The sequence below is a fragment of the Sus scrofa genome, chromosome 7, assembly GCF_000003025.6.
Source record: "Sus scrofa isolate TJ Tabasco breed Duroc chromosome 7, Sscrofa11.1, whole genome shotgun sequence".
NCBI lineage: Eukaryota > Metazoa > Chordata > Mammalia > Artiodactyla > Suidae > Sus > Sus scrofa.
Window position 1 is genome coordinate 83,188,172 of NC_010449.5, and position 72,089 is coordinate 83,260,260.

At 39.2% G+C, this 72,089-nt stretch overlaps 1 long non-coding RNA gene across 1 annotated transcript; it reads left to right on the forward strand.

Annotated features, from left to right (window-relative positions):
• Positions 941 to 34,048, forward strand: LOC106507726. The gene is made up of 3 exons (XR_002345968.1): positions 941 to 7,747; positions 30,191 to 30,240; positions 31,260 to 34,048. It is a non-coding gene; the product is annotated as an uncharacterized LOC106507726 (long non-coding RNA).

The window sequence follows — 72,089 nt, forward strand, 5'->3', positions numbered from 1 at the left end:
TGCATATCTATTTAATCCTCACAACAGCCAAAGTGAATTCGGGGTTATCCATTTATAGAGAATGAAATTGAGCCCCATCACCCATGCCCCTCCCCCGCTCTAGATCATACCGCCAGGAACCCGACAAGATGGGGTTGGAATCATGGTCAATCTAATTCCAAACCTTGGGCTTTTAGCTTCTCCATGGCACTAATTTAATACCTTGGTGCCAAGATTCTTTTCTAGTGGACAAGATAAATCAGCTATACTATCTTTAGCTCTATTATGATTAAAATGGAACTGCCATTATTTGAATAAATAAATCAATAAATAAACTGGTAAATTGGTGCAGCCACTATGGAAAACAGTATGTAAGTTCCTCACAAAATGAAATATAGAGCTACCATATGACCCAGAAACCCACTTGTGGGCATATATCCGGAGAAAACCATAATTCAAAAATATACATGCATCCCAATGTCCACTGCAGCACTATTCACAGTAGCCAAAACAGGGAAGCAACCTAAATGCCCATCAACAGAGGAATGGATAAAGAAGATGTGGTACATATATACAATGGAATATTAGTCATAAAAAAGAATGAAATAATGCCACTTGCAGCAACATGGATGGACCTAGAGATGGTCATGCTACATGAAGTAAGTCATACAGAGAAAGACAAATATCATATGATATCACTTAGATGTGGAATCTAAAAAAAAATAGAAAAAGAACTTATTTACAAAACAAATAAACTCATGACTTTGAAAACAAACTTATGGTTACCAAAGGGTAAATGTGGATGGGGGAGGGAATGGGTTGGGAGTTTGGGATTGGCCTGGCACACTATTGTATATGGAATGGATGGTCAATGGGAACCCCTGCACAGCACAGGGAACTCTGCTCAATATTCTGTGATAACTTATATGGGAAAAGAATCTGAAAAAGAATGGACATGTATAACTGCATTGCTTTGCTGTACAGTAGAAATTAACACAAAAATGTAAATCAACTATAATTCAATAAACTTTAAAAAGTGAAAATAATAAATTCAGGAAGGCAAAAAAAGGGAACTTCTCCAAGTGTCAAACAATTGGGAAAAGTAATATTACATAAATGTCACAAACATTTAGCAAGCTAAAACTCAGTCCATGTGTGGTAGACAGCGTAACAGAGGAAAGAATGTGTGGGTGGAGTTGGCCTGGCTGAGACCAGGCCCCACATGGTCCCAGTCATCTTTCCCTCTTTCAGCCTCTGTTTCCTCACCTTTAGGTGGGGCTAGAAATATCCACCTTAAAGGGATGCTAGTTCCAGTGGGGGATCATAAATTACAAATCTGTACAGTGAATGGCAAGAGAAGCACAACATTGTCCTTAATAAATGGTTGTAAGGTCTTATGGCATCCTGTGGCCTATGACAATAATGATCATTCCACCTTCCTGCTCACAAACCCCAGCTCCAATCAAACTTTTGGGATAAAAGTCTAATTCCTTGCCTTGGGCTATAGTAGCCCTGCCTGGTCTCATCCCTGCCCTTGTTGCCAGTCCCATTTTTTAGCCATTCTTCCTCTCAAGGATTTTTGATTGCTCAGATGGTTCGAACATTGCCCGTCTACCCCAGAATTTTTGAACCTGCTGTGTCTTTGGCTTTGTATTAAGGCTCTACTCATTCTTGTCTTTGAGGTCTCAGTTAAATGATGCTTCCTCAGAGGAGTTTTCCCTGAACCCCAGAAAAAAAAAATCAGTCCCCCTCATATATCTCCAGAACCCTTTCTTATTTTGAGAATCTCCTTACAGTGGTAATGAAGTACTTAACTCAGTATTACTTATTTAACGGCTGTCTCTTCACTACAATATAACCTCCAGGGGGCCATGTCTGTGCTTTAGTTCCAGTTCCTGGCACAGGGTTCTACTCATGGCTGGTGTTTGATGAGTGTTCGTGGAATGAATGAATAAAAACATCAAGGAGTTGATGAATAAAGGATTGCCTTATTTAAAACAAATTCCTCTTGTCATTTCTGACCTGTTTTGCTTAAAAGATGACCATGGGCTGTGAACCATGGAGACTTTTACCAAAGTCACAGATTTTTACCCAAAGTTGTATCCCTTTCCCCCCTGATGAGAACAAAACTTCCTCAGGGACCATTTGTTGCTTGTGGCATGGCAGGCAGCCTTGTATACCAAATGAGCTGCATCCACTCTGACCAGAATGATACACCGGATGATAAAAATATGCCACCTCCCTGAAACAGATGCTTCGTTTTATGATGGAAGTGGAGACACCGAAGCCTGCAGGTGCAGGCTGGGCTGACACAGGCTCTGTGGAGGATCATTAGAGCCTCCTTGGAGATGTGGATTTACTCTGTGTTTAATCAGCCACAGGCAGAAGAAATGGCTTCATTTCAGCTCGATGAGAGTCAGATCACAAAAGAAAGATAGATGGCCAATACGGCTCATCACTACAAGCATATTGTCTTAATTTGAAGGAACAGCCTGGCATCCGTGCTAATCAAGGAGGAAAGTGCAATATGGCTAGCATTGAGGACTAGGCAGTTTAACTCTCAGTGCATCCCTTAAAGGAAAGCTCTCAGTTGTTTCTTAATTAATATTTTAAGGAAAGTGAGAACCGTAAAACACATTACTCAATCACTTCGGAAATTACCCAGTTTGGAATTTAAGCTGCTTAAGGAAGGACTTTTCATACCCAAAATGTCTAAACCTCTACCTATAAAGAAATATTATAGCCATCGAATGAAAGGCCTTAGAAAGGGCAATCCACTGGCTGGTTGCTTTTCATACATGGTCATATTTGCTGTTGACCGGGAAATAGCGACAAAGAGAGGAGCCGTCATGTCTAAGGAGTGGTTACCTGCTGGTCACCTGGAGGCTCTTGTTGTTGGCAGCTGGGTCCTCTGTTTGTCTTTGGTCCTCTGGAGCTCACCTTGGGGATGCATGTAAAATAGAGATTCAGCTCAGCTCAGCTGCAGTTAGCGTCTTCATGGCCTAAAAATGCCAGAAAAGGGATTTGAAGCTTGTGTGGGAGCAGTAACACAGATCTGAACTCAGCGTCCTTGCCAAAGCCCCCTCACTTGAAGTCAGAGCAGATAATGAGTAGCTTGGGTACTTACAAACAAGAGGATGTTTTAGAATCATCTGGTATGTGTCACATCCGTGTTTGCCGGAGATCCCCTGAGCCTTAGCACAAAGAGCTTTTACAGCCCTCCCCACCCCAATGACTATTTTCCAGATGTTCTGAAACAACATCAAGTGACCCACTTTACCCCTGAGAGGTTTATAAAGGTGCATTTACAGAGACGCTGGCTGAGGGAGGATGAGATATTCGCTCAGAAGCTTAGTCCTAGATAATCTCCCGTGAACGTGGTATCGAATCTTACTTTACCTAAGGCACATTGAGAACGGTTTTTAGAAAACGATATGCTAAACACGCCTAAAGTGAAGCAGAAACTTAAGAAGCTTAACAATGGCTGTAGAAATATTATCATCAGCCATCGAGGTAATGGTATCCAGTCGTTCCCCACCTACAGGCACAGATTTAGGCTTAAGCAGATGAAGACAACACGGGGAGAAGTGTGTGGTCTTAGAGTGTTTAAATATCAGCCAATCAAGGGGAAGGACTTTGTTAACATTTAAACCTGAGCATGTGTCTTTGGCTTTTTGTACTGAATGTGATGAATACAAAATCACAACTGCAGAAATGGAAAGGGTCTTCTGAGGTGGGGGGAAGATTGGGGTTAACATATACACATTACTCTATATGAAATAGATAACAAGGACCAACTATATAGCACAGGGAACTATGTTCAATATCTTGTAGCAACCTATAATGGAAGGGAATCTGAAAAAAGAAGAAAGTGTTTGTATGTATGTATAACTGAATTGCTTTCCGGAACACCTGAAACTGACATGACATTGTAAATCAACTATACTTCCAAAAAAATAGCATGCTGAGAGGCATGCTGAGTTTTTGTGTGGAACTTGATAGGGAAGCAATAACAATGAAGCAAGAGAAGCCATCATTTGCAGATAGGAAATTGTTGCATCCTCTGCCCATGGGCAGAAAATGCCAGAGCAGTCCCCAGGATCAGAACCCAGCTCTCTGCCCATGTAATTGAGGTGAGCCATTTTCTCAAGGAGAAACAATGCTTGGTCATGTGAAAAGAGCTAACTATTCCCTCCAAGCATGGACATCACACAATGTATCAAAATCTGGTGAGAAAGTAGGATAATTTTTCTATAGCACATCTGCTACATTAGAGGACATTCAGTGGAATAGGTCCCCCCCAACCCCTGCAACCCCCAAAGTAAGCAGCATGCCTAAGACTTGATGTGAAAAGTACTTAATGGTCTACAGTATGTCAATCACCCAGTGGTTGTCTTTGCAAAACGAACAACCTTCCTGGCGTGATGTCCATTATTGCTGGCACTAACTCATGGCAGTCATCCTGCAGAGGTCCTTTATACATGAAAGGGAGCACTGTGGAGGGCTTCTAGCCTCTGTGGATCTCTGAATGCCTACTGGTGATCCTGCTGTTCATCAACCATTTACATGGTAGATTGTTCTGCTGCAACCCATCACCAACTCATGGCTGACCGTCCTTTTGAGGAGTTCAGAAATAGACACTCCTCATCTATTAGAAGGCTGGAGAGCTTGGCTACCACTGACATGTTTGTCTAGCTCAGACTCTGGCAGAGAAGCAGAACTCCAACTTTTGTGGAGACATGGATGCCCACTTGAGATAAGATGGCTAGGCTCTGCTTTGCAAATGTGTGGTCTGGAACATTAAAGACTGATCCTTTTGAGTCACTTGTCACTGCTGGTGCTTTTTTCATTCCTGCAACTAATCTGCCCATAGTTAGAAACGTGAATTACATTACCCTTATCTTGACATCCCGAACTGTCAATGTTGTTATTGGTCATCAAATTAGCCACTTCCTCTCTTTTCAAATCCACTGACAGTTTTGGGTGGTTTGAGTTGAGTGGGTTGGACAAGGGGAAATAGGCGATTTCCTCTGCCTCTTGTAGAGTTAATCTCTCATCCAGATACTGCTAAAGCATCTCTTTCAACAGCCGTCTTTATTCCTAATTTAGCAGCATAACTGTAAGGAACAAGTTTCTTCTTTACAATGGCTGCAACTCAAAATCCGAATGATAGATGATTTCCTTGTCCTGAAGAAGACACTTAAGCACTTACATTTCTTTCAACAATTTATTCCAGTTTGAACAAGACAGTCCATTTCTCATGTGAGCATGATGCAAGCAGGTTACGTGTGTGCAAACGAAAATGTCTGGTGTCCATTCAAGTGCTGGGTGAGAAGAACTTAGAAAGAAGGCTGCCATCCAGAAATAGTGTTTTTTGGGTGTCCATCATTCAATATTTGGGGACTTTTCTCCTGCCTGCATGAATTCTCTCTGTCCTTAAACATCCTATTTAGGTCTGCTCAGAGAAGTAATTTTTCTTACCATGGATTTTTTTTTTTTTTTTTGGTTCACTATGGTAGTCCCAATAAAGGAAACTTGTAGTTCTTAATCTTTGCACTTTTGCATTTTTGATATATATATATATATCAACCCCCTCCTTTCCCTGAGACTCCTACCCTGTCCATCCACTAAATAGCTACTTGGTCTGCTCAGGTAGTCAGACTGACTCCAAGCTAAAACCTAGAAAGTATTTATAGCCATCTAGCTAGACAAGTTTCTCTTTCTCTGAAGTAGAAACATTCATTTCCACTAACATGTTTTGTTCAGCATGCTGCATCTTCGCTGTTAAAATGTCACTTCTGTGGCAATTAGTTCCACAAGGAAAATTTGTAAATATCTTCAAAAAGCATTTCTCCTTTTTTACCCCCAAAACATTAGCTAAGTCAGCATATGTCTTTCTAAAATCTTGTTCCTTTATAGAGGTCATCCCTTCCCTTCTTTCCTGATCTGCTGGAAAATGTTCACATGCCCACGTTCTCTACCCAAGGGTGAAGTATTGTGTATTTCACCATATGCACCTGGCCCCAGAGGCTCAAAGGGGCTATAACACCTTTGATCATAGAAGTGATTTTAATGATCTTATGAAAGGTTTTCCAACTGGCAGGTCTTTGGGGAACTGAGACCAGCTTCTTCCATGGGTGTCTTTCAGGGGTTAATTTGGATCAGAAGCAATGGATGCTTCTTTCCTATATTCGGAGTAAACAATTAGAGTCCAAGTGCCCTGTTCTCACCCACACGAACCGCCCCCCTTGAAAGCTGAGCCACCCTAAGTCTAAAGAGGAATTGCTGCCACTCAGAAAAAACTCCATCCACTTCTCTCTCCACTGCATGAAGCTTAGACTCATCTGAGTAAAGTGTTATGAGAAAATTCACACCCCATCACCAAGAAGCAGCTGTGTATTGCCACAGTCACTAACTTTTGAAAGACGTTAAAGGAAGGTATTTGTTTCAAGCCAGTCACTTCAGTTACAGCTTTGCCTTCAGATTTTAATATCATGGTATGTCCTTCTAATCCTGTAAGTGTTACCTTGTTTCTCTGTTAGGAATAGAGGGGAACCCTGACCAGTAATTTATGGCTCCTATTAAGAGGGTTAGCTGGACGTGCAGACAATATGTCAATAATTACTTCTGGTAGAGCCCGAACAGCAGAGGAAGTGCCTCTGTAGAATGGCTTATGTTAACAGAAGACAGATATCTTGACCTGGGTTTTATGACAGATGTCAAATATATTGAAGTGTGTTGTGAAGCAGATCGCCTTATTGGCAAAGAAATGGAAGACCACCAGGAAGATGGATGGGAAGCTTTCCTCAAGGGTTTTACTGTCTCTTTGGGCAGGTGCGGCAATGAATGTGATGGAGGGTCGACAAGCAGGTAAAAGTAGAAACATCGATGAGCTGTCTGAATTTCTATCTGTTCACCAGGCTTGGCAGCACAAGTCAAGTTGGCAGGTGTCGGGTAAGATGGGAGGACAGAGTGAGGGACTAGTGCGATGGGATTGAGGCCACTCTGAGTGGGAGTATCTCTTACATGTAGCATCATAGGCTCCTTTGGGACCTGCTCAAGAAATGTTGGTTGTCCAGTCTTCCTTTCTGAGTTCAGATTGACAAATACTTCTCGAGGGCCCACCAGTGCCAAGTGCAGTAATGGACTTTAGAGATTAGTGCTGATACCCCCTGGGTTCCAGTTCCAATCCCACCCTAGTCACAGAGCTCACCTTCCTTCTTCTGGGTCCCTCTGTGTTGGGAGGACACAGGGTCTTAGGGTCACTTATTAGCTGCTGGGTGGCCTGGGGTAAGTAGATGCACTTCTCTGAATCTTGCTTCCCTCAGTTGCAAAAAAAGGACACTTAGACTCATGCCTCATAGAGTTGAGAGGATTGAGCATCACAGCCTGATTTTGCTTTGCTAAAAAGACCAGATAGAGAAATTATAGAGGGGAAAGTGATGACCAGCCACAAGTTGCCTTTAATATCATCAATTCTGCTTTTCATAAAATTTATATCACCCTCCACTAAAATCATCTGACATTAGATTACAAACTCTGTGTATCCTTAGCCCTGACCTTCCTTGGTCAAATGAATTATAAAAAGGGCATTTTTTTTCCCTCCAGGTGGGTGTAGCCAGCATCCAGATGTTCTGCTTGGTTGAAGAACAAACTGGATACCAACTGCTCTTCAGCTGGGCACCTTTGTATTGTGCACAACCCGCACAACCATCTATGGTGACTCCACTAACACCTCACACGGTGCTTGGCCCAGCATACATACTTGGTAAGTCTTTTCAAATTCAATTTGTTACAGTCACTGTTGTGCCTAGAATGATGGCATTACATTTTCAATAAGATTACTTTATTCGTTGGAAATCCTTAATGTGTAAATTATGGATGAAATGTAAAAAGTAACAACAGGATTCTTTCCTCTTCTTAAAATGTTCCTTCCTCTAAGTCAGTCATTGCCAGGTTTACTAGACATAAATGCTAGTTTTTTGTTTATTTGTATGTTTGTTTGGCGTGTCCATGAACTACAGGGAATCAACCCTGACATGGATTGGGAGAAAAGCATGGAGAAACTGAGGGGACATAAATTATTAAAGAAAGATATGCATATCTTTATATACATGAGATTGCCCATGATTGGGGAAGGGGGAGAATTAGAGAAATAGAGAATAGTTTGCAGGCAAAGTTAGTCGTGACAGAGAATATTTGTTGGTTTAACTATTTTTCCTTTTGTTTATTTTGTAAAGATAAGTTAATTGCTAAAAGTAACACTTCTAATAGTTGGAAGAGCTACAATGGTCTTCTGTTTTACATTTTTATTTTGTTCTGTTTTGTAGCAGGGCCATGAGAAGAAATCTCAAGAATCTCATTCACTTTCCATCTTTTCCCCTTGATTTATGACTTTTGATCACAACTACCACAGAGGAGCTGCTACCAGAGGGGAAATAGACTGTGGGCTGTTTGTGTAGATTTTATGCTCCAAACCAGCTACAAAGGCAGTCAGGTACCTTCTCTAAGGAGAGGAAAATGCAAGCCTCTGTAGAAGGAAAAAAAAATAGGATCTAGTTGTATGTAAAATACAAAAGATGGGGTAAAAACAGAACTGAGAAAGAAATTGCTCCCTATGTGGGGCAATTGCCTTTAGTGTGATCTTAAGGATTAGATATTGTCTCCTAAGGAGGAGGGTGTGTCGCTGTAGATGTCCATCCCTTGGGGGCGTCGTGCTTTAGGTATCAAAGGAAAAATGGTTTTTTGTTTGAATCTAGAAAATGTAGAATCTGTCACTGGGCTGAAGGAGCAGTGAATGGCTTTTCAAATGCAAGAGTATTGCACAAATTCATATTCTTTGCACTTCTTCATTCAGATCCCCCATCCTCACCCCCGACACTGCCCATCTCCTTTTATTTCCCTTTGAATTTGTATTAAATTCATTACAAGTTCTTAAAGGAGAAAGGTTCTCAAGGGTTTAATAGAGATGTTAGATGCTATGAATAAGAAAAATGGACGGGAAGAGGAATTTACCATTGCTTCTTTGAACTAAATTATAGATCATCTCAAGGGCTTTTTTCCCCCTTTTGGAGAAAAATATGCTCTTCTCCTCTGGGAAGCTCTAAGTCTCAAAGGCCTATATTAACTTGATCTTTGGGAAGGGTGTTTTAATTTTTTCCATAATCACCACGCAAATTGATCGTGATAGTTTCTGGAAATTAAAGTGAGTGAACCAACGACCTCATTAACTTCAATGCTAGGGAGACCCACATTCCAAAGACCTGGGGCCCTTACCCCACAGTGGCCCAGGACTTCTCTGCCTATGACTTTGTCCAGTCCCCAGTTTAAGCTGTGGTTTCTTCTCTGCCTGGCTTGTTTAAATTGCCGCATGCTGTTTACCCTCTTACAAAATAATGGGGGAATAATTTGAAAGATCCCAACCTTAGAGAAAAAAATTTATATTCTGCTAGCTTCCAACCAGCATCTCTAACTCTCCTATGACAGAACTATACCACTGATACACGTGTTTTTTTTCTTTCTTTTTTTTTTTTTTTTTTTTTTTGTCTTTTTGCCTTTTCTAGGGCCACTCCAGTGGCAAATGGAGATTCCCAGGCTAGGGGTCTAACTGGAGCTGTAGCTGCCAAGCCTACACCAGAGCCACAGCAACACCAGATCCGAGCCATGTCTGTGACCTACACCACAGCTCATGGCAACGCCAGATCCTTAACCCACTGAGCAAGGCCAGGGATCGAACCCTCAATCTCATGGTTCCTAGTTGGATTCATTAACCACTGTGCCACAGCAGGAACCCCCTGATACACGTGTTTTATCTGTATCTTACCTTAGAAATATTGAGGTCTCAAACTGCTAAACTTTGGCCAAAAAACTGAGTCAGTCAGCATTAAAATCTGTGGCTCAGATGCATAATTATGAAGACTATTCTGCTGAATGAGGAAGGCTTTTTTTTGAGAGTGTCTTAATTTTAATTTAACATGGAAAATAGCAGCGACAAATAGATCTGTCCAAAATATACTTAGTAGCAGATTTTTGAGTTGGTTATTAGTTTCATGTAAGTGGTTCCTCTTTTTATTTTTATAAACTAACATGTAGGAGAAAGCAGAATCAAACGTAACATGTTTTTTATTGATTACCTGCTGGGCGGCAAGCAAGGCGTTAAAAGTTTTCAAATGCTACTTCATTTATCCTCCTCTGATAGATGTGGAAAAGGGGGTGGGAAGAGATGAAATAGATAGCTCTGCTGGAAAACCGATTTGCCTCATCATTAAAAACGTTTGACACAACTCTTTGAAGATTACCTTGGTCAGAGTGGTATAGAGCTAGACTGTTTCTCAGTGGATCCTTTCTCACCAGTAAGGAGTTAGGAAGTTACTAGAACTCTTGGAACCACTGGGTACCTCGTGTCTGGATGAGGACAGTCCCTCAGCAGGCGTTCAACACTGTGCCTTGTGCACACTAGTGCCATCCCTATGATGAACTATATTAGTGGCTGGAAAATATATCTCTTCCTCTTTGGGGGAAGATTGTTTATTCTCATGAGGCGCTCACAATACAGGAGGTGCTCAGGAATTTGGGGGTGAGAAGAAATAATCAGGTGGCTGATTGAATCTAGCCTCTCTAGATAGACCAGAACTATAGATGCCTCTCCTTTTGGAAAATCCCTTTATCTCAGCTGCAGCCATCCAGGTGACATTTCTTTAAAGTCAATTTGACCTGTCTCAAGAAATTGTATAATAAATATGCATTGACACCTACTACCTGTAAGGTACTGCAGTTAGAATACAATGAAATACACCTTTGGTCGACATTTGTTGAGTTACTGCTCCATGCTGGATATTGTGCTATGGACTCCAGATACCAAGATAAAAGGGCCTAGCAGTCTGGTAGGGAAGGTGGCTTTAGGAACGTGTCCATGTCGCATCAGAACGAGGACCAATAACAGCAGAGATTTGAGGAAGACTTTAAGAGGTGGTAATGCTTGAGTTGGGTCTTGAAATTGTTAGTAAGAGTTCTTCAGATTGAAAAGTTGGGGGAAACACTTTCTATTTTGAGGGAACTTCATTTTAACTTGATAAAACAAATAGTATGTTATCGCCTTGGGAATAGTTATAAACATGGTGTGATTGGTGTCTGCTGGAGGAGGGTGGGCACTACTATTCATTCATCAGGCAGGATGGTATTTTCTCAGGTTATGCTTAGAACACTGGTGCCTTGAGATGTGAGTTGGTGTTGTACGAGAAAACAGGGGGGTCGAAGATCAAACAAAATATAGGGGACACTGTGTTAGGCTTTAACAAGGGTTTCTTTCCTACAAGGCCTCAGAGCCTTTAATATGAAGCTTTGCATTATTAATTCCTAAGAACTTGCTCTAAACCTCTTTGCCTTTTCCCTTTTCACAGTATTCTTAGGGTTCAATGGGTCCCACAGTAGAAAATACTACTTTAATACAGAAGCTGCTGTCAGCAGTCTTCAAGAAGTGAATGGTTTCTATTCCAGAAAGAAACTTTGGGTACCTGGGAGGAAGAATGACAGTGATGAGAGACTGGTAACTTATAACGTAAGTGTTAAAATCTTTTGAGTGAAGGAATTAAAGCACATAAAGGAGGGGATGGAACTGAAATATAGTTAGCAGTTAGTGTGGATACAGAGTATCCATTCTCAGAGACCATATGGAAGGTGAGTGAGAAAAAAAAAATTGTGGGTGACACCTGGTGTCTAGTTGGGATGTTTGGGCACTGAAGAGAAATGTTGGGTAGAAGAAGAGAAATAATTTAATTTTGCACATGATGTAATTGAGGTGTCCGTAAGACCTTTCGATAGAGCTGGTCAGCTCAGCCAACAGGTGGGGACACTAATCTGCAGTTCAAGATCCTCATGAACATAATTTTATCATTGTATGATGCTTCAGATGACTATTTATAATCCAGTAGTGTGTTCAGAGGTCACTGTAATTAAGTGTTCCTTTACCTTAAATGTAAGAAAATGCAGGTAATAGAGAGTTGTGTTTCGTAGAAAGCTGAATGCAAATCATTTATTAATTATACTTATCGAGATACTGATATGGGTCTAGCACAGCAACAGTGCAAAAGGGAAGAGCAACTAATCAAAAATTATAAATAATGAAATACATAAAGAAAGAAAGGAAAAAGGAAAAGACACAACCCTTGAAAAGACACAAGACCTGATTGCCTTAAGTCTAGGGAAGATATTACAAGTAGTTGGATAACTCTGTTGGGATCCTGGACCTTCCAATTGTTAGGTGAGCTTGGCAAGTTAGGTAACTTTTTAAAGCTTAGGTTTTCTCATTTATGAAATATATATATATTTGCTTTTTTAAGGGCCGCACCGCAGCATATGGAAGTTCCCAGGCTAGGAGTCCAATCGGAGTCACAGCTGCTGGCCTACACCACACAACAGCAACATATGATCCCAGTTGCATTTGCAACTACACCACAGCTCATGGCAACACCAGATCCTTAACCCACTGAGTGAGGCCAGGGATTGAATCAGCAACCTCAAGTTTCCTAGTCAGATTTGCTTCCACTGCATCACTATGGGAACTCCGTCATTTGTAAAATATTATCTGTAAAATATTAGTATCTACCTCATTAAGGAGTTGTGAGGATTAGCTAGGATTAAACAAAAATTTATTTACTGTATTTCGAGTGGATAAAATACATTTCTTTAGGAAATAATTATGCATTGTGATCTATTAATACATTTTACTATAGTTTTATTTGATTTCCAGCTAATATCAAATAATAACCTGTCTATTTGAATTGCGAAAATCAAGCTGGTTTGAATTAAAGAAGTGTGAAAATTCTTGAGTTGGCAAAATACAAACAATTTCATCAATTACAAATAGGTAAAATGTGTTAAAAATAAAAAGTTTATGTTTTAATTGAACTGGCTTTTTTGTGAGACTATACTTTTATTAGCTTAATGAAACAAAAATTGAAATGGTGCCTATTATGAAATCTGTGTTAATTGTCACTAGTCCCATAAAGTTCATGATTCCAAAAAGTTTTGCAGTTAGGCAACGAGAAATGTACAGTAACTGCCTTTAATCTCTCTCATTTTCTCTGGATTTATTTTTGGTAATAAAGACCAAAATTCACCTTGGCAAACAGAGCTTTTGCTAAATTGAAAACTTCCTTTAAAAACACTAGACATTTTGGGCATCAGATTGCCAAAACTGGGGTGCTTTGGTCAGTTTGACAAAAGTTTCTTTGTTCTTCCTGGCTTATCAAAAGCAAGACTGTCTCTTCCCTCCCTTCACTGTTATTCCAGTACTATCCTAATCTTAAATAGCCTTGTGCTAGAAGGCACCACAATATTAATTAAAAATACAGTCTAATTATTTACCTTCATTGGTTCATACAAACCTCCACAGTATAATCAGCGGACTCCCTTATGGGGTTTCTCGGTATTTTGGAGTGAAATAGGAAGGTTTGTTACTAACTTAGACTTGGCTCAAGAGTGTAATTAAATATAACGTACAATTCACCTTTAGGTCACTAGATCAACTATAACTTATCTAGTCAATGTCCAAAGATATGTGCTGTGTTGACTGGGGGATGGCATATATAAATGAGTGGAACTTTTAATGTACCTCTGGGCCTCTCAGAGAACATTCTGGGTGTTTCTGAAGACAGAAGGGAAGTAGAGGGTGAGCAATCATTTGCCTTCGACCATCTTCAACACAAACCACCGTAAACCTACTCTGAGGACAGCTCAGCTGGCTAAAGGTGTTCTGTGACAATCACTAGCCTCGAATTCCAGAGAAATATTTTCCAGCTTTTCAAGGGATAGTGTGGAGACTTCTGGGTGTGGCTGGGGCTGAGTCATCAGGGGAGAGTGTCCTCTGGAAGCCAGCCCAGCACAGTGCTCAGATTGGCCTTTAAAATCTTATATTCTTGGGCTTATCTGACATTATTTAATAAGGGAGAAATTTCTTTCAGAAGGAGATGCAAAGAGTCCCTTGGTCTCCCCCTCAAATACGTTTTAGAAAGAGTGACAATAGCAAAACTGACTTAATGGCATAAAACTTTCAACTGTTACCCCCACCGCCTTCAAATTCAAATTGGTGTCTCAGTCCTACTCAGTTTGAAACATGGAATTGGCTGGTCTGAGGAAGAAATGAACAGCACAAGCAACCACATTAAAAAAACTGGGGCAATGAGAAACAGTAGTAAAAATAAAAAAAAAATGATTCTCTTATTGAAACTCACTAGAATTCAGGGTAATTTAACTGCACATGCATTGAGAAACCTTGTGAAAAATGAGATTTTTTTTCTCTAAAGGTCATTTGGGCTAGATATGGAAGACTCTGAGTATCCTGAATATTCTTTTAACATGACAGAACAATGTAGTTTTTCCTCCATAAGTAATTCAATAGGAAGGTCTCAGTTCATCCAGAGTCTGAAGTGGGAGCAGGTATTTAGCATGACTTTCCTGATTGAATTCAACCTGAAATTTTGGCTGAAGAAATTTAAGGACTCAAGGTAGAAATGGGCTAACTACATTTTATAATTCAACAGCCATTAGCAGTCAGGAAGGTAAATCAAGACACTAAAGACTTCCATGAGGAAGGTAGTACATGATTTCTCTCCCTGGATGCTCTGGGGGAAAAAGAACCAAGCAAGCAGGGGTGGTGGTGTTTGCATTCTGCCAGCAGAGAAGAGCCGGCCAGCTGAGGCTCTGGCTCACAGAAACATGAGAGGTCACGTGACATATAAAGTCAAACAGAAAAAGATATGTATGCCCCAAAAGGTTTTATTTTATAATGTGTTAATCTTGATATTGTAGGATTGGTTTGGAAGTTGGTTAAATCCACTAGAAAGCATTCCAAAACGCACCACATCTGTTCTAGAGGATATGCTGTCCATCCATCCATTCACTCAGCAATATGCATGGCGTGCATACTACCAGTTGACCACTGCCATATGCAAACACAGAAGTCCCTGACCTCATGGATCTTACACTCAAATGAAGTGTCTGAGGAGGGAAGGCACTTGCTGTCCACTGGGAATTTGGGCAAAGTGGAGAAGAGTTTGAGGTGTGGAGGGCAGGTGGACAGGGCCCCCATCATACAGGACCTTGTAGGCCTGGGGTAATATTATTTTTAATAAGAATACACTTGCCTTTTAAAAAGATATTCCCATGGCTTCCTTCTGTTGTTCCCATGTTTTTTGGAAAGTTGTTTTTTTCTTTTTCTTTTTCACATTTAAAAAAATTATAGTTGACTTACAGTGTTGTACTGATTTCTGCTCTACAGCAAAGTGATGCAGTCATCATTCGCTTTCTTATATTATCTCTCATCACTGGAAATTCCTTTTTTTTTGAAAAAAGATTTTTTTTTTTTTCTTTTAGGGTCACACTCGCAGCATATGGAAATTCCCAGGCTAGGTGTCAAATCAGAGCTGCAGGTGCCGGCCTACACCACAGCCACAGCAATGCGGGATCCGAGCTACCTCTCGGCCTATAACACAGCTCACTGCAATGCTAGATTGTTAACCCACGGAGTGAGGCTAGGGATAGAACCTGCATCCTCATGGATACTAGTTGGGTTCGTTTCTGCTGAGCCACAACAGGAACACCTCATCATGGAAAATTCTTCATTATTTACTCTATTCTTTTAAGCTCATCCAATTCAAATGCCATCTCCTTCATGAAGCCCACTTTGATTATCCCAACTTGAAATGATGTTACTTTCTCCTCATTTTTAAAGCACTTTATTGCCTTCTATCTTTCCATTTACCATTTATATTTATAATGTTATTCTTTCAGTCTTTAGAGTAACAAAATTAGCTAAATCTCTTGAAGGGATTGATGGTTTTACTTTTTACATTGAAAGGCAGAATCATGAAGCAATACGAGCTTTGGAATACGACAAATGTTTATTTTAGTCACATTTCAGCTAACTAGCCGCATGACTTTGGGCAAGTTAGCCTCTGTAAGCCTCAGTTTTCTTATCTGTAAAATAGGAGTAATAAACTACCTCCTTGTTAGAGGTGTCATGAAGATTAAATGAGACCACAACACACAGTATTCAACATACTGTAATCCATTAATACATGTGAGCTGATATTATTATTATAATTACTATTATCATCTTTGCTACTATTATAAAAAATCTCCCATTTTTTTTTTGTTATGATGACTATACATGTTCAATATTCCAGGACTTCACAGTTTCTAGATAGTTTGATACTTTGTCATTCAAAAAGACTACTTCGCAGAGAGAGGCATGTTGGATATACTCATTGCCTAGCAAGAAATGGTCTCCTTTCCAGAGAGGGAGGGCATGTGGTTTTTAATAGCCATGTTTCCTGGATTTTCTGGTCCATCTAGATTTTAATAATAAATCTCATCAACAAACAAGGAATTAGTCCAATACATCTGATTTCTAGTTCAATGTGAATGTCGGCCCTTGTGTGAAGAGGTGCTTAGTTTCTGCTTCTGGCTGACTTGCCTGGTCTATGTGGCCTGGATGTCAGAGGCCATGCAGCCATGAGGCAGTGCCTGGGCAGGATCAGCACTTTGATTGCTTTAGGTTAGGTTTCACCTCAGTCTTGACATATGATTGTCTGATATCAAAGTTCAGTCAAAGAAAGTGGCAAAATTTCCTTTATGCTATACATAGTAGTTTTATTTGAATTAATATAAAAGAATAATATGCATATATATATATATATACACACATATTTTTCTTCTGTCTATTCATTCACTAAATGTTTATTGAGTACCTACTATGTGCTGGGCACAGTTATAGGCAGTCGTGATATAACAGTAAACAAAAAACAGACTTCCCTATTATAATGGAGCTTAATTCTGGCTGCGGAAAGACAGAAAACACACAAGTAAACAAATGACTATATGACGTATCAAGTGGTGGTAAGTGCTATGGGAAAAATCAAAGCAAGGGTAGGAGGGATGGAGAGTTGGGACAGTCAGGGAAGGTCTTGACATTTGAGCAAGGGTGTGAAGGAAATATGAGAACCACATAGGTTAGAGAACTCTGGAAAGGAAAAGGACCCTGTCACTTAATAGGCGAGAGAAGAAAGCTGAGATAAATGGAAAGAGTGACCTGAAGCTAGATAAACACATGGAATTTTCTGGCCAAGTCAAGTTTCTAATTTATCTATAAAGGAATTGGGATGCCACAGGTAGACTTTAAGGAGAGACACTACTTTTGCCTTTTTAAAAGATCATTATGGCAATGTGGAGTGGAGAATGGATTGGAGAGAGTCAGGTGGGTATGGAGAGTTGCATCGGGGCTGTGACATCAGCTTAGGTGGGAGATGATGCTGACTGGAACTGGACTAGGATTTCTTCACTGCAGCACTAGTGACATTTGGAGATGTATAATCTTTGCTGTTGGGGCTGTCCTGAGAACTGTAGGATGTTTAGAATTCTCCCTGGTCTCTACAGACTGGATGTCAGTAGCACCCCCTGCCCCCTGTTGTGACAACTCCAGGCAAATATCCCCTGAGAAGTAAAATTGCCCTCAGTTGAGAATCAGTGGATATGCTATTTGTAGAGATGGTGGAAGAGGTTTTAGGAGGTAGAGTCAACAAGAAGTGGTGTACATGGGTTGGTGACGAAGAAAAGGAAGAGGGCAAGAGAGGAGTCCAGGACACTGGCCTAGATGGACGTCCTATTGCCGCCAAGTTGGAGGAAGTGCAGGCTGGCTGCAAAAGATGCTCACTCAGGTCAGTTCTAGAAGGACAGTGCTGGGGCCATCCAGGAGATGCCCCACCCCCTTCCCTGCCAAGTGGAGATGGGAGCAGCAAGGCCTGGAGTACAGCAGAAGGGCCTGGGTAGATAGGCAGATTTTTACTTTGGTAGATGGTGACTGGGGTCATGATGGGAATAGATAGGACCAGTTAGGGAGCTAGTAAGAGGGAGAAAGGTCAGATCAGGACTGAAGGTAAAGCTGTAAGAAAGCTGAAAGTCTAAGGCCTTTATGGGAAGCCAGCAGGAAGGCCAGAAGACTCCCTGGAGCTTGTGATAACTTGGATGCTGCACAGGAAAGAGCATGGTGATCAACATAGGGCTCTGGAGTCCAATGACCTGGTTTTGCATCCTGATTCCACCACTTACATTTACATGCTTGTGGGCACATTATGTAACCTTTCTAAACCTTTCAATGACACTGGGAAGAACTAGATACAATGCCATATGCAAAATCTTTAGCCCAGTGCCTGGCTTGTAGGAGGTGTTCAGTAAGTGGTAAATGTAGAAAGAGTTGCGGAGAGGCACAAAGCTGTGGATGGCACATAGAGATGGTGATGGAGATATTCTCTGAAGATGTTCAGTGGGAGGTCCTTGGCAGCCTTCACAAAGGATCAGCAGCACCTCAGCTAGCGTGCCTGAATAAGAGCTGTTGTAACTCTACACAGCCTGGAGCCGAGGTGCCTGCAAGTAATATAATGAAAGGTGTTTTCCTCCCTACAGGACAGGTGCTCAACTGATACAATTTAGAGTCTCAAATTCCAGAGTGTAATCGTTTGTTCTACATACAAGTTAGCCCAGCTCAGAACACCTGTGGGCTAAGTTCTTTTGATGCTTCAAAGCCTGTCTTTTATTAAGCTCTTTGCAAGCAGTCAAAATAAGACCAAATGTCCATGTGTCACTAATATGCACGTGGATGTAAAACAAGCCAACAGGAAGACTGTACTGTAAGCGCTCAGAATACCATGTGAATCCAGAGCTCTGGAAAATACAGCTATGTGTTTCATATAACCAGAGTTAGTTATAAAATAAAAGTAAATATTTTATACATATAGAAACTTGCCTACACACACATAAAATTCCCTATTAGTTGTATTTGAGGTTTCGCCGTGTTGAATCGATAAAAAAATGATTTAAATGGATGGTTTCCAGCAGCTGGTTGTGCTTTCAGTCTTCCATAAAGAAGTTAAAATTAATTTTAATATGTTGATGGTGCTTATTGATGATAATATTCATAATAAATATCCATTGGAAAAATTCTCTGGCACATCTATGTGACAGGGAGGTCAAGAATGTTAATGACAATCACAACTACAAAATGCAATTCAGTCAATTACTTTAATTAAATCTAAAACTACTTTATGTCTTCTCATTTATATAGTAAACTAATAGTGGGGAAAGGGCATCATCTTTATCTAGCTCATTTTTGAATCCAAAGATGTGGTCTCAGATTGTGTTTTCACATTGGTAGCTCTTATATCCTTGTGGAACATTTAAGGTAATTATGGGTCTTACAAGTAAGGCTGCTGCTTCTATAGAGGGGAAAAAAGGTGGAGATTTCCTTTTGAATGCAATTTTATAGAAGGAGAATTTTCCCTTCACAGACACTAATCTTGTATTTACAGACTAGGTTATGTTGGATGGAGCCAACATTCCAGGGTAAATGGTAGAAATGTCTACATTTCAGTGAATCCTTTTTAATTATATTGTTTGGGATTAGAAGAAAAGGAACACAGCTGTCTGAAGTTTTCACTGCCACATAGGTTCAAGTGTGTACAACTCACTCCGTTGTTATAACCCTAAGAATGTTTTCTTCTCTAAAAAAACAATTGTGGTGTCATACAAAACTTTACATTCCTTATGCCCTAATGTTGTTGAACTTGGAAAGCAGAAAGGTGAGCATTTAAAATATGTCAATTAATCAACAATTCATTTAATCCTTCTGCAAATAGTTATTTAATGCCCATTATGTGCCAGGTAGTGTTGTGGGCATCCAAAAACAGTTGTGAACTACACAGACATAATCCTGACCTTCTACTCAGGGGGCTTATGCTAGAGTTTGAAGGAAATAAAAAAAAAAAAGGAACAGGTGAATTGAATAATATTAGAGGGTAGCAAAGACTATGAAAAAAACAAACAAAAAAACCAGGATGGTGGTAAGGTGACCAGCTTTTCCAAGTTTACACAGTACTATCCTGGCTTTAGCACAGAAAGCCCTGCATCCCAGGAAGCCCTTCTGGTCCAGGCGAACTGAGATGATTGGCTACCCTTGTAATGGGAAAGAGTGACAAAGAGTAACCCATCTTTCAGGTGAATTGTCAGAGAAGGCCCCCCTGAGGAAGTGACATTTGAGGTGAGACAATGCTGCAAAAGAGTTGTCTTCACATATCTATTGAACCATCAGGATGAAGCTCCTCCCCTCCTAGATGTTCCAAGAAGGGATTTGTGCTTTGAGAATGTGAATAAGCATTTATGGAGCCTTTTCCATAGGTCATATAAATATTTTATATTATTCCTTTCTTAAACCCAAGTAGTAGGCATCATTATTCCCATTTTACAAGTCAGACATAAAGTGATGAATATTGTGTGAAAGCTCGAGGATAATAAATAGAGAGTCAGGATAAAATCTTGCTTGCCTAAGTTCAAAGCCCAAACCAAGAAGAATAGGGAGTGAATTTGGATTACCTTTGGGAGAAAGAATCACTTCCTTCTTGGATAGGAGATATAAACAGACCCTTTACTTGGTGGAGCCCAGACTCTTGCCATATAGCCCATTAAAACTCTGCTTAATTGGATTAGCTTGAAAATTATTCCTTATCTATTCTAGATCTGACAGCTTCTGGGTTAAGCCACCTCTAAAGGGTGGGATACCTCCCAAAGAGCTCAGGATTTCTTTCTTTCTTTTCTTTTTTTTTTTTTTGTCTTTTTACCATTTCTTGGGCCGCTCCTGTGGTATATGGAGGTTCCCAGGGTAGGGGTCCAATCGGAGCTGTAGCTGCCAGCCTACACCAGAGCCACAGCAACACGGGATCCGAGCTGCGTCTGCAACCTACACCACAGCTCACAGCAATGCCAGATCCTCAACCCGCTGAGCAAGGCCAGGGATTGAACCCGCAACCTCACGGTTCCTAGTCGGATTCGTTAACTACTGAACCATGACAGGAACTCCAAGCTCAGGATTTCTTGAAGAAATATGATATGAGGTATAAAAATAAGTCTTGGAGTTTTTATAAATCACAGATGAAGATAAATGCAAAGAATATATACATATTTTTAGCATATCTGTGATCCTAGTTACCTTTGGGCTAGTGTTGCCTGTGGACATGTAGGAGACATATATTTTTGTCTTATGATTTAGCTTATGGCATGTTTACATTACGTACATCTTTTCAGAGTGACCTTATTTACTGTATCCTTGGATTTCCCATTGCAGCTGACACAGGTCCTTGCATATAGTCTGAAATCCAAAAATATTTGCTGAAATTTAAATGACTGGAGGATCAGCATTGGTATTCTGATAAAGTTAAGCTTATAATTTTAAGTAATTTTCTACAAGATAATTTCCAAAGTAACCCACTTCTGGGTTTGGCTAACACACATTTGGACCTTAAAAGGAATGATATTCCTTGCCATCATTATGTTTTAACCCAATTCATGCCATGATGACAAACTTTGAATAAATATGTTTATGCGCATTAAAATACAAAGAAAGAAAGCAACTTTAGAATGGTAGAGTAATGACATTAAAAAATAAACCTCACTCCATATAAGCAATGAGAATACTGGCAAAAATTACCAAGAACAACTTTTTCAGAACTCTGTAAATTAACCAAACTCTTACAGTAACCTAAAGAGTGTTTATTCAAGGAAGATGGTAAGAATATGCTGAGTGTTGTGGTATTTTAACTTGCTCATGTCCCATCCCACTCTCCTCATTCTGTAGTAGCCTCTAACACCAACAGCCTCATAATTATGGTAGGTATGAAAACGAGTAGCCTGGAAGTCACTGAAGGGGGCAAATGGGTATTGAATCTCCCATAGGTCTCATCCCTGGAAAACTGTCATTATTTGACTTGTTTCATAGTTTGTCTTTATTTGACCTGACTCAGAGCTTACTCTATACAAATGGCCTTTTCATTACAATATTGGTTAAAAACAATCAGTGACACTGTTTGGCTTAGTAACTGAGTTGCTAATAACAGTTGAAGCTATGAAGAAACTAAGCACATTAAAAAAGAAAAACTGGAGAATGAGATCTCTACAGAGAGCTTTGAAAAGCTACAACATATTCCTGGGAATCTAGAAGCCTACATGAAACTGCAGGGCTATGCACATGACTAGGAAAGACTTGAGAAAGTTCTAATCTCTCACCTTTGGCTGACTTTGTGTAGGCAGGAAGTGAAGGCCAAAGTGGAATTCTCACCTGACTGGCTGAGCAATGAAAGTATCCCTTCCTCCTTTCAGAGCTCCTTGGCAAAGGCAGGGAGATTTATTAATTCAAATCATTTAAGGATATCTTTGTCTAATCATGGGCAGACAATTTGGTATCAAAATAGAAGTTTAAGTGGCTTTACATGACAAAGACTATAGAGTTTTCTGAATTAGTTCAAGTCAATAATCAAACAAGCAGAAACAGAAATAAAAAACTTCAACCATAGATCCTGGCCTGGGGGGAAACCAATTTCTAGAGAAACAACATCATATTTTTTAAACTGTTCAGTTTTCTAAAGAAACAAGAAAGTGTGGCCCACACTCAGGTGAAAAGCAGTGAAAAGAAACTGTTCCTGAAATAGCTCAGGTGTTGGCTCACTAGACAAAGACTTTAAAAGAATGGACAGTATATCTAAATAATTAAAGGAAATATAAGAATAATACTTCCGCATGTAGATAATACCAATAAAAAATAGAAATTATAAAAAAGAACCAAATAGAAATTTGGAGTTTAAAAGTATAAAAATTGAAATGAAAAATTTGCTAGAGAGGCTTTAATCAGGTTTGAACTGATGGAGGAAAGAATCAGCGAGCTTGAAGATAGTTTATTGCCATTATTCTGTCTGAAGAACTGAAAGAAAAAAAAAAAAAGAGTAAAAATATACAGAGCCTCAGAGACCTATGGAACATTCTACAGTGTACCAAAATATACACAGTGGGGATCACAGAAGACAAGGAGAGGGAAAAAGTTGAAAAATTGTGAGGAAATAATATCTGCTACCTTTCCGAATTTGAAGAAAACCATTAATCTGCACATTCAAGAACTCCAAGTAGTATAAACTTTGAGAGATTCACATCTAGATACACCATAAAATTATTCCCTAATGAACAAAAATGAAAGATTGTGGCTGGCATACCTACCCTACAGGAAATACTAAAGAGAGTTCTCCAGGTTGAAATAAAATGATGTTAGACAGTGACTCATAAATATACCTACATTGAAGATGGTATAAATGTGTTTTTGCTTTTAAATCTTTTCTTGTCTTATTTAAAAGTCAACTGCATAAAGAAAGAATTATCAAACCATGTTGATGTGCTTACAATGATATGCTTAAAGCTATAAGTTATATGATAATAATTGTACAAAAGAGGGGTATAAAATGGAGATACACTGGTGTAAAATTTTGCTATAATATTGAAATTAAATTAGTATTAATCCAAACTAGATTATCGTAAGTTAGGATGTTTGATTATACCCAGGGCAACTACGAAGAAAATAACAACAACAACAAAAAAAATAGTAAAATAAACAGCAAGGACTAGTATACTATAAAATATCTAATTAGCACAAATGAAAGAAGTTATGAATAAATAGTGGTATAAAAAGGATATATAGAGAACAAATAGCAAAATTGTAGATGTAAATCCTATCTTATCAGTAATTACCTAATATAAATGGACTACTTCAATCAAAGGCAGAGACTGGCAAAGTGGATAAAAAAACATGATCTAACTATATGCAGTCTATAAAAGACACACTTTAGATCAAAGACACAAATAGGTTGAAAGTAAAATAATAGGACAAACTATGGCTGTCAAACTGTAACCAAAGGAGAGCTGTTCTGGCTATATTATTTCATATTAAATAAACTTTAAGACAAAATTGTTACTAGATATAAAAAGTGGAATTTCATTTCATTTCATTTTATTTTATTTTATTTTGTATTTTGTCCTCTTAGGGCCGCACCCCCAGCATATAGAGGTTTCCAGGCTAGTAGTCTAATCGGAGCTGCAGCCACCGGCCTACACTGGAGCCACAGCAACGCCAGATCCGAGCCGCATCAATGACCTCTACCACAGCTCACGGCAGTGCCGGATCCCCAACCCACTAAGCAAGGATAGGGATCAAACCTGCAACCTCATGGTTCCTAGGTGGATTCATTTCTGCTGCGCTACAACAGGAGCTCCAAGAGTGGTATTTTATAATAACAAGAGGATCAGTCCATCAGCAAGCCTTAATAATGATAAACAAATATGCACTACAGAGTACCAAAATATATTAAATGAAAACTGATATAATTGAAGCGAGAAGTAGAGAATTCAAAAATAATAGTTGGAAGATTCACTACTCCACTTCCAAAAATAGATAGACCAACCAGACAGAAGATCAAAAAGAAAACAGAAACAATATATACAACAGTATAAACCAACAAGACTTAACAGAGGTCTACAGGTTACTCCACCCAACAACTACAAAATACAAATTGGCCTCCAGTACATATGGAACATTCTCCAGTTAAGACTGCAACAAATTTTGAAGGACTGAAATCACACAAAGTATATAAGTATATCCTTTGACCATCATGGAGTGAAATTAGAGATCGATTACAAGGATTTTTGGAAAATTTACCAATATAGGGAAATTAAACAACATACTTCTAAATAACCAATGAGCTAAAGAATAAATCACAAAGGCAAGTTGTTAAATACTTTGAGATGAATGAACAGGAAAACACAACCTACACAGCTTATGCTAAAGCAGTGTTATAGGGAAATTTGTAGTGGTAAGCACCAATATTAAGAGGAAGAAAGATCTCAAATCATTAGCTTAAATTTCTACCTTAAGGAGTTCCCGTCGTGGCGCAGTGGTTAACAAATCCGACTAGGAAACATGAGGTTGCAGGTTCGATCCCTGCCCTTGCTCAGTGGGTTAAGGATCCGGCGTTGCCGTGAGCTGTGGTGTAGGTTGCAGACGCGGCTCGGATCCTGCGTTGCTGTGGCTCTGGCGTAGGCTGGCAGCTACAGCTCTGATTAGAGCCCTAGCCTGGGAACCTCCATATGCCGCGGAAGCGGCCCAAGAAATGGCAAAAAGACAAAAAAAAAAAAAAAAAAAATTCTACCTTAAGAAACTAGAAAAAGAAGAGCATATTAAACCCAAAGCAAGCAAGGGAATAATAAAGAGTAGAGCAGTAATAAATGAAATAGAGGTTGGAAAACAATAGAGAAAATTAAATCCCAAAGTTTGTTAGTTGAAAAGATCAACGAAATTGACAAATTTTAACTAGATTAACCAAAAAAAAAAAAAAGGCACAAATTACTAAAATTAGTAATGAAAGAGGGGTATCTCTATCACCTTACAAAATTAAAAGATCTGTGGGAAAACTATATCCAATTTGTTGCTAACAAATTAGGTAATCTAGATAAAATGAATAAATTTCTAGAAACACACCAACTGCTGAAACTGATATGAGAAAAAAAAATAAGTAAATTCACCTGTAAAAGTAAAGATGTTGAATTAGGAAAAAAAAAAATTTCCCACAGAAAAGCCAAGGCCTACATGGCTTCACTGATTAATCCTTTCAAATATTTAAAGAAGAATTAACACAATGAGACCAGAACTATCCTTATACCAAAACCAGTCAATAACATTACAAGGACTATAGACTAATATTCTTTGATAACATAGCTATAAATATCCTCAACAAAATGCTAACAAAGTAAGACCAGCAACATATGAAAGGATCAATAACCTGGTTAATTTAATTTAATTTAGAATATGAAGATTTAGCACAAGTATTTGACAACATTCAACACCCATTCATAAAAACACTGAACAAACCAGAAATTAAAGGGAATTTTCTTTTTCCTAAATTGTGCAGATCACCAGTGAAAAACCCAGAGCTAATGGCATACTTAATGGTGAAAGATCAGAATCAAAAACAAGATTGGGAACAAGATAAGGATGTGTACTCTTTTCATTCCTATTCTACATTATACTGGCTATTCTAGTCAGGGCAATTGGGTGAGAAAGGGAAATAAAAGGCATTTGGACTAAAAAGAAAGAAATAAAACTTCTCTTTGAAGATGACAAATCTTGTTTATAGAAAATTCTAATAAATTTACCAAAAATTGTTAGAGCTAATAGGTGAGTTTAGCAAGGTTGCAGAATACAAGAACAATACACAAAAATCAATTGTATTTCTATACATTAATAATGAATAAACTGGAAATAAAATTCAGAAAACAGTTCCATTTTTTTTCTTGTTTTATTCTTTTTTCTTCCAGTTTTATCTTTTTAGGACCGCATCATGTCATATGGAAGTTCCCAGGCTAGGGGTTGAATCGGAGCTGCGGCTGTACCCTATGCCACAGCTGTGGCAACACAGGATCTGAGCTATGTCTGTGACACCCACCACAGTTCACAGCGATGCGGATCCTTTAACCCACTGAGCAAGGCCAGGGATTGCACCTGAGTCCTCATGGATACCAGTAGGGTTCGTTACCATTGAGCCACAGTGGGAACTCCTTTCTTCTAGTCTTATTGAGATATAATTGACATGCAGCACTATGTAAGTTTAAGGTGTACAGCATAATGATATGACCTACATACATCATGAAATGATTACTACCATAAGTTTAGTGAATGTCTGTCATTTAATAGAGATACAAGGTAAAAGAAAAAGAAAAAAAACCTTATTTTTTCCTGTTGATAATTAGGATTTACTCTTTTAACTTTCACATGTAGCACATATCAGTGTTAACTATATTAGTCTTGTGCATTACATCTCTTTGCGCTGGAAGTTGATATTTTTTGACCACCCTCATCCCTTTCCCCCTCCCCCAGCCCCATCTCTTCTAACCACAAATCTGATCTCTTTTTCTATGCATTTGTGTCTTTTTGAAAAATAATTGACCTACAACATGATGTTTATTCCTAATGCTCAACATAGTAATTCATTACTTCTATACATTATAAAGTGATCACTATGATAAGTCTAGTTATGATACCATCTATTGCCATACAAAGATACTACAATATTATTTACTATATTTCCTATGCTGTACATGTCATCTCCATAACTTATTTATTTTGTAACTGGAAGTTTGTACTTAATTTCCCTCACCTATTTCACTTACCCCCCCAAACCCTCCTCTCTGGCAACCACTAATTTGTTTTCTGTATCAATAAGTCTGTTTCTGTTTCATTATGTCCCTTTGTTTATTTTATTTTATTTTATTTGGCTGCACCTACAGCATGCAGAATTTCCCATGCCAAAGACTGAACTTGTGCCACAGCAGCAACCCAAGTCACTGCAGTGACAATGCCAAATCTTTACCCTGCTGCACCACCGAACAACTCCTGCTTTGTTTTTTAGATTCTGCATATAAAAGAAATCATGCAGTATTTCTCTTTGTTTGAGTTATTTCACTTATAATAATACTCATAGGTCCATACTTTAAATTAAAGTTTTTGTTTTCTTTGGAAAAATACCTAGCAATGGGGTTGTTGGATTGTATGGTAGTTTTTTCCTTAATTTTTTCCTTTTTAAGAAATGTTTTTCTATTTTTAATTTGTTGAGAAACCTCCATACTGTTCTTTACAGTGGCTGCACCAATTTACAATCCCACCAACAGTGGGAGTTTCCTTTTCTCTATGTCACCTCTAACATCTGTTAGCTGTTGTCTTTTTTCCCCTGTTTTTTGGTGGCATGTGCGGCATATGGAAGTTCCTGGGCTGGGGATCTGAATCTGAGCCATATCTGCTACCTCCGCCATAATTGCAGCAATGCGGGATCCTTACCCCACTATGCCAGGCTGGGGATTGAACCAGCAATGCCACAGAGACAAGCCAGATCATTAATCCACTGCACCACATTGGAAACTCCATGTTGTCTTTTTGGTAATAGCCTTTCCAACAGTGATGAGGTGGTCTCACATTGTGGTTTTGATTTGTGTTTTCCTACTGTTAGTGATATCAAGCATCTTCTCTTGATCTTTGGCCATTGGTATATGTTATTTGGAGAAAAGTTTATTAAAGTCCTCCGTCCATTTTTCTTTCTTTCTTTTTTGTTTTTTGTTTTTTTAGGGTCACACCCATGACTTATGGAAGTTCCCAGACTAGGGGTCAGATCAGAGTTGCAGCTGCTGACCTACACCACAGCAACACCAGATCTGAGCCTTGTCTGCGACCTATACCAAAGCTCATGGTAAGGCTGGATCCTTAACCTACTGAGCAGGGCCAGGGTTCGAACCCAAATGCTCATAGATACAAGTCAGGTTCATCATTGCTAAGCCACAATGGGAATTCCAAGAATAAAATCACTTTTCAATTGTTTGGATTTTTTTGATGTTTATTTGTATGTGTTCTTTGTATATTTGGGGCAACAATACCTTATCAGATACATTGTTTGTGAATATCTTTTCCCATTCAGTAGGGGGTCTTTTCATTTTGTTACTAGTTTCCTTCATTGTGCAAAAGCTTTTTAATTACTGTAGTGCCTTTTTATTTTTATTTCCAGTGCCTGAAGACACATATCCAAATTTATATATATATATATATATATATATATTTTGCTGAGACTAATGTAAAAGACTGTACTATTTTGCTTTCTTCTATGAGTTTTATGGTTTCAGGTCTTGTGCTTAAATCTTTCATCCATTTTGAGTTTATTTTTGTAAATAGTTGAGAAAGTGGTCCAGTTTCTTCTGCATGTAGCTATTCAGTTTTCTCAACCCCATTTTTTCAAGTGTCTGTCTTTTCCTCATTGTACAGGCTTGCTTTCTTTGTTGCAAATTAATTGACCATATAAATGTGGGTTCATTTCAGGCTCTCTATTCTGTTCCACGATTTAAGCATCTGGCTTTTTATTATTATTATTATTATTATTTTTGCCAGTACCATAGTGTTTTGATAACTGTTGCTTTGAGGTATAGTTTGGAATCAGGGAGCATGAAACCTCCAGCTTTGTTCTTTCTCATGATTGTTTTTGCTATTCAGGGTCTTTTGTGTTTTCATACAAATTTTAGAAGTATTTGTTCTAGTTCTGTAAAAAAAAAATGCCACTGGTACTTTCATAGAGATGGCATTGTATCTATAGATTGCATTGGATAGTATGGTTATTTTAATAATATTAATTTTCCTAGGTCATGTGCATGGTATATCTTTCCATTTGCTTGTATTGTCTTCAATTTTTTCCATCAGTGTCTTATATTTTTCTGAGTATAGGTCTTTTACCTCCATATTTAGATTTATTCCAATGGATTTTATAATTTTTGATGCAATTCTAGATAGAATTATTTTCTTAATTTATTTATTTGTTGTTAGTGCATAGAAACACAGCAGATTTCTATATGTTAATTTTGTTTCCTGCGACTTTACTGTATTTATTCATTAGTTCTAATGGCAAAAATGAAAAAAAAAAAGACAGACAATAAAAAGTGTTGGTAAAGATATAGGGAAATTGAGATCTTCATGCATTGTTAGTAAGATCGTGAAATGGTATAGCCACTTTGGGAAATAGTTGGTAGTCTCTTAAAATATTAAGCATAGAGTTACCATATGACCCAGTAATTCCATGCTTAGGTAGGTTCTCAGGAGAACTAAAAATACATTTCCATGCAAAACTTCTTAAGGAATGTCCTGAGCAGCATTATTTACAATGGTCAAAGAGTGAAAGCAACTCAAATGTTCAACCCAAGTCAATTTATTACTTGACTGAATAAACATGGTATACCCCACACACAATTGATATTATTTGGTCATAAAAAGTAATGAAATATTAATATGTGCTACAACACAGATGAACTTTACAAATATCATAGTAAATATAATAAGCCAGACACAAAAAGCTGCATATTGTATAATTCCATCTACATGAAATGTCCATGACTGGCAAATTCATGGAGACAGAAATTAGATTAATGGTCAGCAGGGGTGGGAGAGGGGGAAAAGGAGAGTGCCTGCTAGTGGTGCAAGGTTTCTTTTTGGAGTGATAAAAATGTTCTGAAATCAGATAGTGGTGATAGTTGCACAACTATACTAAAAGCCACTGGCACATGAACTTAAAAAAAAAAAAAGGAGTACATTGCATGGTATGTAAATTTTATTTCAGAAATGCTGTTGTAAAAAATACTAATATGCTTTGTAAATCAACTTCTGTAAGAAAAATAAACATCTTAATAGGTGAATTTCTATAAGATAAAATAAATGTATCAGGGATTCAGAATAGTGCTCTAATATTCAACTTTCTCTTGTCTGTTTTAGGTGATTTTTAGGCTATTTAGCTGGACTGTGTTTCCCAGCAGTCCTTGCAGGTAGGAGTGGACATTTGACTATATTCTGGTCTAAATAGAAGAATGAAATGTTTTGTATGTTTTGTGAAACTGCTTTTCTGTTTTTTTTTTGTTTGTTTGTTTGTTTGTTTTTTTTGTTACACCTGTGGCATAGGAAAGTTCCCAGGCCAGAAACTGTATCTAAGCTGCTGCAGTCAGATTCTTAACTCACTGTGCCATAGTGAGAACTCCTCTTTAGTGCTTTCAAAAGGAAATTGCCGGCCCTTTCCTTCCTCCTTCCCATTTCAGGCAGGCTGAAGCCTGGACTTGGGGTTATACTGAGCCAACTTTGTACCGGCTCTTAACAGCAAGCCTTTAGGGCATGTCATACAACAAGATGAAAAGAGGCTGAGTTACTGGACCACCTTGAGGAAGAGAGCCTTTTGAATCACTCCGATGTGAGAGGAATAAACTGCCTGCCATGTCCTGGCCATTATTATTTTGGACACTTTTTTTTTTGTCTTTTCTAGGGCCGCACCTGTGGCATATGGAGGTTCCCAGGCTAGGGGTCTAATTAGAGCTGTAGCCGCAGGTCTACGCCAGAGCCAAAGCAACTCAGGATCCGAGCTGCGTCTGCAATCTACCACCCACAGCTCAGGGCAACTCCAGATCCTTAACCCACTAAGAAAGGCCAAGGATCAAACCCGCAACCTCATGGTTCCTAGTCGGATTTGTTAACCACTGAACCACTACGGGAACTCCAGGACACTTTCTTTTCAAATTTTTTTTCTTTTTTTCTTTTTTCTTTTGCCTCCCCTGCAGCATTTGGAAGTTTCCGGGCCAGGGATCAAATCTGAGCTGACTGCACCAGGGTGGGATCTAACAGGTGCCTCCACAGCGACAAGCTAGATCATTAGCCCACTGAGCCACAGTAGGAACTCCCTATTTTGGACACTTTCAAAGTAGTCAAACCAATCTTCTAATTTCTATAATAACATCTTTGGAATCAAGGTAATTTTTGTTAAATCTTTTTTTTTTTCTTTCTGTGGATTTATGCTCAGATGGTTTCAAATGAACAACTCTGAGGGCTTGAAGATACACAAGGCAACATCCTTTACCTTGGTGAGTTCACAGTAGCATGGAAGCATTTGTAACATGCATAAATGGTGAATGTAAACAACAATAGAACAATAGAAACCAGAGATTCAAGTAGAATTTTGTGGGGAGCAAAGGAGGGCTCAGGGAAGACTGAGCAGAGATAGAATGGGCATGAATTAGAAAAACCACTTGCCAGCATAGGGAAGTAATATAATTTCTTATGCTATTTTATATATTTTATGTAATATCTTTTGTGCCTTGATAATATGGAGTTAATGTCAAAACCTTTTTATTTTGAAATGATCCTAGAGTAACAGAATAATTCAAAGGAGTACAGAGAATACCTCTATACTCTTCACCCAGCTAGCCCTAAATGCTAACCTATGATACAATGAAATTAACTACAATTTAGTCCAATACTATTAAACTCCAGATTTCACCAGTTTTTCCTCAAAAAAAAATTTTTTTTTTTTTTTTCAGTTCTGGGATCCAAAGCAGGATCCAGAATCACACTTAATCTTGAGCTTCTCAGATCCTTCTGGGCCAAATTTAGAGCACAGGCCATTCACAGACCATTCTCCAGTCCATCTGAGGTTAAGAACATTGAAATGAGAGCCTCAAAGTGCCAGTTCCAGGACTGGATCAGTCATTAATGAAAAGCTAGGCCTGTCCAGTGGATGGTTGTGGGGATCAAACTTGAAAGCACTCTGCAAATGATGGAGAACTCTCCTTTAGTGAGATCATTTATTCATTCATCAATCACCCAGAAAACCTTTCTTGAGTGCCAGCCACATCTGAGACACTGGGTTAGGCACAGGCCCACATAGCTCATGCTTCTCAGACCTAGCAGGTCTGGTCTTGCAAAGCCGACCATTAAGTATTTATCAAATACCTACCAGGGCCTATGACACTAATGATGGGCTTACCATCAGAGTGTATGCCATGAATATTCCATTTTGGGCCAGAGAGAGTTAACGTGCTGTCTCTGCCTCCCTGATGCCTGGAGAGCCCACATCACTCAGTGAAGACTACGGATGCATTAGGCTCAATGTATGTATTTTCTTTTCCTCTCTGTTTATGTCTCTGTTTTCTGTAAAGTCTCCTAAACTGCAGCAGTATCTACCAAGTTCTCTGACAGTGCTATAAATTTCATTAAGAAGATGAAGCCTTATGGGGCAATTAACTCCAAAAGTGGTACAGAGCAATAGCAGGAGATACTGGCCTGTAGTACTTAGCACTTAGCTCTGAAATTGAGATAAGCCCTATCAACTCGGGGTTGTGTTTAATGTTCACTGCCGCTTCCACACCACAGCTACAACCCAGCGGTCACTGTGTTAACACTCCCCAATATCTATTACAATTAGTTTTTGATTAAGAGGCCTAACATGGCTTTTGAAGCCTTTTATGTTGTGTCAAATGGCTAGTGATGGAGTGAGATGGTCGGACACCTCCCAGTAACAAAGCATCTTGTAAAAGGTTTCAAGTGAACTATTTTATCATCCTAATGGAAACCAGATGACTCTAACTCCCCCCTTAATTTCAACTATTTACTGAAGAGTCCTTGTTTTGAATTACTTAAAGATTTATTCTTAAACGACGACCTCATGCATCAAGAATTGCTAATAACAGAGCCATTTGGAATTTGGGAAAGCTTTTAAAGATGACGGAGGCGATTTTCACAGAGGGTTTATTTTATTTTATTATTTCTTTTGATTTTTAAAGGAGCAAATGCCTTTGCCCTTTTCTGGTATTTAATTATTACTTTAATGATCGTTTGAGGAGGCTTTTCTCTGAGTTGTGCTTTCTCTGACGGGGTTTTAGTTCATAGTCTTGGCCTATTTTCTAAGAGTGAGGTTTCGGGTACTTTGTGAAAAAAAAAAAAAAAAAGAACCCAACTTTTTATAGTTATAAAAGATTTAAGTCTGTGTGAATGGGAAATATTTGTCATTTTTATAACGGTACATTAGATCAAACAATGTGGAATTATTTAGAAGCTTTTATGAACTATAAAATATACTTGTAAATTTAATCACAATAGTGTATAAATAGAGCGATTTGTGATTGTGAAACATACTAGCTTTACTAACAGACTTTTCATCCTTTTTTTTTTTTAAAAAAAAAAAACAAACAAAAAACTAACTGTTTCAGTAGCTTTGGCCACATACCTCTCTTTGAACCTCTGTTTTTAAGCTGGTGATCTGGCCCATGGACTAGACACACCCTGAGTTTTTGGTCATTGATTCTGCGATGTCAGAGGTGCAGGAACTATTAGCTGCTGGAGGACAAAAGCCTCATTACGGGGAGAAGTGTGGTGTTTGGGTTTGAGCTGATAGAAGCTGTGTATCCTTTGCTGTGATATCCAACTCACTGAGCTGCAACTCCCTTCTATGGAAAATAAGCATGATGTTATCTTAGAGGATTATAACTCATACATAAAATCAGGCATATAGAGTGCCCAGTAAATAGTAGCCTCTCAATAATTTCTATTTCCTTTTTTTCTCTCCTATTCTGTCCTGTATCTTGTTGTCTAAGACAATTTGAATGAATTTTGTACTGTGACGTTTGTGGCATACATCATTCTATAATACACATTTACTGGGCTTGCTAAATGCTGGGTCCTATGAGGTCTGGGAATCCTGAGATGAGAGGCAGTATCCTTGTTCATACACAAATTGGGTAATGGGCAAAAGGCGGGGAATTTTTTCCCTTTTTTCCTTCTCTTTTTATGACTCTACCTGTAGCATATGGAAGTTCCAGGCTGGGATCAAACTGGAGCTACAGCTGCCAGCTGACATCACAGCCACAGCAATGCGGGATCCGAGCTGCATCTGTGGCCTACACCACACCTCACAACAACTCTGGATCCTTAACACACTGAACAAGGCCAGGGATTGAACCTGCATCCTCGCAGACACTCTGTCTGGTTCTTAACTGGCTAAGCCACAATGGGAACTTCTAGTCAGAGAATTTTAATAGGGCCACACAGATAGAGATGAGCAGAGGATGGGCAGCAACTTGATCCACCTGCCATTGGGGGTGACTCTTTTCATATATGGTCTCAGACGTCTTTCCAACCACACTCTGAGCCTCACAGGGCGGGTGCTATCACCTCTGCTTTACAGATGAGGAAGCCGAAGAACCGAATTGTTACTGTGTTTAATAAGATCCAGAAGATTCTTTAAACTAGAACTTGCTATCACAAATGTCACTGCAGTGAACATATGAAAGATTTATACCAAAAGAGAAAAAAAGGGGGGTAACAGTTTCATTCACTCGTATTTTACTTGTCAGAGTCTCTTTTCTAAGCATTTGTGCTCTGAGGCCCATTCTTTTCATGCATTTAGACATTCTTTCAACATTAACGAGCTGTTTTCCAAGCACAGGGCTCAGGTGATGGCGGTTCAAAGGTGGAAACAGTAGGCTCTGCCTTCAACAAGGTGTTCATGGGCCAATGGGGAGAAGGCTCTGTGCACCCATGCCTCTCATGACTGTAGTGCTGAGGTGCTGGGGGGGGGGACACAGAGGAGGGGGTACCCTGATCACTTGGAGAGGACTTAGATGAGGCCTTCTGGGAGAGGGTGCACCTGAACTTTGATGAACTTTATAGGACAGATAAGAAAGTGCCTGGGTCAAAAGTAAGGGTGATGTGAAGAAGGCTTTAGGTTAAGATGGGCCAGGAGAGATGAGAAAGCATTGTGAACCAGGCCAGCAGCCCATGGTGACAAGAAAGCAGAGGGTGGTGGAGATGTGGTCCTGGAGAAGGGGAGAGGGACTAGACCTGAGGCCATGAGAACCCCCGGTCACCCTCCCACTCCATGCTCAGAAACAAGATCCACACACCCTCTGTGGTTTATCTCAGCATCTACCCCGCCTTTAACTAGTAAACCAGCCTTGTACCTCATTTTCTTTCTACTTCCTCTCAAACTCATCCCATTTCCTGCCTTTGGCTAGTCTGGTTTTATAGTTCACCTTAGCAGTTGGTTTGAGGCTGTTATTAGTATAACCAACCTTAAATAATTTGATTTTCAGGTTGGGTACGTCACAGTATCTCCTGTGGGCTTGATACGCCAACTACACATTTATTTAAAAATTGGTTTCCTCACATTATGTTTGAAAGCAGTGCTACTCACTCATCTGTAAACCATTAGGCCACGTATACAAAAGTATCTCATCTGACTTTTATTCACATGGTTCTGAGAGTAAGCGTGAGGTCCTTACTCATAGTCTACTTCTTTGTTAAAGTATATAGTCCGATTTTATCAAATTCTCTTTTTCTGAATATTCCTAGGTAGAATTGCATTTGAAGAAGAGAGTCTGTGTAGTAAATTTTAAAGATAAACTGAGGCTCTTCCTCCTTGGTAAATTTTCAGCAATTTTTGTTTTGCTTTTTGTTTATTTTTAATTTGGATAAGCAATTCAACTGAGCTGAGGTGGCCTGAAGTAAAAACATATTGCTTGGACTGAACAGAGTTTCGGTGAGTTGTCAACATTTAAAAGTCCAGGAATCTAGAGATTTTTACATAAAATCTGGTGTCTTTAAAAAAAATTAAAAAATGTGGTGCTCTAGGCTTAAGAGGATGACATGCTGAAAGGTTCAGGTGCATTTGCTCCCAGTCCCCCATGGTGAGAAGTCGGGTTGGGGGTGGGGGTAGGAGAGCACCTCACTCATGAAGTTTCTTTGCCTGGCACCCCATGCCTTTGCCTTCATAACCACAGATCCAGCTTTGATTTTCCCCTATAAAAAGCAAAGATGAAACTTATAGCCAAACAAAAAACCTGCTCGGGAATGCTTAGTCATTTAGTCATCATTGCCCAAATTTGGAAGTGACCTAGTTGTCCTTCAGCAGGTGAAGGGATAAATAAACTGTGGTACATCCAGACAATGAAAAATCATTCAGCACAAAAAGGTAATGAGCTATCAACCCATCAGAAGAGAGGTAGGAGATATCTTCCATATTACTAAAGTGAAAGAAGCTAGCCTGAAAAGGTTACATATTGTACGATTCTAACTCTGTGACATTCTGGAGAAGGAAAAACTTTAGGGACGATAAAAAGATCCGTGGTTACCAGGGGTTGAAATGTCGGGTAGAGGGAAATAGGTGGGGTGCATAGAATTTTTAGGGCAGTGAAAATAATCTATATGATACTATAATGATTGATATCTGCCAATGTACATTTGCCCAAACCTAGAGAATGCACAACATGAAGAATGAACCCTAAGGTAAACTATGGACTTTGCGTAGTTATGATGAGTCTATGTAGGCTCATCGCCTGGAATAAATGCACCGCTCTAGTGGGGGATGTTGATCATGGTAGAGGCTCTTCATGTGTAGGAGCAGGAGATATACAGAATTCTGGATATCTTCCCCTCAATGTTACTGTGAACCTAAACTGCTCTAAAAAATAGTCTTTGCAAAACAACTACAAAAAATGGTGGTGAATGCCAATCAGCACATGCAAAATTTAACCCTCTCAGCTCACAAGTTTTAATGTAACATGCGGGCAAAATAACAAAATGACTGAGCTAATACTTTTAGAGAGACTTGGTAGGTTAGTGATAAAATAAATTTCTTGAGCAATTTTACACACTGTCATGGAAGGAAAGCAAATAGGCAGTGTTAGGCCAAGTATCACTTAGCAAATAATAGTCACTGAGAAGTTTTTCTTCCACGATCCCTCTTACTTCTTATCATTTCCATCTCAGAACTGATTTTTGGTGAATACGTGAGAAACATAAAAATGGAGCAGGGCCTTTTTGCTCTCTAGCAACCAGAAATCAGCATGGCATTCTCATCTACTTCTGGGGAATTTCCTCGGCACCTAACTTTCCTGAGCTTGGTTGAAAGTGCTAAGTTTTTCCTGGTGTTAATTATTAATGTGACCTGTTTATGTACCAGTTATCCGGCTAACCATTAATATCTGTTTACTCATTGATGACCTTTGCAATTCCGTACCTCTCTCTCGGCTGTAAATGTCAACCTTTTTTTTTTTTTTCCATATGCACAATGTTTTCGTCATATCTTCTGACTACCTGAACCAATTCCTTCACAAAGTAACAATATCAGGCAGCACAAATATAATTTGTATGCATATGAAAAGAAAGACAAGCGCTCTTGTTTTAAGAGGATTAAGACGCAGAACTTTCAGTTTTGGAATGAGCAAGAGAAATACACAAATGGCAAACGCAAGACTCCTCTGGAGGGAAACAAACAAAAAAAATGGCCAGGAAAAAGAGTTCTTTTGCTTCTGCGCTTAGGTAGAGGGAAAAGCAAGGACCAGTCCTGGGGAATGGAACCCAATTTTCCTTTTTTAAAATGTCAGTGTTAAGCACTTGCTGGTTGGAGCAAGCCTGCAGGATTTATTTCTAGTTACCCAGTCAGTCTACATTAACCCCCAAACTAGCAAGACATTACCATTCTGCTCACTTGTAATGGCTAAAGCCCAGATTAAGCAATGCAGCTGGATTAGGGCTGCAACTGGTGACCTTAATTTTACCCATCATTGGAGCCTGTGTATATTTGACTCGTCTTAATTGCATTTACCTAATTTAAACAGACAATAGCAGCTCAAGACATTTTTTTCACCCCCAAATAATAAAAAAAAAAAAAAGAAGAAGAGCTATTCCTTAGAAATGAAGCACGGGATCGTCTTGCTATAGCCGCTGCTCAGATGACAAAAGCAGCCGTTTTTCTTTTCTTTGCTCCATTAACATACCAGCACAGGGAAGCACCCATTGAAAGATTATTATCTTTGCATAATACAATTTTAAAGTCTCACGGCGCTTCTTTATTGAAATATTTTAAAATATTAATATCATCCTGGCCATAAATAACCATTATGGCATTCATAGAGATTAAAGTTTTGAGATATGCCCTAGGTGTACATTCACATTTTCTCGTTCATTGAGTTCCAACTTCAGTAAAATTAGTTTTTTTAGATACAGCCCTGAACACTTGCTGTGACTGTCACTTCGTGTTGAATTTATCATATAGAATTTAAGGCGGAAGACGGGGGAGCAATCTGTCACAAGCGATTGTATTCGTAATCTTTGAGGGTTGGGATGGGGGCTGGGGAGAAGACAAGCGTTCTGGAGCCTTGGACCACGCACTCATTTGGCTCCAGTGCTGTGGTGCTGAGGGGATTTGCCTGGACTGTGTGATGCATTTGCTCCCAGCCCTGTTTCTGTATGGACGGCCAGGCTCTACTTCATGCACATAAATGCCGCTCAGGTTTTCTTGGCTAAATGATAGCTCAGCTTGTCTTTCCCACTGAGTTTGGTAATAAATAGTTCTATGGGCGAGATGTGGGGTGTTCTGACTTAGCGAGATCCTCTGGTGTCTTAGAATAGACAAGTGGACTCGATCATTGCGCCAGCCACAGAGCACAGGCTTTCCAAGGAAACACAGAGAACAGGTTTTTATGCTAAGTTTACAACAACACGAGCTGAGAAGCAATTCAAAGGTAAGGCTAGCATCACAATTTCACGTCAGCCCTGTGCTTCTAAGGGGGAAAAGTGGTAAAAAACCACATCATTTTCTTTGGACACTGAATGTCTATTAGGGGAATTTGAAATTATAGCTAAGTAGAACGGTTGAGTTGATTCTTGATCTCACTGAATGTGTATATTTGGCTGTGGGAACCAAGCAGCGTATTTTCCCAAGACCACTCTTTACGGCTCTATTTTTCCCTCTGATGTGCAAAGCAGGCATTCCTTCACAACCTCTGGATTTTGGAAGCGTAGTACTCTTAATAGCTTGCAGAGCTATATCTGGGTATCAAAGTCAGAGGCTTTGAACTGTGCCAATCGGGATCCCACATTTACATTTCCTCTTTATGTCACATGGTCAATGAGCTTTATTGACACATGAAGAATGTTCCTTCACACATCTTATTCAAGGCAGCCCTGGAAACTTGGGTTTATGGAATGCGCCAGCAGCTCTGAACTGTCTTGGCTTCTCCTCTGCTGGCTTGGTCCATGGCCCAGTATGATGCAAGTTCTACATTGCTCAAAACACTCAAATTAACTGCTGGAGCCATGTCAGGGGTGTGCTCTGGCCATGAGCCTTTCATAAGGGCTGGAAGGGGGCGTGGGGAGGATCCTAGATCCCGTCCCACTGTGAGGCAGAGGTTACTATCGTTTATAAAGACTCGGGCCATTAACTTCTGCAGGAAACCTGCCCTCATTCCCACCCTGCAGTTTCCTTTGAGGCCCCTGCCCTGGGCCCCCAGGGGACACTGGGGTTACCCCATTTATAGCCCTTACCATGTTGCACTGAAAGATACCTCATGTGTCTCCTCCCCAAGGCAGCTGCGTAGCAGTAAGACTAAGTAGGATGGACCACTGGGATAACAATGACAATGACCATGACGATCATAACTCCTAATTATTGCACAATTATCCATTGAGTCTAACTGCTGAGCTAGGTGATTCCTTTATCTTGGTTTTATGGCTGAGAAAACAGACTTGGCAAGGTCAAGTCAAGTACAGGGAAGTTAGGAAACAGGCAAAATAGAAGGGGAAGAACTGGAATTCCAGGCACGTCTGCTTGACTCTTTACACTCTGAACATATGCACCTTTGCTTCTTCTGAATCAAGACTGTATTTCCATCATCGAAATATAACTCAGCAGGGGTGGCAGAGCTGCTCATACTAGAAGGAGGCTCCTCAGTGAAAAGGAAGCAGGTCTGTTATCAGTTTCCCTCTCATTGGTACTCACAGGGCTGGGTGTTTTCACTTTGGGGGTTGTTATTGTTTGGCTCATGCAGTAGTTCAAGACATTCTGCAAGAAACTGGTGGCCCCTTTTTATATTTCCATGTGAATTGGACTCCTGACTTCACCACGTCCTAGCTATGTGATCTTGAATAAGTTGCTTGATTTCTCTGTGCCTACTTCTTTGTGTATGTGGAAATAGAAGGTTGTCTTGGGGAGCAACTGTTCTTATGCTTGTAAAGATCCTAGAATAATGCTTGGCCCAGAGTCTGAGTGGGGCCGTAGACATTAGGAGTTAGGATGTATTGTTTTGCTCCGTCCCTGTCCTTGTCTCCTCTGGTTGCTGCTGTCTTGGCAGGCATGGGCTTTACCACGTCTGTGGCTTTGCTGCCCATGAAAGCACCGGTGCAGGGAATGATCAGTGGGATGTTTGCTGAGCCCAGTGGCTTGGGCTTAGGATCTAGTTATCTAGACATGCCTTAAATCCATTTGCTTTGTGGCCCAGCCACTTCCCTAGGGGGTGACCATGGGTAGGAGCCAAGGCCTGCTGGCAGCCTGGTCTCTTGGCCCTCACTCCCTTCCCATCCATCAAAAGCTCTCTCTCCCCCTCCCTCTTCCCCCCTGTCTCTGCTCTCAACGGGCACCAGCTTCTCTCTTCTTCCTGGCTGGCATTATCTCCTCCCAAAACTTTGGGGAAACAAAAGCCAGGTGTCTTGGCTTTGGCCTCTTAACACAAACCTCCCCTGAGGCAGGGGCACAGAAAGGCCTGGCTTCCTTTATGGAGCAGAGAGCCGGCAAATGCCAAGATAAAAACACAAATTAATATATCAGTAAATTATCCTGCCACTCTGACATACACTCTAATCAGGAAGACAGTGAAAACACAGGGAGGATGCCAGAAAGGAATCTGGAGGAGGGGGGGAGCCAGCAAGAGAAGAGGTGAAGGGGGAGCAGACCTTCCGGATGGATGCTTCAAAGTCTGAACATCCCCCTGGGATTTCACTGGGTTGGTGGGGGGACGCTGTGGGCGCCAGCTACCACTGCCCATGGGGTGACAGGGGAAGATGGGAGACAGAAGGACAGGGAGAATGGAAGAATGGAAGAAACTAAGACAGAAAAGGAGATTGAGGCAGAAAAGGCAGGTCATCACAGATCAGTGAGGGGCAGATGTCATTGAGAACTTCCTGTGGGCTGGGCACTGCATATGCTGAGATTTAATACCATTTGACTGCCCTATAACCATTCCATCTTCATCTCCTTTTTTTTTTTTTTTTTGTCTTTTTAAAAATGGAGGTTCCCAGGCTAGGAGTTGAATTGCAGCTGGAGCTGCCAGCCTATGCCACAGCCATGGCAACACTGGATCCTTAACCCACTGAGCAGGGCCAGGGATCAAACCTGCATCCTCATGGATACTAGTTGGGTTCATAACCTGCTGAGCCACAGTGGGAACTCCCCCCATCCCCTTCTGCAGTGGGTGCTTACTGCTATCCTGAAAAGGTTAGAACTTTGAGGACATCAAGACTAAGTAGACATTTCTGATTCCTACATCTAGCAAGTGATGGAGCCAGGCTTTCAGCCCCCAAATCTGAGTCTGCACTTAACCACTTTTCTCTCAGGCTCCCCACTGACAAGTCTATGTTCTGCTAAAACAGCAGTACCGGAAATTAATTTATTCTCAGCTAGGGAATTTAGTGGTGGTATGTGGAGGATGAGCAAATACCTGTGATAATGAGACGAGATTGAGACTGTGAAAGAGAATGAAGTTCTCCTCTCAGGATTTCAATAGGCACAAAGCTTTCCAGGTGGAGGAAGAAAACTGTCACATCCATCGGCTGACCAAGAGCTTGTATAAGCATGACACCATTGGCTCCACCCAACCCTGTAGGGGTTGGCCCCAAGTATTACTGCCTTTTTTTATGAATGTAGAAACTGAGGCTGAGAGAAGTTAAGTGATGGGGCAAAAATGTGAGTAAGAGGCAGAGTTCAAGGTTGAACACAGATCTATTGGCTCAAAGTCTAGTGCTCAGAAGAGGAACATTATCCATCAAGGTGGCTCAGAGCCTCACACTCAGGGGCTGGCCAGAGAAGAGGAATAAAGCAATGTATTTTGCCCCCATGCAGGCTGGTGGGGTCACTCAGGAAATACGTACGTTGAAAGTCAAGTGCTGAGGGTTGTGCCAATGGGAAAGGAATGGGGATTTTTAGGTGGATCTCAGCTGAAGCGTGGGATTTGAGCAAAAGAAGAAAAGCAGGGCAAAGCTGTGAAATAAAGAGGAAATGCAGGAGGGCTTACAAATGGTGTCTGAACATAGACTGCTTGGCATGCTGTTTGAAGAGGAAAAAGATGGGAAAACAAAGACGGAAGTGAAAAGGGAGGGAAGGGAACATGTGGATGATTTGGAAGTTGTCCTCAGACACTAAAAACATTGCCTGGAATTGGTACACAACAGATTGCTGTGCAAAGGGAATATGAGTTTAGGGGCAGGAGAGGAAACATCTGGGTGAAGGAGGGTGTGGGAGAAGTTCAGAGCCGGCCTAGAGCAGAAGATTCAGGCAGATTGAGGGACATTGCCATGACGAAAAAAGAGAACGGCGTCAGTAAGGCTCCGGGAATGGGAAAAGGGAGGGAAAAAAAACCAAAACAAAAAATCTGATGTTCTTTTCAGAGGTCGATGGAGTTGTAAGAGAAATGTTGCAGCATTAACGATGTCACTATTATTTCCTAAGGATGTTGGATAATAGCCCCTCCCCTTTTGTATTTTTAAGGACTATCTTTAATACCTTGTGGAACCATCGTTTCATTGGTAGTATTAAGGTGGGCTTTTTTAAAAATATTTTTTATTTTTTGCTTTTTAGGACCACACTTGCAGCATATAGAAGTTCCCAGGCTAGGGGTGGAATTGGAGCTGCAGCTGACGGCCAACCCCACGGCCACAGCAAGGAGGGATCCAAGCTGCATCTGCGACCTGCACTACAGCTCACAGCGATGCCGGATCTCTGACACACTGATCGAGGCCAGGGATCGAACCTGCATCCTCATGGATACTAGTTGGATTTGTTTCCTCTTCGCCACAATAGGAACTCCAAGGTGGGCCCTTTTTTGCCCATAAATTTATCCTCCCCAATTTTAGTACACTTTTTAATTTTTTTCTTTTTTTTTTTGGCTTCCCAGAACCAAATTTAAGTTCCAGGCCAGGGATCAGATCTGAGTTGCGGTTGTGACTTACACTGCAGCTGTAGCAATGCCTGATCCTTAACCCACTGTGCAAGGCCAGGAATAGAACCTGTGCCTCAGTGCTCCAGAGATGCCACTGATTGCTTTGTGCCACAGCAGAAACTCCATCATGTGCTTTGAGGTTTGAATGGTGGCTAATTTTTCTTCCCATTCTTGCTGCTTTTGCTGGGCTTGCCTACATGCCACCTCTGCTAAGGTCTGAGCTGGTAATCTAGGCTTGTTAGAATATTCCCCACAAGGGAAGGATCATAGGATTTTGAGTGTTGGCTCTAGAGATTCTTCCAGAAGTGAATATAGGAGCTTGGTGCTCTGATGTTCTCCCAGCTTTTCTGACTGCTCTTCGGGATTTCTCTTGTTTACTTCCTTGGTTCTTAGCTTTCATTCAGAAATGGCAGAATTTTCCAGCTAATTGATCTCCAAGTAGTTGAAGCAAGATTATGTTATTGCTACTAATATTGGCATTGCATTAAAGCAACAAAATCAGACTGCAGATTATACATTGCAGAGGCCTTTTAAAGAAACAGTTAATCCAGAGATTAGGCTGCATATTTTGAGAACTTTCTTCAAATTTTTATCTTGCACACGTGCTCATCTGATGTTTGTAACAGTGGCAAGCGTATTGTTTGTCAAATGATAGTGAACCATAGTATGAGAAATACATGACAACCTACTGGTGAGGTTAAAGAGGCCAGGAATTCAGCCATGATCAAACGCATTCCTCCTTTTCCTACAACTTCAAGAGGCAAGAGTGTAAACTTGCTTGTGGAATTTATACTGCTTTGCACAAATGAATTTGATGGAAGCATCTTATTGGGGATATTTATGCTTTTCATTTTATGCATCTTTTTATAAGAAGCTACTGACCCAGAGTTTAAACAGTGTGCAGAAAGTTGGCTTCTTGCGGTGAGGTTAGCTTCTGTCATTGAATACATTCTTATCACTAGTCCCAAATGGTGATATATAACTGACGTATCTCTTTGGGTAAATCTAAGAAGGGGCACTTGAGGATCCAAATAGATGCATTAAAAGAAAATAAATGTTAACAAGAAAATGCCTTCCAAGGGAAGGGAAATCATATTGTCACTTGGTGCAACATTTAGAGTAGTTTGTTTCACACTAGGCATTACTTTATCCCCTCCCTCCTTCTCATTTTATTATGAAAGTTTTATTTTCAAGAATAAAAGTTTTCTATGAAAAATTTTGACCATGGGAGTTGAATTAGTGAATGTCCACACAGCTGTATCTAGAATCCACAATGAACATTTTACTCTTCTTGTTCTATCCCCTATCTTGCCTTCTGTCCATCCTTCTATCCAATCATCTGATCATGATAATTTTGGGATGCATTTCAAAATTAATTGCCAGGTATTGATACCTTTCACTCCTATTTCAGCATGCAGATCATTAACTGGAGTTCAATATTTGTTTACAAGACTTTTTTTTTTTTTTTTTTCTGGAGACAGATGCAGTGTCATGTAAAAATTGTAAGGGTATCTTTATTTTGGCAAATATATATCATTATGTAACTGGAACTATTGCCAAGATTTGCAATATTTCCAAAATCTCAAAGTTTAAATCTCCATCCTAGCTAATTCCTCCTCTACTCTCCCATAGACAGCCATTGTTCTGATGTTATTTTCACTGTAGGTGAGTTTTGTCTGCTTTAGAATTTCTTATACATATCATCATACCACAAGAATGCTTTGGGGAAGGCTTTTTCACTTAGCATAATGCTTTGGAGATTCATCCTTGTTGTTGGATGTCTGGGTAGTTTATTCCTTTTAATTGCTGAGTAGTATTCCATGGTTTACTTTGAGAGGGGTGAAATATGTGATTCCAAAGAAACTCCAGAGAACAGTTCTTAGGTTGCTGTGAGCTGAGAGAGGGAGGAGGATTTGAGATAGTTACCATAAAAGAGAGCATCGAAGAAAGGACATGAGAACCACATTTAAATATTGAAAGTAAGGGGCAGCAAACATTTTTCATAATGGATGAGTTAGTAAATGTTTTAGTCTTTGCTGGGCCAAATGGTCCTTGTTGTCAGTGCTCAGTTCTGACCTTGTAGTAGGGTGGAAGCAGTCATAGACAGAGACAATACATAAACGAAGAAGTGTGTGGTTGTGTTCCAATAAAATTTTACTTATGGATGGAGGTTTGAATTTCAGATGATTTTCATGTGCGTATTACTCTTCTTTTGATTTTTTATATGATCTGAAAATTTTAAATCCATCCCTGGCTCATGAGCCACATGAGAACAGACACTGTTTTGCCAAGCCCTGATATAAGATGATCAAACTGAAGAAAGAATAATAATTATCCTGTGCAAGGCTTGCGAATCAAATGAAGAAAGGAGGCATGTTTGCCTTAGAAAACAAAAGATCTTTCAATTAAGAAGAGTTGAAACAAACTCTATGTTTACTTTGTCTCTCTCCCCATCCCATCTGGTAGCATAGGGTTAAAGGGACAGGTTCCAGAACTAGTCTGTTTAGTTAAATTCCCTAGCTCCTAGCTAGATGTGTGACTTATTACAAGTTACTTAACCCTTTCTTGTAGAATTCAGTTGACTCATTTGATAAAATTAGAGGTGGCATTGTAAGCATTCAATAAGTTAATGTTAGGAGAGGTGCGGGTTTGCAATCAGTGTTCAATATACTGGCACAGGTCTGGTGACATAGTAAGTGTGAAATAGTGCTTTCATTATTTTCATTACAGTTATCACCATTATTATTGTTGTTATTATCAGGGAGAAGCTAGATAGGCATACATGAGAGTTTCATTGAAGGAATTCCGACTTTTCACGGAAGGCTGAACTAATAGATGCTTAGATGTTTTCTTGTTCTAACAATCAGTGTTCTCTTCAATTTAATGCCTGAGGCTTCCACCATGAGACTCAAGTGTTGTTGAAATCCGAGAATAAAGAGCACAATATTTTAATCATTAATGTTAGCTAGCCTTGACAATAGGTAAAAAAGTATTTTCCTTCTCCTTGATCTCTCTTGATCTTGGATCTTGGATTTACTTCTCAGGGTGCTTTATTAACTATAACTTGCATAGGTGCTGACTTGTCGTAATACTACTTTAATGTTATCCCCATATGGGAAAGTGAGAAGAGGAAAGATCTTTGCTTTGTCATGGGAAATGGGTCACACCAAAAGCATTAAGCAAGGACATAATTCTTCCTGCGAACTGTAATCACCTACCAGGTGATGCTGAATACCGGGTTAGCTGTGAGAATACTCTAGGACTGGTGTGGGGGTCATATGATGCTGTATGACTGTTCTCCAAGTCCATCTTGACCACTGTTGAGAAGAGAGATATGAAAGTAGACCTCCACATGTCCCCTATCCCCTGGGTATAACTCTCGTCCTGTACTGTTGTCTCTGACTTTTGTGTTTTCGAGTCTGCTTATCCTTACTGGTGTCTGATTGCTTCCCCTTGTTTTCTCTGTTGCCTGGCTAGAAAAGATGTCTCGGAGTGGTAAGCAAATGGTGAAGCCACAGAAGGGCACTAGAGGAGATCATTTATGGCAACATCTTCATTTCCCAGATGAGGAGACCAAGGCTCAGATAAGATAGAACCTCTTGGCATCCCCGTGGCTTCCAGTCCAGTGCCCTTTTTATTTGACCACATTAATCTTTGACAATAAGCAGGATATGATGTAGGGATGCTTTCAGGGGTTGGGAGGTCAGGACAGCCAGATGGACATGAACTCCACATTCATGCCTGGAATATAGAGTTTCGGCATTATTTCCACATAAAGATATACTATAACCAGAATAATATTCTCAATTTGAACATTTATGGATGACATTAATGAATTTTAAGTATTAAAACCTAATCCATTTTTTAAACCTTGTTTGGGTGAAATAAATCCTTGTTTGGGTATCTTTATTATTTCATATACTGGACTCTCAAAATGTGGCATTGGTCTCTGCCTTTCTATAACTCCAAAAGTCTTAGTGATAAGAATGTGAAACCATAATATTTAAGTGGCTATGGGCCTGTGAAGAGATGATTACCGAAAGAGGAGCTGGTAGATGCACAGAACAATATCAAGACAGACCTTGTTGATGTTAGATGAGGAGTTGAAAAAAGTCAACATGGAAGGGAGGAAGGAATAATAGAGAGGGAGCTAGTAGGAAAATGGGGAGTGATGGGACCACAGTGATTCCCAAGAATTTAAGGAGAAGGAGGAAAGCCATAGCTCTCTGGTGGAGTAAGGCTTCTAGCATTTTCTCCACAGTAGGCATAGGGAATAATCCCCATAACCTCCCCCACTTCCACGTCACTTAATAAAAACTTCAATCATCTCATGTGTGTTTTGGAAGTGTGAAAGAATTTGAATGGACTCTTCCTATTTTCCACCCTGACCCAAGATGGTTTACAGAGCAAAAAGTTCCAAGGTTGCACATAGTAACTATTGTTAGGAATGCAAATAGATTTGGCTTTTTATAGTATCATATAAAATGATACACTGACATGAACTAAAAGTGATGATTGACCCAAATTCCTTTTTTTAAATAATTATGTCTATAAAATTGGATAACTACCTTAACTCCATCTTGTATGAGATATTTTTGCTAATCTCTTATTCATTCATTTAAAGTATACCTGTGCTAATGGCTTGTTCATTTAGGAAATCCTTTTTGATGAGGATAAAGAATTCTTCTGCAAAAACAAGTTGAAGTTCTAAAATTTGTTTATCACAGTGAAGGCTCCAAGATCACACATGTCCATTAGAGGTATTCAGTACAGGGTCACTGAAGGGCTGCAAGAGACAGCCAATTAGACGTCTGTTTTTCCTTTCAAAGTCCTGTCTGTTTCTTTCACCCTCTTCAAAACACCCTTAAGTAGGCATATACCAAGAGGTCAAAGTAAAAGGAAAAAAAAGAAAGTTAAAAAAAAAAGACTTTAAACAATGAGAGTTTTCTTTTCTTATCCAATAGCCATGTGCATTTTAAATACCCATCATTATGAAGAGAAAAATGAAGCCAAGTGTCTGATAAGATGTGCTGCAAAGTAGAATGATATCTATTTTGTCAAGACTTCTGACTCAGGCCGCAAAAGTGACTGAATGAAATAATTGATTTCCCACCGTGCACGAAAGAGGGCTTCAAAGTTGTTGCAGAAGTATTTGTTTAGAGTCAGGAGGATCAAGACTTTCTGGTATTTACAGCGGAAAAAACAACAACAAGCAGCCTATCTTTTAGAAAAGGAATGCATGGTTAAATTGGCTCAGCCTGTCCTTAGCAACCTGAACTCAGAGGCCACATTTTTTCCTCTCTAAGAAGCAAGTGGGAACTTGAAAAGTATGTAGCATGTCGTGAAAAGGGAGCAGTGAACTTTGCCCAGGTCTGCAGCCAGCACTGAAATCTGAACCTTTAGAAGTTTCAGGACTGGTGGATTCCCACCCCCCCCCCTTCCTTTTAAATCCCTGTCATCTAGTGCCTTCACAAAGTACCTTAGTCTGGAAACAGAGTCCCACTCCTAAGAGAAAATCTGGTCTCTAAGTATTTCTGTTGTTGTTAAAAAGGAAGTATTAAAAACAAAACCCAAAACATTAAAATCCAACTTTATGATTATTATATTTACCTTAGTTTTATAAAGCAGGAAGACATACAGAGAGATTTTCTTTTTTTTCTTTTTTCTTTGTTTGCATTCCTTTTACGGCTAGCTTTCAAAATTTTTGAGATTCCCCATGCAGAGATGATCGGCAGTTGGAAAGATCTCCCGTATGTTGTTGGGGGAGAAAAAAGAAATCAACGAAAACGTCCTTGCATTCAGGCTGCTTGCGGTAGGAATCTTTTCACAACAACAAGTTACTCGGTAATTTGAGCGGCGTTCGTTCCTGAAATTCTTTCACATAATTGAAGATTAATTTGATTCCCTAGATTGTTGAGGGTTGTTGACAGTGGGGGGCTGGGGTGGGTGGAAATAGATTATTCAAATCACAAAGAAGGAGGTGTGCCCTAAGTGGCTGTTCCATTACTGCTCAGAAATGTTTGCCTTCCTAAGTGTTCATCAGACTCAGAGGGGCAGGATCGTGCTGGAGGGAGAAGAGGGTGCTGCCAATGTTCAGAAAGCAGGTGAACTTTAGAGAAACCGAAATATTTTGTCAAGAGGGTTCTATGTATTAATGGCTCCTCCAGAATCCATTAACGCCAAAACAAGCCGGCTCAAGGGCTCTGGCTTTCTCAAGTGCCTAATGTAAACAATATGAAAGTCAATAGTGGGGGACATTCCAAGATAGTATTAACACGATTGATTTATTGATGCTTGCACAATGGGAGGTTATCTTTTGTTAATTGACTCAGTAAATAAACTGGAAGGCGGCAGGGGATGGGGAAGAAGTAGCTGGTAGAGTAAAGGTGAGGTACCTGGATTATAATTTGTTCAGCTCTCAGCCTATCTTGGTAAATTTCAGATGCCATTTCTGCTGCCAACCTCAAACACCATTGAACGAAATTAATTCTGCCCAGAACTTAACATCCATTCCTCTGGAGGGGAAGACCCAAAGGCCATGGATTCCTGTCAAACACTATATCTATCTATCTATATACATCATCTATATCTACTTCTATCTGTATATAATTTATATACACACATATATCTATATATAACATATATAGATATACACATATTGTTATATATAAAACATATATATATATATATATATATATATTAAACTTTTGCTTCAGGAAGATTCAAAACTTGGTAACAGTAAGGTAGTAAAGTGTTGAAGTAAGAACTAGAGAGAGAGAAAATCCATCCACTCTACTTCTTTACAAATCTAGAAACAGTAAAGTTTCATGGAAGATGTGTGAAATACTTGTAAATCCTTAGTAGTGAGTAATTGCTAAGGGTAGAAAAAAAATGCATCTTTTTCTATTCACGGATACTTTTTCAAAAGGCTGCTATAATTTGCTAGTTCCTCCTGGGAGAGAAAAAAACCACCATCAACAAACCCCGTATAAATTCTGAGCAGTTTCCCAGTATTTTATCAACGGAACTGGAATCTCTTGGATGGATATATAACATTTTAGACTTGTCTAGATGGAGTCTTTTTGAGACTTTTAAACCCTCATCAGAGATAGTTTAAAAATTAAAATTGTCACTGTGCATTAATTTCCATCTTAAGGAAGATCAATTTCCTTTAAGTTGGTTTTCCCTTGGTCTCCTTAAGGCTGTTTATTTATTTATTTTTGTGATGTGGGTATCCTCTAACTCCTGGCATTTTTCCTTCTCTTCCCTCTGCCAGCTCCTTCCCATCTATTCCAGTTACTGGCTGTATTCTCTGCACATGTGTCCAAAGTCTGGGTCAAGTATGCATCAACACCTGTACCAGCTCAGTTCCTTCTCTTCCTGTCACCCTGTCCCAGCTGCTCCTCCCACTATCTCCCTTCCTAACTCCCCAACACCTGTACTTCCCTGCCCCCATCCCACCCCTTTTCTCGTTATCTTTGGCCCCAAAACTTGAAGTTCACCTTTCTCCTCCACTTTCCTCACTTATCCTTGGTAAGTTCTCAAGTCCTATAGATCCTACTTCTTTTATCTATTTGTTTCTTTTATGTAAGGTTCACATACTATAACTTTTCCTTCCCAGCTAGACTACATTGGCCCAAGGATTGGCACATGGTAAGTGTTCAGTTAACATCTCTTGAATGAGGGCATAAATGAGTGCGTTTCTTTGCCTACTACTGTATATTTCTTCACAAAAATTATCTCAGATCACAGTATTACAGGGCTCAGAAACTATCAGTTACTAGTTAACTCTCAAATTAAGTGTAAACTATTCTTTTCAAGATACCCATAATCTATTTTTTTCTGTTTTCACTAAACTCATAAACATCCTATGCTCAATCCAAAATATTGCTCAATTTCCCTGAAACTCTTCATATCTGTCTACCTCTCTATCTTAGGGTATCTTTATTTCTTCAACCAGAATATTCAATCTTCTTTCCAAGATCAATTTTTGCCAGGTTCCTAAAGCTCAACTCCATGGAGGTACTTTTGGTTCCATATGCCTTTCTCTCAGCTCAGTTGGATGTCTTCTCTCCCTTTGGGGTAGCATTTCTTTTATTTAGCCTGTATTATAGATATTTCTGTACTTGATTTATCCTTTCCTAATAGAAAGTAAACACTTAGGAGACAGTAGTTAAATCTTACTTCTTTTTCTGTGCCTGGATTCTCAATGCCTCATAAATAGTAAGTTCATAGTATACTATCATTAAATTACACTGATTTTTATTTCTTTCTTTTGTTGCAAGATTTTTTTCTTTCTTTTTTGATGCATGTTCAGCATTGTGTGTGTGTGTGTGTGTGTGTGTGTGTGTGTGGCTTCACTATTTGCTAGCCCAATTAATGTCTTTAGTCTTGAAATACACATTTGTTAATCATTATCTTAAAACTGTCTTCAAGATGAATGGAGATGTGGGAGAAAAACTTCAGTTCACTTTGGATTTACCCAACTTTCTGTTCTTTCCATGCCTCTTTTAATGTCTGGGAATTTGTTACTCTAAAGTTCCACTGCACAGGGCTGCCTGCAATTTGAGATGCAAACGCCCAACTCTGTGGGCCACTTTTTAGAAGCCTGTGGTCATTCGGGAAACAAAGGCACTCCTGTTTCCTCTTCTCAATAACAATTAAGACATCAGATTAATAGAATCCTTAAATTCTTGAATGATGCTTGCAGAATAGTTTGTGTTTGCGTTAACACAAAGGAATATTTTCCAAGCCATAAAGGTCACTGAAGAAATAAGAGAGAGGAAGCTTATGAATGGGGTACGCTGGTAGATTTTTGGAGAATGGCATGTGTCCTTCGCAGTATGTTCTGGTTTTGGAGCTGCTCGTCCTGGGAGTGCTCTGTGATTTACTCCGGAGAAGGATTTCCTGGGCCAGGAATCCCCTGTGTTTGAAGGAGCCTTCCTTCTGGAGGAGAGGAAATGGGGAGGGGGAGTGGGAGGGCGAAGTTTCTCTTCACTTCTAGGGTTTGCTTAATGAGTGTAATGTTGTTGCTAATGGGATTGAGTCACAATAGCTATCCCTAACCTTGTCACCAAGACCGGTCTTCTACATGCCCCTTTTTTCAATATTGTCTGCCTGGTAACTATGCAGAAGTCTGTTCTTCCAATTTTCTAAGTGGTAATCCTAGAATTATCTGGGCTCAGAAATAAATGAAGAACTCGTGTACAGGACTCAAATTTCCCTACAGGGGTTGTAACTGAAACAAGGATTAAGTAGCAGTACACAAAACCTCTTGAGCAATGGACAACGCATCAGTTGCTAAACATTTGAAGATCATAGAAGGCCCTCAGTGCTCTTCTTTCATAGAGCTTGAGATCAAGTTTGGGTAGGGAGTAAAAGAGCAAGGCAATTTAACTCCTTTAAAGGCTTGTTGGTTGGCAAGGACAGAGCTATATTTAGCTCTGTGAGGTTACTTCTGGAAGCTAAAACGACAGGCAATTAAGCGGTAAGAGAGTGTGTGTGTGTGTGTGTGTGTGTGTGTGTGTGTGTGAAGGAAGAGGGAAGGTTTGGGGAGATGACAATGTGGGTCATAGGAACAGGTCAGTTCAGGGAAAATAAGCTCATAACAGTGCGTACTGTCATGTGGATGAAAACAGTCCATGCTGTACATTGAGAACATTTGTTATGACATTTGTTGTGATACCACTGGGGCTTGAATGACTCTGAATTAGTTCATTTCTTATGCCCCAGCTCCCCTCCCCCATATAGTAATAATATTTATAAACCATTTGCCATTTATTGAGTACCTATTGTGTATCAAATACAATGCTTTACTTCTAGAAATGTCTTTTTTTTTTTTAATGGCTGCACATGGGGCATGTGGAAGTTCCCAGGCCAGGGACTGAATCTGAGCCACAGGTGCAACCCATACCACAGCTGTGGCAATGGTGGATCCTTTAACCCAGTGCTCCAGCTCTTAGATTCTTAATGCACTGGGCCATAGCAGGAAGTCCTAGTTGTTGTTTCTATTTTAATTGAAATACAGTTGATTCACAATATGTGTTAGTTTCAGGTATAAAACATACTGTTTCAGATATATGCTTTTTCATATAATAATTTTATATAATAATAATTTTCTCATAGATTATTACAAAATATTGAATATAGTTCCATGTGTTATACAGTGGGTCTTGGTGTTTATTTATTTTATGTATAGTAGTGTGCATATGTTAATCCCAAACTTCAAGTTTATGCCTACCCCCCTTTCCCTTCAGGTAACCGTGCATTTGTTTTCCATGTCTGTGGATCTCTATTTCTCTTTAGTAAATAAGTTCATTTGCATCTTGTTTTTGAATCCAAATAGAAGCAATATCATGATATTTGTCTTTGTTTGGCTTACTTCATTTAGTATGATAATGTCTAGGTTCATCCATGTAGTTGCAAATGGCATTATTTCATTCTTTATTATGGCTGTATAATATTCCATTATATATATGTACCACATCTTATTTATCCATTCCTCTGATGATGGACACTTAGGTTGCTTCCATGTCCTGGATATTGTAAATAGGGTGCAGGTATCTTTTTGAATTAACAGTTTTCTCTGGATATATGTCCAGGAGTGGGATTGCTGGAACATATGGTAATTCTATTTTCAGTTTTTCAAGGAACCTCCATACTGTTCTCCACAGTGGTTGAACCAATTTGCATTTCATTTTGACTACTGTGCTCTGAGTAGCAGCTAATAGGAGGGTTTTGCCCCAGGTCATATAGATACCAATGTTTCAGATACATTTGAATCTAGTTCTCTTTCTGACTATGCTTTTAGGTGCTTCTGTATCTTGCTTGCTCTACTATTCTCTGCTGCACTGGAGTTTCATGATTTTAAATTCATATATATGAAAGCACTTTGACTTTCTCAGAGAAGGACATTGAAATGAATATGTGTGTATATACATACACACACACACACACATATATATATATATATATACACACAGACATATATATAATTTACACCTAAATCTACATTTTATGTGTAGTGGTAGCCTTATAAAAGCAGTAATGAAGGACTCATTTATATTTTAATTAACATTCAGATCTCTTGGAACTGTAAATTGTTAAATTGCACTCGTCTATTTTTTTTTTTTTAAACTCTTTTCCTTCTTTTATTTTTAGTGATCCCTGGAGATTGTGTTATGCCCTTGTTCCTATATATGGGACCATGGGGGTGGGACAGAGATTAGCTAGATAGAAATAAGCCTGGAAAGGAAGTAGCAGGGGGAGAACTGAGCAGCCTAAAACCAGCTCTCCATGGTCCTTTCTTCCATTTTGTATGACAACCTTCAGACTTGTTCAGTTTGGCATTTTTAATTCTTCTTTTTTGCCTGCTCCTGCAGCACATGGAAGTTTCTGGGCCAGGGATCGAACCCTAGCTGCAGCCATGACTACACCACAGCTGCAACAGTGCTAGATCCTTACCCTACCTGCACCTCTGCAGTGACCCAAGCAGCTGCAGCCAGATCTTTAACCCATCTGCCACAGCAGGAGCTCCCATGTTTGGATTTTAACCCTGGATAAATCAGGTTGATGACAGTGACTAATGCCAAGTGGAACACTGATTTATAAGAGGGCCCAAACAAATAGAGGATTCTTCTTCTAAGAGTTGAGTTTAAAATCCCAGGGCATGTTAGTGTAAGGCTATTTTCCTTTTTCATACCTACCTGTTCTCTTACTGAGGACAGGTAGAATCAAGGATAGTATCTTTTGGAAGATTAGTTGATTTCTTTCATAAACAAACAGCATATGAATAAGAAGTATATTTCTTTGAATGGTACAGCTGTTAGTTTTAATGTAGAAGGGGTTCAGTAATTATTTGGAAAATCAAATTTAGAAACAAACTTTGAGATAAGGAGGGCTTATCAAAGTTTTTGTCAAGTAGACAGAGGAATGGAACCTTTGTGGGCCTCATTGGACAAGATCACTTCTCAGGTCCTGTTGAGCCCTAATAGTCTATAATATTAGAATCTATGAGCCACACTTGCTTTCACTTCTGGGCTCATTCCCTGAGGGGTGGGAATGAAGTTACCAAGGGGGCAAAAATCAGCTGTGGAGCCCAGAGGTAGCTGTAGATATAAAACAGAATCTTTCCCTCTCTCCTGGATCAGAGAGAAAGGGCCCCGAGATACACTCAAGTTTGAAGTAAATGAAGAGGAGAAAGAACACTGAGCATTAAACATAGTGGTAGCTATAGAAAAAAATCTAGGCTTATTCCTGAAACCCAGGAAGCAACTCTCAGGGGTCTGTCTCACTGCCAGTAACTTGGGTTGATTTAATCACAACCACTTGGCTTGGCGATTACTGGTGAAGGAAGGAGGTAGAGGAAAAACTCAAGCAGTAGATGTGGCAAAAGCATGTTGATGGCCTTGGGGATATCTCTTATGATTCTCCCCCCAGAAATTTTCCTTCCTAATTATGTTTGGCTTAGTCTAATTTCAAAAATTACCTGTCCTCCTCAGAGTAGCTCTGAAATTAAACTGCAGAGGGAGTTGGTCGAGGAGCAGACACATTAGAATATGGAGGATGAAACATTTTCTGGCACCAACGTAGCAAAAAAAAATCAAACAAAAACAAAAACAAAACAAACAACGTCCCACAACAAAGTTATTTTAATCTTAAAGAAAAGCATAGTTTGAGCACTGTACCAGTCTTCCCATATTGCATTTATAACAATTACATAAATGAGATTATTTTTACTTAGGTATGTTGGTTTTTAACTTGAGAATGTTATGTCCTTACCCCCATCCTTCTTGAAAACGATAGCAAATAATAAACCAAAATCTCTCAGACTCAGACACAGAGCCCTGAACACAATAGGAAATATTTGTAGAATAAATGTGTTCCTGCTTGGGAAGGGTCTCATGTTGTAGCATTGATGCAACAGATTAGGGTGGATTTAAAATGTTAGAGCTAGGGGTGGCTTGGCCATCTTGGATTCTTGGGCTGCATGGTTATTGTCATAGGGGTTCTTGAAGAGGATTCCTTCCCCTTTACTTCCTCTCTCCCTCTCTCCTTCCCCTCCCTCCCTCCCTCCCTCCCTCCCTTCCTTCCTTCCTCTAAATCTAAATTATTTCAAATATTACCTAGGTACATACACAACTGAAAGTAGGCACAGTCCTTGAGTTATGGCCTTGAAATAACTGAAAATCCAAAACAAATTTACAGATTGAATTCAAACAAAATGGCAAACACAATATTCCAATTAACAGCACTGATTTAACTTGATGGATGTTGGTTGGCTAACATTGAATTGCCATTCATGGCATTAATATTGTGCCAACAGGTAGGATGAAGATGTCTTGACTTTGGCATACCTGTGGCATCCATGCAGTGTATCAGACAGTTCTAGCACTTTTCTCTGCTTAAACTTGTGCAAAGCTTTCGTCCACATGGCATACTGGAACATCATTTGACTTTCACTTGACATAAACTCGTAATTTACTAACTGGGACAAATCTGGGTTTTGTGGGGCCTGAATAGCATATAATTTTGAGGCCTTCCTCTAATAAAAGAATGAAAACAGAATTGCTAGTGCCCCTTCCAGGAAGGAATCTGTGCTTATGAGGGCTTCTGAATCTCAAATTCCATCACCTTCTTGTTAAATCCATCTATGTTCCTGGATCAGATTCTTCTTTGCTGTTTTATTCCTGTTGCCAATAAAGCAGTACAATCCTGCAACAATAAGGAGTGGCATTTTCTGCTAATTTTAAGAAGATCCACTTTAAAAGACATATTGGCACTGTTAAGATTATTCTCAAAATAAAAATAATTAACTATTATTGATAATAGAGAAAGTTGAGAAATAAATTACTACTGACATCTTTTCTTCTGATAGACGACCTCAGAGAAGAGATACCAGGATGAAGTTTTAGGGTTCTCCCTATGCATTGCTATGTTTCTTTCTTTCCTTTCTTTTTTTTTTTTTTTTTTGTAGGGCCACTCTGCACTAAAAAGTTCACAGCAGCGTATGGAAGTTTCCAGGCTAGGGGGTCTAATGATAGCTACCTACAGCTGCCAGCCACAGCCACAGCAATGCAGGATCTGAGCCATGTCTGTGACCTACTCATGTCAACTCTGGATCCCTGACCCACTGAGTGAGGCCAGGGATTGAACCTACAACCTCATGGATACTAGTTAGATTCATTTCTGCTGTGCCACAACAGGAACTCCCTTTGCCCTATGTCGATATTATGGCAGTCATAATTTGGGATTAGAGAGTTTAGCAGTCCCTCAGAAAATCTTTTTCCAACCTGCCTGACTTCTCAGGGTTTGAATTTCCACTGTGAGTGATTTGCTGGGCTCCTGGCCTTAAGGCCACAAGGACAAAGGGAATCCAGCCTTCAGGATCTGTCTCAGGATAGTGTCTGCAAGTCACCATAGGTGTGATGAGGTGTGCTGAGTCACAACACTGGAGGCAGGCAAGCAGAGAGCACAGCGGGTATGGAAGGTTCAAACAGGCAAAGGAAACAGGGTCAGGAAGAACTTGGAGCCAAGATGTCAGGTGACGTGGTGGGGCAGGTGTGAATATCACAGTCAAGCAAGTCCCATGCTTTGGGCTTGAGGTGGTTCTGCCTTCCTCCTCTGGTTGAACTTGTATTTACAGGACCATTCTTGGGTTTATAAATATTAGGTCTGAAACCACATGTAAGGGCAGGACATGGATATGTCTCTTATTGGGAGATTCTGGAATTATTCTTACCAGAGTTGATGGGAGAATGAACTATATGATAGCTAAGATCTGCCCTCCTCCTCAAGCTCTCTTCCTTCTAAGACAGGAGAATCTTCTAAGAAACCCCCATAGAAGACAGCCTCCAGGGTGCATATCCAGAATGCAAATTCAGATTTGAGCTTTGTTCCAAGAAAATATTTGTCCTGGAAAATTTCAAGGCTTGTTATCAAAGACCCTAACTTTCCCTGTCTTATGCGGTTACTGTGAAGTTCAAGTGTGAGTATCTATCCATCTATCTACGAAAGTACTTGTAATTGGTGAAGATCCACACTGTATTAAGTTATTATAATCGCATTTCTTTCCACTGAAAATGCTAATTTTTATCTCACCTGATAATTGTTTCCAAATAAGATTATCTCACATGGTAGTACATTTTCACTGAGAAATAATTGACAAAAAGCGTTGTATTAATTTTAGGTGTATGACATAATGATTAGATATTTGTATATATTGCAGAATGATCACCACAATAAGTCTGGTTAACATCCACCACCACACATTGTTACGATTTTTTTCTTGTGATCCTTTTTTTTTTTTTTGGTTTCCTTCTTGCTTTTTTTTACCCCTTTATGTTTTTGTTTCTTTTCTATTTCTGTTGGAAAAATTATTCCTTTGGAAATCTTATATCAGGAAAAACATTTTTAGAGAAGGGAGAGTTCCTCAGATTTTAAAAGAGGACTTTTTTTTTTTTTTTAAACTCAAAGCTCTTAATCTAATAAACCTCTTTATCTAATCAATTAAGCCTTTCATACAAATACTCAACTGATGCTTGGGTAGAATACGTATTCATTTCCAGTCACATGAGGTCTTATCAGTTATAATACAGAAAAAAGAATTAGTCACTCTCCAGTTGTAAGAGGATACCTCTGGGCTTATTCATTTTTCTGGAAATATTTTGGGGGGGGGTGGATCTGAAAGCTTATGAAGTAAACAGGTTGTTTTGTTCAGGAACCCTTCTCTGAAATAGTTAGCGGGGTTCATCTGATGACATTAACTTTGGGTGGTAATTTCCATGATGTCAAGGGCACGATGGAGATGGAAGAGGGATTAAAGCCAAGTTGAACAATCAAAGCATTACAGTAAATTGACTTGACTTGGCAGACTGAACCTCAAGTTGGCACCTTTTCACCACCTAATCCTATACAACTCAGGTCTGCCGACGTGGTTAGGCTACTTTCAAGTGGCCACAAGAGGTGAAGCAAGCGAAGTGGGAACTTTAAGATGCCGTGTAGGTGTGGGAGACCTCCAGGACCAACTTGCCATCCAGAGCACCCAAAGAATAAAACATTATGGACCCAGTTCTTTGTTCTTTTTTTTTTCTTTCCCCCCAGAACCTTTCAAAAATAAACTTAGTTTCTACTTATCCTCCTTCCACCCACTCTCAAAATTTCCCAGATATGCCTTTCTCCTAAAACCTTTTTAGTTCCTCCTGTGATTATTAACTCTTCTGTGAAAGAAGTCAGGTTTGCCCAGGAACTTCACTGAATAAAGATGAGTGTATATTTTAAAAAGGAAACAGCTGGATGGCAAAAGCCAGGGAGGGAGGCAGCTCTTGTTTCATTAGCAAAGGGAAGTTCAAGTGCTGGAAGAGAACTGGCCGGCAGCCACGGCGGGGAGAAAAAGGAAACACACGATCATAAAGAACTAATCATGAAAAATGGAAAGTGAGGACGGGCCAAGAACAACAAGAAATAAATAGATTTGGAAGGGGGAAAAAGACGAAGACGAGTGCAAAGCCATCTCAGGAAAGGGGCAATGAGAGCATGTGCGTTTCATTTGAAAAAAAAAAAAATTAATTCTGAAAATCATTAATGTGTCCTATGGAAAAAGATAACTTTTCAGGCCCAGGCTTCATTTCTTTTGTGCCATTTCAGAGTCTATTTCAGTGTATGGGAAAACAAAATAGAATTAGAGGGAGAAATTTATAATGGACTGGAGTGGTCTTTTTTTTTCTTCTTCTTCTGTTTTTTGTTTTGTTTTGTTTGATTTTTAATTTCTGCCTTATGGTAGGGAAAGGAAGCAATTAGTTTGGCTATGTAAGGTCAAAGACTACATCCAAACTGATAAAACAAGTGTTTCTAAGTGTAACTCACACAAATCCTAGCCTTAATTAGAGTTATCATACATATCTCTATCTGTGCAGTAATCACCTTATGCCTACTGCATATAATGGGAGAGTGATGGCTTAGGATTTACAGGTCTATCTCTAAATATTTTCAGATGAAATTAGCATTAATTTAAGGAAGACCCAAGAGGAAAACCAGACTCTAGTCTGTCCTTCATCTTGAAATCCGTTCAACATGATAAAATATACCAACATGGTCAATAGTCCAGACAATCCAAGAGAGAAGATATTTTTAAAAAACATTTTGAAGTTTTATATCAGTTACAGGCAACACTTTACCAATGAAGGGGTTGTTCTTTTATTGGGGGGGTGCTTATTAGCTCTTTTCTTTTTAAATTAGTTTTTAATAGCAGCATTTGTTTTAGGATGAAAAAAAAGGCATGGTGGTGAGTTTTGGAATGTACATTAATCTTGTTAATGACACCACACTGCATGGTTGGCAAAACAAGACTTTTGAATCAACCTGTTTTGTGTGTGTGTGTGTGGGTGGGTGTGTGGTAGCAATACTTGAGAAATAAGGCCAGGGAACAAGAGATACATGAAAAGTGCATGAAGACAGGATACAGGATTTCCTATGATTTTATGTAGCTCTTAATTAGGAAGCATATTGGCAGCAAATGCTAACATGTGTTAGGATGTTTAGTTGGAGCCAAATAAATGTTTTCTATTACGACTCTGAATCCCATGCCTCGTAGGAACCCGTGCAGTTCTGCTCACGGCTGACAAAATCCCGTTACAAGTCACCTCAGAGGCCAATTTTCTGTTGGCTCAGAGGGCAAAACCACTTTTCACCGCATGTTTTCCTGAAGGGTCATCTTCAACTCAGGATGGAAGTCAAAGATTGGAGGGCGGTGACCTCTCTTCTTGGAACTGCTCTGTTTGGTGGTAACAAGTGGTCCTTAATAACTGCACTCGGTTTGACCTGTGTGTCAGACCTGGGTGTCAAAGAGCCCAAGCAGCATCCTCTCAGTGGTGTTTATTTTTGTCTTGGTGGAGGAGGAGGGAATGGAGGAAGACGGAATGTCTGCTGAAAAAAGATGGTGATTTAAGGTTGCTGCATCAGAGAAACATTTGCTTGTGTACTCAAGGAACCAAGTATAAGTAACGTTCATTAAATCCATTGTTTGCAGCAGTAAAAACTTGGAAGCAATCTAAATGTCCATCACAAGGGAATGGATAAATATACTGTGATTTGGAATACTCCAGAGCAGTTAAAAGGACTGAGTCAAGACTCTTGGTAACAATGAGGCCAGCTCACAGCAACATGTTAAGGAATTATATAGGGGATATAATCTTAACATGTACATACATGTTAAGCTCTGTTGTACTTGCCTTTAGGTCAGAAATTTCCCTCATTTTTAAAATGTCTACTGTATATAAAATAGGTAACCAGCAACAACCTACTGTGTAGCACAGGGAACTATACTCATTATTTTTGTGATAAACTCTAAGGGAAAAGAATCCGAAAAAGTATATATATATATATATATATATATATATATATATATATATATTTGAATCACTATGTTGTACATCTGAAACTATAATGACATAATAAATCAACTATAAAAATAAAAATAAACATTAGGGGAAATAAGCATGTTTCAGAATATTCTATGCATTATTATGGCATTTGCATTAAAAAACATATAAACAATGGTATATTCTGCATGGACTCATAGAATCATACATAAGAATATCCATGAATTCTGGAAGGATATTCATCCAAAGTAGTTCTATCTCGGAGAAGCTGGAGAAGGAATCAAGATTGCTTATTAGGTCAAAGAAAATCTTTTCACTTTCAAAGTATATGCTTTTTAAAAATAAAGTATTCATGATCTATTTCTAAAATTAAAAATTAATTGAAAAAGGAAAGAAGTAAATGCTTTTGAAGCCAATTCCTAAAATTGAATATCAAAGCACTTTCTCTCCATTTGGATCTTAAATTGCAAGCAAGTTGTACAACCTCTGCAAGGCCTTTAGGGGTAATTGGTACACAGATAATTCTATCTAGGTCTTCGAAATCTTAAAAAAAAAAAAAAAGATTTCTCTAAGTGGCTCTTTGCTGCTGGAACTGAACAATTTTACACATATTCACATACATAGCTGAAATGACACAGGAGCTTTGTTGTACTTGCCTTTAGGTTAGAAATTTCCCTCATTTTTTCATGTCAATGAATCAATGAAATTCAGGTTCTAAGGCAATCCTGAAGTCCTGACTCACTATGCTATGAACATATTGCCTGGAACTCTAGAATTTTCTCGCGTGTCTTTACACACGCTAGTCCCTTTTTCAGAAACATTCTTCCCCCATTTTTGCATGGCCTATTTCCTCACCTCATCCAGTCTCATTTGTTCCTCTCTGCTTTCTCTGATCCCTCCATCCTTCTTGCTCCTCTATTTAGAATTATTTACTCATCTTTTCTCATGCATTTATTTTCTCCATCTTTCTCACTTCATGAGAAGAAGGGATTTATTTTGTTTTCACTGCTATGTCTTGGTGCCTAGGACGATGTCAGGAACACAGAAAATGCTCAATCAATACTTGCCCACTGAATTAACTGACCTGTGGTAGGGTTTTTGTTGCTTGTTATATATCCATGTGTAACATTTTCAAAGCTTTGGAAATTATGAAATCACTTTTTGTGTTTTATATTTAAAACTCTTGTTATTCTTAATAAGATTCCGCTTAAACTGCTTTTTCTTTTTCTTCATAAACAATCCCACAGAAGATATGGGTTAAAAAAAAAAAAGAACCAAAAAAGTAAGGATGTATGAAATAGCATTCATTTAGTGAAAAGAGATTTTTTCCCCCCATAGTCTTAAATGAAAATCTTTTAACCAATATATCAGATCTTTCATAAACCATGAAATGAAATGACTGACTATCAGAACTAATTTTGAGAAGACAAACTGTCATCTCCAAAGCAGTAAAATCTCCATAAAACTGTGTAAACTAATTACTAGGTTAAGTAAAATCACTGAAATATATCAGGACCTTCAAATGTCTCCAGGGCAGACATAATATAGTCATTCTCAATCATTATGGAAGGTACCATAATGGGCAGGATGAAATTAGTGTAATAGTCTTAGTTTTGGTTCTGAGACTTATAAAAAGACTGTTGGTGATAGATCACACACACAGAAGCCATGCCTGTTAGTATAGCACAATGCAAGCTGGCCTTTTGAAGATCTGTGAGTCATGAGCTCAGTGGAACTTAAATGGAGATGACACACCCACTTATTCTGCTCAGAAGCTGAAGGATATATGTCTTTAAATCTATAGGAATATTTCTTCTTTCCTCCTCATCAAAAGAAGTGGAAAAACTATTCCATATAGAGCTTTTTGTTTTAGGTTATTAGATGCCCTTACATATATTATTACATATATTTTTGCAGGTGGGTAACAATTAAGTCAAGGGTCGAATTCACCAGAAGCCTCAAAAGAACAGAGGACATGGAAAACTTCATGTCCCTTTGATTTAGTCAAAAACTCCATATTTTAGGAAGGTATGTTGATAAGCCAGGGTTAATCACTATGATTGGATAAACTCATTGGGATATTAAGTATTTATTTCATTAGGTAATTTTATATACATTTGTATTTATATATGCTCTATAAATATATATTTAATATATAGATAAATTACATGAAATACATTTCCATTAATTTAAATATATAAGTATGGTATTTTCATATAACTTATATGTATAAAATTTATATTAGTTTAAATATACACTTAGATTGGTGACATTGTTTGCTCCAACCCAAAAACTAATCTTACTCTCATCACAGAAGATCATCATTCTGGATGATAAGTGGCTGTTTATATATATGTCTTTCTCATTCTCCTTGAAGATAAGGACTTCTACCTGACTCATTTTATTTCTTCAGTGCCCAGTTTGCAGAATGAATGAATGACCCTTAACGGAAGGCTATCTCTGATTCTCTTCACATAACCTTTCCCAGAGGTATGAATCAAAGATTGAAAGTTGTTCAGAATATTATTGGTCTTCAGAAATGTAATTTCACTGGACACAAATGTTGATTTCCTCATACTCTGTCACAGTGATTTCTACCCTGGCTCAAGGCAGTGATTCATGAAGGAGAGTGGTAGGAAGTGAACATCTTAAAAGTGGTGAGTATCAGACCACAAGTTCAGAGGATGGCAACTGAGGAACAAGATTGGGAACAGACATTAGCGTGTACTCAAATGGCTTGCACATTAGAAGCTGCATGCCCTCCCCCACCCCAATTAGAGTGGAGGGAAATCTTTGTGCAGGCTTGGCTCTTTCCTCTGTGTCTGAACCTGCCTTTGCCTGGCTGGCCTGCATGTCCCTTTGGAATTGATAATGAGGTTCAAGAGAGAAGTATAGCCCTCACTAAGCATGTCACCCCCATTTAGCACCTTTTCCAGGATGGCAGCCACTATTGTTTTATTATGTCCCTGATCAGCTGTCACTATTCATAAAGTAATCACTGCCATTAACACGTCACGCCTCAAGCCATCTGCTGCTGCATGGCACACACGGAGCTGTTGGTTGCAAGCTAAGCAGGTGTCACCTAAGAATGACAGAGCCACAGTAAAGGTGGGAGGTCATCATGGCAAAAGAAGATACCGTAATGTCAAATAATTCCATTTTTTGAAGCATTATTGTGCAATGGCAATGATATTTTTAGCTCAACTTGCATAAAATTAAAACAAAAAAATTATTTGAGATACTTAACTTTCAATATTGTTAAGTTATGGGGACAAAATTTCATGGAAATTCTTGACGACAATAACGTCTTGATTGTGAATGAACTATTGCCTCAAACTTACAGTCAGGTTGAAAATTTTCTTGAACATATCTTCTGATCCATCAACTCTTCATCTGACAAGCATTTATTGAGCATTTGCTATGTGACACTGACACGTGGCTGGCACAGCTAAAATGTAAAATCTCTACTTGAAAAAAAAAATCACCAAGTAATATACTCAGTGGACAGTCTTGACCTCTGCTAAATTCCTGACTCTTGGTCTGTCCTTGATGTTTATCTTGATTTTGGACAGTTTTCAGTTTCCTTTTACTTTCCATATTGATTGGATCTAATGTGTGTGTATTGGGAAATGAGTATGCATTGGAAAAATATAATATTTAATAAAAAATAGTATCTCTGTAGTTAGTTCTCTCTTGTCTACCTTAATTACTAGGGGGATTTATAGTCATACAACTGAGAAAGGATTTAGAAATTTAATTGAGGATTTAAGTGCCATCAGAAAGTGTGAGATAAGTGATCTTAATTGGGCCAAATAGCCTTTCTGCTGTTGGTTTAAGGGATTTTCAACTGGGAAAATTCGATTTTATCTTTAGAACATAACCTCTATGTGGTGTGTTACTTGATTACAAATCAAATTAAAGGTGGCTACACAATCCTGAAGTCTGCTGAAAGCAAAGATGTTCCTCTATATCAGGATGTGACAATTAGTTTTGAAAACAACTTCCTTATGAAAAACATAAAGATCTCAAGTTCTCTCTTCCACCCTAAGATTAGTAGAACCATCTGTTTTAAGTCAAAGGATACAGTCAAGCTTTATTTTTGTAATTTGTATTAGGATCAATGTTTTCTACACTCCTTGCAATATCTATAATTATGATACATACTACACATACTTTTCAAGGGTCCTCCTTTCTCCTTGAAGATTATGATATGTCCTTATTTTCTTCTCCCTCCAATCCCCAATCATGCCCGAGAATCATGGGTGTAGCTTTCAAATAAGAAAGAGATTGTTTCATTATAACACAGTCACTATATTGCTTAATTAAAAATGAGCAATGGGACCATTTTAAATTTAAGGATAAAACCAGGAATCTGGGACGCATGCCTTTCGCAATGTTAGTGAAGTGTCAGAATAAAAAGCGTATTTCTTCTGATAATTGATGGCCCTATCTAAGGAGATTAGGTGTAAATCTGTGATTACTGGTTATATTATTATTTGCCAAGAGCAGGCATCCTGATGGAGTTGAACTCCACTGTTTCACATGAATTAATCATTTTAATAAAAAGTTAAACATTAACCGTTTGATATTTAGATTACATTAAAATGTTGTCATTCAAATTGCTTCATTTGATTGGTTCCTCAAAATACCACATATCTCTGTACTGGGCTCAGAAGGGAAACAAAGGCAATGAGTCTTGGGTCCTGCTCCCAGTGCAATTACAGACCACTTACGGTTTTATAATTTCCATGTTGAAAATGGCAAATGGTTGGTAGACATTGTGCTGAATATTTTGCCACTTCTGTTAAAATACTGTTTTTGTTGAAAGTTTGATAAGGCACTGTAGACTCAGAAACAAATCAAAGGCTGTATTATCATATCTTCCTGCCAAAGGGAAGAGGAACCTTGAGATTTCAAGACATCCAACATCTAAGTAGGGGCTTGTCACAGGTTGGGAAGTTATGGAAGTACAGTAAATACCTTGGAAAATGTTCCTCTGAAGCAGGTGTTTTTATTAATATTTTCTACATCAAGACTGTGCTCCCACAATCCACTGGCAAATCATTGGTGGATAAGCAGAAGGGCAGTTGAACAAATGAGATTGAAGACCCTCCTTGATAAGTGAATATATATATATTTCTTCAAAAGAAGATATATTTGCATATATAGTCATACATATATTTGCATATGTATTCATACATATATATTTGTATATATTCATATATATGCAAAATATATATCTTCTTTTTGAAGTTTTCAGATGAAGAATTGAAAAGTTTCTGGTTACTTTGCTGTTTGATAATTGTCAAGATGAGTCATTGCCTTTTTTCTTTTGGCCAACTGGCAGCATGAAGTTCCTGGGCCAAGGATCGAACCAGTACTTCAGTTGCTATCTGCACCATAGCTGGATCCTTAACCCATTGCTCTGTCAGAGAACTTCCAAGTCATTATCTTTAAGCACAAACATTAAGCTTTCCTGCTACAGTCCTTCTATTTTCCTCCCCACCCCACTCACTATCATCATTGGCTAAGTACTTTTACTCCACTCATAGACCCTTGGAGTCTCTGCTGACCTTTTTTTTTTTTTTTTTTTTTTTTTTTGTCTTTTTGTCTTTTTAGGGCCACATCAGAGGCATATAGAGTTCTCAGACTAGGGGTCGAATCACAGCTACAGCTGCTGGCCTATACCACAGCCACAGCAACTCTAGAGCCGAGCTGCATCTGCGACTTACACCACTGTTCACGGCAATGCCAGATCCTTAACCCACTGAGCGAGGCCAGGGATTGAACCCACAACCTCATGGTTCCTAGTTGGATTCCTTTCCACTGCACCACGATGGGAACTCCCCTGCTGACTTCTTGAAGCCCCAAGGAATACAGCAAACATTTATTTGAACCCTGAGGCCCCAACTCTAATCTGTAAAATGCAGACAATAAGAAGACCTACCCCAAAGGGTTAGAGGGATGATAAAATAATATAATACTTCTGATATTAATGAAGCAATTTGGAAAAACATATTTATGCTTATTATAACAATTCTTATAAGTATTATAAAATGCATGTGTTTGGCACACAGTAAATAATAATACAAGCAGTTATTAGTGTAGATTAAGGTAAAAAATTATTGAAAAAGTGTGTAATATTTGTATGTACAAAATGACAAAGGAGAAGGCAGAAGACCTGGCTAGAGAAATTAAAGATAATCTTAAGTGGAAGATTTTATTTTATTTTATTTTTTTACAATAAATTTAATGAAATAGAATTCACATACTATACAACTGATCCATTTAAGTGCACAGTTCAGTGTGTTTTTTGGGGGTTTTTGTTTGTTTGTTTGTTTTTTGTTTTTTGACAGGAAAGTAGGATTTATTGGTGAGTGTTAAGGAAGGGACACCGCCAAGGCTCTCATGAGTGCAGGGCCCACCATTTGTCCCGGAGGCCACAATTAGGGATGTATTTGACCCCACAGCCATCCGGGATAAGCTGGTTTTCTGCCACCATGTTTTCAAATTCATCTGCATTGAACTTAGTAAATCCCTACTTCTTGAGATGTGGATCTTCTGGCAGCCAAGAAACTTGAACTTGGCCCTGCGCAGTGCCTCAGTCACATGCTCCTTGTTCTGCAGCTTGGTGTGGATGGACATTTTGATTTGGCCAATGTGGACCCAGGCCACCAGTGCCCTGGGGCTTTCCAAAGGCACCACGCATACCTGACTGGAGCCTGGATTGGGGACAGCATGCCAGTCATGAATGTCCACTGAAAAGGGCTGTCTCCAAGGTCCCTTAGGGCAACCTATACAGGCAACAGGCTGCATACACTACTGAGGAGGCTGCTGTTTGCAGTCATTGCACACCGGGCCCCCATGGTGGAAGATTTTAAAAGTAGGTGGTATTAGAGCTGACTATTGAAAGAGAAAACGAGAACTTGTTAGGGGAAGTAGCATGAGCAAAGTTTTGGGCCATGAAAGAAAACCAGCTGCTTTCTTCCTGTTTCCCACACACTGTAACGTTTTCCTCAGTTTGCCTTGAATCTTGTTTTATGGATTCTTCAAACTATTTGCCCATTTTAATATTTACCTTAGTATAAGCTCTGTCATTTAGCTTCTCTGTATGGAGAGCAACATATTAAGAAAAGATTCTAATAAAAATATTCATTAATTAGTGTTAGTATGATCGAATACTTTATATCTTATGTCTATAGTGATTTTAAATCTTTGCTCATCCCAATCAGCTTCTTCAATTTCCCTTGTAATTCTCTCATTCTTTATATTTAATACATTATCCACTTCTCTATTACTTTTGACTGAGTGGACATGAGAAATGGGCAGAAGAATGGGAGAGGACGCATTCATTAGAAAAACTTGTATAGAACTATGTACTACTTGATATTAAAAAATAAAATTGAGGGAGTTCCCATCGTGGCGCAGTGGTTAACGAATCCGACTAGGAACCATGAGGTTGTGGGTTCGATCCCTGCCCTTGCTCAGTGGGTTATGGATCGGCGTTACCGTGAGCTGTGGTGTAGGCCGCAGACGCGGCTCGGATCCCGTGTTGCTGTGGCCCTGGTGTAGGCCCGCGGCTACAGCTCCGATTCGACCCCTAGCCTGGGAACCTCCATATGCCGTGGGAGCGGCCCAAGAAATGGCAAAAAGACAAAAAAAAAAATAAAAAAAATAAAAAAATAAAAAAAAGTAAAATAAAATTGAGACCTAATGATCTAAAAAAAAAATACGCAAGATTTTCATCACCTTATTTAGAGACACAGTAAGAGTACCTCTGCTGTGCTATCAGAGACTCAATAGATACTTATTGATTATTAGTCATCTGTGTCTGCATTTTGGAGGAACACATGAATTTTCCTTTGGGGAGCCACCCCTGCTTGATCTCAGTCCATGATTTTAGGATGGGGCCTTGCTAAGTCTTCTACCAGTCCCCTTCCTCTTCCAGCTATGCCCTTGGGCTGTCTCTGCCAGGAGGCTGAATTCTGAGTTGGAAGACATAAAAATGGGAATCTACTTAGAACAGGTATTCCCAGCAAGCAGCACTTTGAAGAGGCTGCTACCTAGCATCCTGCAGCCATCAGGTTCCCATCTTTTGTCCTTTTATGTTCTGAGTGACCAACTTTGGAGTTCTATAAGTCTTCTATATCATTCCAATAGTTTTCCTCTTTTCTTTTGTTTAATTTATTTAGAGTCTAATGGATAGACTAATGGAATAAATGTGCAGACACAGGAGAAATGGCCTGATTTTTAGAAAGCATTTTCTCATTGAACACACAGTTTTAAAGTATATGTGAGAGTCCAGCACTGTTCTAGGCACTAGATTCAGTGACAAACAAAAGAAATTACTGAGGAAAAATAGGGTTCTAACAGTACTGATCATTGGGCTTTCAGAAACTAAATTAATGGACTAATAACATTCATTCCAACTTTAGGTAATTTTATATGATCTTTTGTAAGAGTGTCTAATGGATTTTTTAGATAAAAGAATAAAAATATTAACGACAACTCAGGTATATTTTTAAAGAAAAGAGTTCTTGGAGAAAAGCAAGTTGATTTAAATTCCTCAATGATCAAAGTGTTAAAAGTGATTTGCCTTGAATAGAGCCATCTATGAAACTTATTCACATAAACAAAACATGTGAATGTGTAATGGACAAAAATAATAAAACTACTGAAATAATGTATTTTCTTTATACCAACTCTATCCATTAATTTTTTACAGGTTTCTACCACATAACATTACCTTTCACACACAAAAAATGGTGTTTTAAAATGAGATGGAGTTGGCAAAAAAAAAAAAAAGGGTAGTTAATGGAAGGAGGATGGCAAAGCTGTGCTCTGCTGGATGAGGGAGAAAGGGAAACAGAAATCATTGGGGCTTTTTCTGAGCCAGAGGCTATGGTCCATAGCCTTTAGAGGGTGAGCAATGCTCAGAGCCAAGGATTTTTATATCTTTCTTTGACAATTTCTCTTCTCTAAAGAAATCAAACACAAGCATTTGAAATGATGAAACTCCCCCATCAGTATAATCCTTTATAAGCAGAGTTGTGAATCTTACACATAAAAAACATTTAAAAATATCTTCATGGATTGTTGAACGGTTGTATCATCCGTAAATTCAATATGAGGATGTTTTTGCTTGAGGCAATCTTGTGCAGTGGCAGATATGTGGCTTCACATTCAGATGGATCTGAGTTCTAATCTGAACTTACTACACACTTACTTGTAAGTGTGCAAGTTATTCTTCTTCCACATGACTACTTTTATTCACCTGCAAGGCTGAGATTACTTTCCTATCAAGTAGGATATGAGAATTGCCTTCCACCACCTCTCTCCTTGATGCTGATCATCTTTCCAATTTGGAGAGGATGGCTTACTTATAACTAGAAGTCATAAAAATATTATGAAAAGAACCCCACTTAAGATGTTTAATATTGTTTGGTATTGTTGGTCAATTCAATAAAAACTGATGTGATTGCAATTCCTAAGAAAAGCAAAATGAAAAGTTTGCATTCTTTTACTCATGCTAGGATGAGAATCCATGCTATAGTCCAATTTTTGGGCAGGGAATCATCTGGGGGTAAGAATGTTTTATTTCCCCAAAAACACTGAAAAGCTGTTAGATATCTGGCCCCAATGATAGGCATTTAGAATACAGAGATAAATAAGATACATGTCCTAACTTCAAAGAGTTGGAGTCCAGGGTGAAGGTCATACACAGAATAATATGCAGGAAATGTAGGGGTGGAGTGCTTGTAGGAGAACTGAGAGGGAACCTAATTGGTGACTTTGGGTGAAAGCTGATGATATGGACCTGAAGTCTTGGAGCATGAGATGGAGATATCTGTGTGGACTAGGTGGGATGAGATTGAAGTGGGTTCGAGGACATTCCAGGCAGAGGATCAGGGAAATCAAAAGCGTACAAAGAACACTGCACACAAAGTGGGGGGAGCACAGAAGGAAATTCCAGCTATGGTACCCAAAGCTAGAAGCCGGAGGTAATGAGTATGATGTTATCAGAGAGACTAGCAGAGGCTAGATCATGGAAGTTTATTTTCCAGGTCAAGCTGCTTCAGTTTAATGTAGTAGAGCATACAAAGGCTTGGACAGAACTGAATATCTCTGCCCAAACTGGTGAGGAGAAGAGCAAATAGGGTGAGAAAGCCCATCAGGAAACGTGCTGTGGTCTGTGGTAGAGGGACAGGCTGAAAGGGCTTGAGCCAGGTCAGCAAAGTGGCAGGTGGAGCAGCGGGAGCTGCTGGGGATTGACAGCATGGGAGGATGAGCACTGGGCATGAGAAAGAGGGCAGAGTCCAGGATGACTCCCGGCTCTGAAGCTTTAGTACCCGAGGTGGTGCTATTCTCTGAACACACAGACATAAATGCCATTTGGGGGTTATTCTTAGGGAGTCAAAGAAATAAGATACAAAAAATATGTGTTACCAGATCAGAGATTCCTTAAGAAATGGGCCATGACTGTGGGTT